At 54.7% G+C, this 58,747-nt stretch overlaps 2 protein-coding genes, 1 long non-coding RNA gene and 7 other non-coding genes across 10 annotated transcripts; 3 read left to right on the forward strand and 7 right to left on the reverse strand.

Annotated features, from left to right (window-relative positions):
* Nucleotides 1-1,620: 1,620 nt before the first annotated feature.
* On the reverse strand, nucleotides 1,621-4,431 carry LOC148663775 (uncharacterized). Its single transcript, XR_015936441.1, has 4 exons — nucleotides 4,050-4,431; nucleotides 3,435-3,504; nucleotides 2,582-2,650; nucleotides 1,621-1,938 (listed from the first exon to the last, which is right to left on the reverse strand). It is a non-coding gene; the product is annotated as an uncharacterized LOC148663775 (long non-coding RNA).
* Nucleotides 4,432-13,579: 9,148 nt separating this feature from the next.
* trnav-cac (transfer RNA valine (anticodon CAC)) lies at nucleotides 13,580-13,652 on the reverse strand. The gene has a single exon. It is a non-coding gene; the product is annotated as a tRNA-Val (tRNA).
* Nucleotides 13,653-14,346: 694 nt separating this feature from the next.
* trnah-gug (transfer RNA histidin (anticodon GUG)) lies at nucleotides 14,347-14,418 on the forward strand. Its single transcript has one exon. It is a non-coding gene; the product is annotated as a tRNA-His (tRNA).
* A 756-nt stretch (nucleotides 14,419-15,174) lies between these two features.
* On the reverse strand, nucleotides 15,175-15,247 carry trnaf-gaa (transfer RNA phenylalanine (anticodon GAA)). Its single transcript has one exon. It is a non-coding gene; the product is annotated as a tRNA-Phe (tRNA).
* Nucleotides 15,248-17,538: 2,291 nt separating this feature from the next.
* LOC148663779 (uncharacterized) lies at nucleotides 17,539-40,740 on the forward strand. Its single transcript, XM_088630888.1, has 5 exons — nucleotides 17,539-17,557; nucleotides 38,426-38,532; nucleotides 39,061-39,108; nucleotides 39,567-39,721; nucleotides 39,850-40,740. Exons 1-5 carry the CDS (start codon nucleotides 17,539-17,541, stop codon nucleotides 39,875-39,877), a joined length of 357 nt encoding a protein of 118 aa, XP_088487014.1. The 3' UTR covers nucleotides 39,878-40,740.
* Nucleotides 18,376-18,448, reverse strand: trnav-aac (transfer RNA valine (anticodon AAC)). The gene has a single exon. It is a non-coding gene; the product is annotated as a tRNA-Val (tRNA).
* Nucleotides 18,558-18,630, reverse strand: trnaf-gaa (transfer RNA phenylalanine (anticodon GAA)). The gene has a single exon. It is a non-coding gene; the product is annotated as a tRNA-Phe (tRNA).
* Nucleotides 21,762-21,834, reverse strand: trnav-aac (transfer RNA valine (anticodon AAC)). The gene has a single exon. It is a non-coding gene; the product is annotated as a tRNA-Val (tRNA).
* trnaf-gaa (transfer RNA phenylalanine (anticodon GAA)) lies at nucleotides 21,944-22,016 on the reverse strand. Its single transcript has one exon. It is a non-coding gene; the product is annotated as a tRNA-Phe (tRNA).
* A 4,154-nt stretch (nucleotides 40,741-44,894) lies between the features above and the next one.
* On the forward strand, nucleotides 44,895-49,354 carry LOC148663784 (uncharacterized). Its single transcript, XM_088630889.1, has 5 exons — nucleotides 44,895-44,927; nucleotides 47,516-47,563; nucleotides 48,092-48,139; nucleotides 48,346-48,506; nucleotides 48,635-49,354. Exons 1-5 carry the CDS (start codon nucleotides 44,895-44,897, stop codon nucleotides 48,660-48,662), a joined length of 318 nt encoding a protein of 105 aa, XP_088487015.1. The 3' UTR covers nucleotides 48,663-49,354.
* The last annotated feature ends 9,393 nt before the right edge of the window (nucleotides 49,355-58,747 follow it).

Here is a 58,747-nt window from a genome sequence, read left to right on the forward strand (position 1 = left end):
AGACAGAAGGACAGTGAAAGGGACAGATGGACAGAAGGAAAGATGGACAGAGAAAAGGACAGAAGGACAGACAGACAGATGGACAGACAGACAGATGGACGGACAGACAGATGGACAGAGAAAAGAACAGAAAGTCAGAAGGACAGATGGAAAGAGAAAAGAACAGAAAGACAGAAGGACAGTGAAAGGGACAGATGGACAGAAGGAAAGATAGACAGAGAAAAGGACAGCAGGACAGATGGACAGACAGACAGACAGACAGACAGACGGACAGACGGACAGACAGACAGACAGATGGACGGACAGACAGACAGACAGACGGACAGACGGACAGACGGACAGACAGACGGATGGACAGACAGACAGACAGACAGACAGACAGACGGATGGACAGACAGACAGACAGACAGACAGACAGACGGACAGATGGACAGACAGACAAACAGACAGACAGACGGATGGACGGACAGACGGACAGACGGACAGAAGGACAGAAGGACAGATGGACAGACAGACAGACGGACGGACAGAAGGACAGATGGACAGACAGACAGACGGACGGACAGAAGGACAGAAGGACAGACGGATGGACAGACAGACAGACAGACAGACGGACAGACGGACAGACGGACAGACGGACAGATGGACAGACAGACAGACAGACAGATGGACGGACAGACAGACAGACGGACAGACTCTGCCCCACTTGCCTCGTCAGACATCTCCGCCTCTCTCCTTGCCCTCCGCACCGGGGAGCCCCAGGCGGGGCCTGGCGGGGCCGGGCGGGCGATGGGGGGCAGGACGGGCGGGGGCAGGGGCAGGGGCACCGCCCCGGGCAGCAGGGGGGGCTCGAGGGGCATGGCGGCGAGGAAGGGGGGGCGGCGGGGCGGGGCGGTCAGGGGCCTGAGGGGGCCGGAGGGGGGGGCCGGGGGCGGGGAGCGGAGGGGGCTCTCGGGCGAGGACGGGGGGGACACCGAGCGGAACGAGCCGGGCGAGCCCGAGCGGGACGAGCCAGGCGACCCCGGGAGCTCCAGCTGCAGCTCGGCCGCGCTCTCCAGCTTCCGGACGAGCTCGGGGAGACAAGAAGACACCACAGGATTCTGTCCAGCGGGGAGAGGGGGAGACACAACGCAGGGGGGATGAGACTACGCCTGGATAGGTGAGTGTGGACAGTGAGAGTGTGGACAGGTGAGTGTAGACAGTGTGTCCAGTGAGAGTGTGGACAGGTGAGTGTGTACAGTGTGTCCAGTAAGAGTCTGGACAGGTGAGTGTGTCCAGTGTGTCCAGTGAGAGTGTGGACAGGTGAGTGTGTCCAGTAAGAGTCTGGACAGGTGAGTGTGTCCAGTGTGTCCAGTGAGAGTCTGGACAGGTGAGAGTGTACAGTGTGTCCAGTGAGAGTGTGGACAGGTGAGTCTCTACAGTGTGTCCAGTGAGAGTCTGGACAGGTGAGTGTGTCCAGTGTGTCCAGTGAGAGTCTGGACAGGTGAGTGTGTACACTGTGTCCAGAAAGAGTCTGGACAGGTGAGTGTGTACAGTGTGTCCAGTGAGAGTCTGGACAGGTGAGTGTGTCCAGTGTGTCCAGTGAGAGTCTGGACAGGTGAGTGTGTACAGTGTGTCCAGTGAGAGTGTGGACAGGCGAGTCTGTACAGTGTGTCCAGTGAGAGTGTGGACAGGTGAGTGTGGACAGTAAGAGTCTGGACAGGTGAGTGTGTACAGTGTGTCCAGCAAGAGTCTGGACAGGTGAGTGTGTCCAGTGTGTCCAGTAAGAGTCCGGACAGGCGAGTGTGGACAGTGTGTCCAGTAAGAGTGTGGACAGGTGTGTCCAACAGTAAGAAGCTGTCTTACCCTGTAACCCAGCTCAGGGGTGTTAGGGGGTGCTCTGTCTCCTCCCCAGATCTCACCTTCAGGTCTTGAGAAATGACGGACCACTAGGAGACGCTGGAAACGAGGACACAAGACAGAGGTCAGGCCCACAGAGCTCACTCAATCACTACAGCAAGCAGAGACCTCTCGGCCATCAGGACTGTGGGGGTCAGAGTGTGGAGCTGTAGGGTATCGGGAGTTTAGGGGTCAGTGTGGGGAGCTGTAGGGTATCGGGAGTTTAGGGGTCAGTGTGGGTAGCTGTAGGGTATCGGGAGTTTAGGGGTCAGTGTGGGGAGCTGTAGGGTATCGGGAGTTTAGGGGTCAGTGTGGGGAGCTGTAGGGTATCGGGAGTTTAGGGGTCAGTGTGGGTAGCTGTAGGGTATCGGGAGTTTAGGGGTCAGTGTGGGGAGCTGTAGGGTATCGGGAGTTTAGGGGTCAGTGTGGGGAGCTGTAGGGTATCGGGAGTTTAGGGGTCAGTGTGGGGAGCTGTAGGGTATCGGGAGTTTAGGGGTCAGAGTGGGGAGCTGTAGGGTATCGGGAGTTTAGGGGTCAGTGTGGGGAGCTGTAGGGTATCGGGAGTTTAGGGGTCAGTGTGGGGAGCTGTAGGGTATCGGGAGTTTAGGGGTCAGTGTGGGGAGCTGTAGGGTAGATGTGGGGCACCGGGCCCACCACAGGGCGGCCGGTCCAGTCTCGCGGAAGGCGACCGGGTCAGACTTACGGAAAAGCACCGGGATTTGGGCCGGGACCTCTCCCGCTGCCAGTCCGGGTTCGGCCTGACCGGTGTGACCTGTGAAGACGCCAAAAAGCCCATCTCCGAGACAGCTCTGACCACATAGCCCAGCCCAGTCGTGTCGAGACTAGAGGCCTTGGGCAGTCTCTACAGTGTGTCCAGTGAGAGTGTGGACAGGTGAGTGTGTACAGTGTGTCCAGTGAGAGTCTGGACAGGTGAGTCTCTACAGTCTGTCCAGTGAGAGTCTGGACAGGTGAGTGTGTACAGTGTGTCCAGTGAGAGTGTGGACAGGTGAGTGTGTCCAGTGTGTCCAGAAAGAGTCTGGACAGGTGAGTCTCTACAGTCTGTCCAGTGAGAGTCTGGACAGGTGAGTGTGTACAGTGTGTCCAGTGAAAGTGTGGACAGGTGAGTGTGTACAGTGTGTCCAGTGAGAGTGTGGACAGGTGAGTGTGTACAGTGTGTCCAGTAAGAGTCTGGACAGGTGAGTCTCTACAGTGTGTCCAGGAAGAGTCTGGGACGTTCAGAGGCAATCTGTGCTCTCAGAAGGCCATAATGGACCTGCAGCTTGGTTTTCCTCGGACCCGCGACCCTGTCTCTTGAGCCGAGGCGTGTCCTCAGTCAAGATCACCACTGGAAGTGTCTCTCCTCGTCTGGAGGTGTTACCGTGAGACCTGGTCTGTCAAGCGCTTTGCGCTGCTATGTGTGTGAAAGGTGCTCTATCAGTGAAGTTTATTATTATTATTATTATTATAATACAGCGAGCGCTGCTGGGGGCGGAGAGGCCAGTCGGAGGAGGGCTGGACGCTGGACGCTGGACGGCGGGCGGGAGGGGTGGACTTACGACGCCTCGCCGGGCCCGGGTCCTGCTGTGACCGCGCACGGCCGTGCGGCATCTCTGTCGGTCCATCGTCCTGCCGAGACAAGCAGAGTCACAGAGGGGAGGGGAGGGGGCGGAACCACACAGCTGGGCGGCTTGTTCCCCACCCCCGCCCCCCTCTGTGTATAGAAGAGCCTCCTGTCCTGACTGGAGGAGCTCACCCAGCTGTGTATGGAGAGAAGCCAGGGTATCAGCTTTGTTCCACACCCCCACCACCCTCGGTGTACAGAAGAGCCTCCTGTCCTGACTGGAGGAGCTCACCCAGCTGTGTCTGGAGAGGAGCCAGGGTATCAGCTTTGTTCCACACCCCCGCCACCCTCTGTGTACAGAAGAGCCTCCTGTCCTGACTGGAGGAGCTCACTCAGCTGTGTCTGGAGAGAAGCCAGGGTATCGGCTTCAACCACAGGGCTGGGCAGCTTGTTCCCCACCCCCACCACTCTCTGTGTAGAGGTGCACCTCCTCTCAATATCTTTTTACAGCACGATCACACCCATTAGAGTTGAGTAACGGTAAAAAAAAACAACTTATTTCTCCACTTATTTTGATATTTCTCGCCAGCGGCGCTTTTGACTGACTTACCGATTTCACTGGGATTCTGAAGAGAGATTCTGAAGCTGAAATTAACGATCTAAGTCGAAGTAAGTTTATTGGAAGAAACACGTATTTAGAAAAGACTATATAGCGCTTTCCTCCTCCTCTCTCTTCACTCCTCTGAGCTCACGGGGCTCCGGCGCCGCCCCCCGCTAGAATCCGCCGCTCTGTGACGTCAGGCGGCTCATTGTGACGCCTCCGTGACGTCGCCCCAAACGCGCTCACGGCTCGGCCGCGAAACAAAAATGGCCGCCATTTTTCACGGTTGTTTTTTTTTGGGGGGCGGACATTTTATTTTTCCAACTCTCGGCGGCCAGCCGGGTGTCCCTGTACGACCCCGGTAGTCGCCACCTCGGACAGGCAGGGGAAACGGGTCCAGGTGTTTCCGGCCCAAGGGTTACAAAAGCTGCACTTGAATTTAAAGACAAAATCACGTCGAGGGCGCATTCAGCACCCCCACGTCCAACACGGGTTTCCGTGGGGTGGGGTTCAGTGAAATTAGCAACCCCCCCCTACCCCCAAGTCTAAGAAAGATCAACCTCCACCCCCCTCTAGCGCCCAAGGGCGGACATTTCGGGCCACGCCACGTCCAAAAAACACGGGTCCCCCCCGTCCTGCGGGGAAAAGAGACGCCATTTTCTTTTACGAGCGCTGCGTGGGACCTCACGACCCCCCCCCCCCAAAAAAAACGGGCTTCGCAAACGAGGTAAACCAGGAACGTCTACCTCTCTACAACACCACCCGGCTGTTTCTGTTTCAGACCGTGGGAAAAAATAAATACAATTTCGCCCCTCACCGACCGCTGCGCAAAAAAACACAACTTCACGCTACAGAAACGGCCTGTGTGAGGGGGGGCACGGGAAAAAAATAAAACCTGCGTGTTTTCGGCAGAGTAAGCTCAGCGGGGAAACTCTGAATCTCGGGGTTGCTTCTTGAACCTCGAAAACGACCTTTTTTCTCTCTCTCGTTTTTTTGGTGTCTGGGACGTTCACGAACTCCGCCGCGTCGGTGCGATTCCCAGCGGGACTTGAACATAACCCCCCCGTGGGGCCACAGCGCCCCCGTGTGGCCGAGAGGACCACCACCCGCAGGGCTGAGCTTTTACTGCCGTGTCCCGCTTTCACTCTGGCGATGAAGGAGGGAATCAAGGAGGAGAATTAATATTGTGATCCACCAGTCCATCACAGGACACACACACACCCTGGAAAGGACAGCAGTCCATCACAGGACACACACACACTCACACACCCTGGACAGGACAGTAGTCTATCACAGGATGTTCAGTGCCTCTCTCTAATAAAGTAGAAATGCGACATTAAACTCCGTTCGAAACGGGAGAAATCACCAGGACACGATACACCTTGCTCCGGACGATGGGAGAAGACCTGTACCTTCACGAGTCCGGGTTGTGAAAACTTCTTCTGGCAGTTCAAAACGTTTCGAAGAGACTACAGCGCTAGCCCAGTGCAGCACGAATAATAATAATAATTAATAAGTCTGGACCCTCCCCTCAGAGCTCTTCCCAGGTCAGGGGGATCCCCTCCAGCCCCCCCAGTGTGCAGCCCCCACCTGGATTATGCTCCAGTCCGCTCAGCACACAGCAGAGGGAACAGAGGGATGGAGCCAGTTCAGAGAGGTAGGGTGATAAGGAGGCCTCGATGGGTCAAGACCAGGGGGGGAATCAGGCCAGGACACTGGGGTAACACCCCTACTCTTCTCCAGAAACACCCCGGGATTGTTAATGAGCACAGAGAGTCAGGACCTCGGTTTGACGGCGCCTGTTTACAGTCCAGTGTCCCCCGTCACTATACTGGGGCATCAGGACCCACACAGACCGCAGGGTGAGAGCGCCCCCTGCTGGCCCCACTCACACCTCTCCCAGCAGCAGCCTTGGGGGGGGGGGGGGGGAGGGAAAAAACCAAAAGCTAAACAGATTTTTTAAAAAAATGTTTTATTGATGCTTTACAAAAGTCCAGTCACGTCTGGTGTCCCTCAGCTCCAGTCCAGTCCAGACTGGTGTCCCTCTGCTCCAGTGCAGTCCAGTCTGGTGTCTCTCAGCTCCAGTCCAGTCCAGACTGGTGTCCCTCTGCTCCAGTGCAGTCCAGACTGGGGTCCCTCAGCTTCGGCCCAGCACAGACTGGGGTCCCTCAGCTTCAGTCCAGTCCAGTCTGGGGTCCCTCAGCTTCAGTCCAGCACAGTCTGGGGTCCCTCAGCTTCGGCCCAGCACAGACTGGGGTCCCTCAGCTTCAGTCCAGTCCAGTCTGGGGTCCCTCAGCTTCAGTCCAGCACAGTCTGGGGTCCCTCAGCTTCGGTCCAGCACAGTCTGGTGTCCCTCAACTTCGGCCCAGCACAGACTGGGGTCCCTCAGCTTCAGTCCAGTCCAGTCTGGGGTCCCTCAGCTTCAGTCCAGCACAGTCTGGGGTCCCTCAGCTTCGGTCCAGCACAGTCTGGTGTCCCTCAACTTCGGCCCAGCACAGACTGGGGTCCCTCAGCTTCAGTCCAGTCCAGTCTGGGGTCCCTCAGCTTCAGTCCAGCACAGTCTGGGGTCCCTCAGCTTCAGTCCAGCACAGTCTGGTGTCCCTCAACTTCGGCCCAGCACAGACTGGGGTCCCTCAGCTTCAGTCCAGTCCAGTCTGGGGTCCCTCAGCTTCAGTCCAGCACAGTCTGGGGTCCCTCAGCTTCGGTCCAGCACAGTCTGGTGTCCCTCAGCTTCGGCCCAGCACAGACTGGGGTCCCTCAGCTTCGGTCCAGCACAGACTGGGGTCCCTCAGCTTCGGTCCAGCACAGTCTGGGGTCCCTCAGCTCCAGTCCAGTCCAGTCTGGTGTCCCTCAGCTCCAGTCCAGTCCAGTCTGGTGTCCGTCAGCTTCGGTCCAGCACAGACTGGGGTCCCTCAGCTTCGGTCCAGCACAGTCTGGGGTCCCTCAGCTCCAGTCCAGTCCAGTCTGGTGTCCCTCAGCTCCAGTCCAGTCCAGTCTGGTGTCCCTCAGCTTCAGTCCAGCACAGTCTGGGGTCCCTCAGCTTCGGTCCAGCACAGTCTGGGGTCCCTCAGCTCCAGTCCAGTCCAGTCTGGTGTCCCTCAGTTCCGGTCCAGTCCAGTCCAGTCCTTGGTGGGGAAGGCGACTCCGATCCTAGCTGGCACAGAACCAGGAAAGGAACCTGGAAAGAATATTGTTATTGCAGGTGTGAGGGACACAGACACAGACGTCACCATGACATCAAACAGGAAGAGGAGACTCTTCCTTGAATCACAGACACGACCGGGCGGCGCCCCCCTGTCTGCTCACCTGCACCTCCTCTTCTTCTTCTTGTCCTTCCCGGCAGCCTGCTCCTCCTCTCCCTCGCTCTTCCTCTCCTGACCTACAGTCTCCACCGCCTCCATCGGCTCATCCTGATCATCTGTCTCCACCGACACGCAGCTCAGGGAGTTTAAAAAGATGCACCAGCGCTTCTGAAGCAGAGACAGGAGAGTCACGTTAAGAATCGGACTGGACACTCCAGGACATGAACACTGCACTGAGAGAGAGGGGTTCATACAGACACACAACTGGACACTCCAGTACATGAACACTGCACTGAGAGAGAGAGGGGTTCATACAGACACACTGACTGGACACTCCAGTACATGAACACTGCACTGAGAGAGAGAGGGGTTCACACAGACACACTGACTGGACACTCCAGTACATGAACACTGCACTGAGAGAGAGGGGTTCATACAGACACACTGACTGGACATTCCAGTACATGAACACTGCACTGAGAGAGAGGGTTTCATACAGATACACTGAGTGGACACTCCAGTACATGAACACTGCACTGAGAGAGAGAGGGGTTCATACAGACACACTGACTGGACACTGACTGGACACTGGACAAGAGTAAAGAGAGGATCAGAGCATTACCCACCTTCTTTTTCTTCTGTCTCACAGGAGGTGGTGATTTGACCTCCTCCAGCTGGAGTCCGAGGAGGGAGAGAGGGGGCAGGAGAGGGACAACACAGGGAGAGGAAGAGAGAGACAGGTGAGTCAAGTGTCCCAAGAGCACAGAGACTCTGCTGAGATCACACTCGCGGTGAGTGAGCCTGGGTGTAGCCCACTAATACTGACCCACTGGACACCACAGGACAGAGAGGAGGAGGAGGAGAGAGACACACTGCCTGGACACCACAGGACAGAGAGGAGGACGAGAGAGACATACTGACTGGACACCACAGGACAGAGAGGAGGAGGAGAGAGACACACTGACTGGACACCACAGGACACAGAGGAGGAGGAGAGAGACACACTGAGGACAGAGAGGAGGAGGAGAGAGACACTGACAGACAGGGCTGAAAGAGAGAGAGACACTGAGAACCAGGGACAGACAAGACGGCGAAACTCCACCACAGACAGGACAGGAAGCAGGGTGGGACCAGCACTGACCTCCTTCCTCTCTCCTGCCGAAGGAGCTGTCTCCACCTCCTCTTCCTCCTGCAAGTCAAGAGACAGGCTCAGAGAGAGACGGGCTGGTGGGACATCGGCGAACAGAGCTGAAGGCAGAGAGCCGGGGAGACAGGCCCAGCTGGGACAACGCAGGACAGACAGAGAGACAGACAGAAAGGAAGGAGAGAGAGAGACAAAGATGAAGGCACAGAAAGACAGCGGGCAAAGAGAAAGATTGAGATTGAGGGACAAACAAACCGAGAGAGAGAGAGGAAAGAGAGAGAGAGAGACAGAGATCGAGGGACAGACAGACTGACAGACGGGGCTGAAAGAGAGAGACAGAGAGGCAGGGACAGACAGACAGCAGGGTGAGAGAGAGACAGAGATCGAGGGACAATAATTTGGTTTCGAAATTTATTCTGAAAATATACAATCATTCACTCCTGAAAAATATCGAGTTCAAATTATACATTATGTACAATATTGTAATCAACATATGGCTAATCATCAAAAAAAAAAAAAAACTGTACTGGGGGACACAGCTGGCTGTGCTGTTCTGGACAGAACACACTGAGGTCCAGTTTCCACCTCCTGCAGGATCAAACAGCACCTCCACTGGCTCTCCAGTGAATAGAGGGACAGACAGAGAGGCTTTAGGCTGCAGGGTGACAGTGTCTCTGTGAGCTGAAAGACAATCAGGACAGAGGATGATATAAGAACACACTCTGTCAAGAATATAGAGCCCTCTAGTGACCCTACTGTAGACCTGCTTACCACCCACAGTGACGATCACAGTGCTGATACTGCTTCCCTTAAGGTCCCTCACTGTGTAGTTGCCCTGATCAGCTGGAGTGAGGGAGCGGAGTGTCAGAGAGCTGTTCTGCACTGACACTCACTGTTCGTACCTGGGGCCAGGGAGCCCTGCTCTGCTCAGTAAGACTATACGAGACTGGACAGATCCTGCAGGATCAAACAGCACCTCCACTGGACCAGCAGTGTGGAGGGAGAGAGACAGAGAGGCACCAGGCTGCAGGCTATGGACTTCTGAGTGAGCTGAAAAGGGACAGGTAGAAACATGTTGAATATTTAGTTTTACAATAATACCTTGAGTTTGGACTGCGATCAGCTTCATTTGTATTTCAGCTCTGAAAATGCAATTTCAAAAATGCACGCCCCAGTCATGTTAGGTTCAAGTTACAGTTGCATCACAACTCAGTACATTTGCAATTCACTTCAAATGTTGTTTTTGTTTGACCCAGTCTGTCCTCACCTAAAGGAGATACTTACTTTTAACACCTTTTATTTCTTCTGGGAGGTTAACTGGCTCTGAGATAATTGTTCCTGGTGTTTGTGTTGTGTATGCCTTGCAATGGAGGGGTGAGAAATAATAGACTTATTACATTATAATGAATAATAATTGCTTACACTTATATAGTGCTTTTCTGGACACTCCACTCAAAGCGCTTTGCAGGACATGGGGACTCCCCTCCACCACCACCAATGTGCAGCATCCACCTGGATGATGCGACGGCAGCCATAGTGCACCAGAACGCTCCCCTCACACCAGCTATCAGTGGGGAGGAGAGCAGAGTAATGAAGCCAATTCATAAATGGGGGTTATTAGGAGGCCATGATTGGTAAGGGTCAATGGGAAATTTGGCTAGGACACTGGGGTAAAACCCCTACTCTTTTCGAAAAACACCCTGGGATTTTTAATGACCACAGAGAGTCAGGACCTCGGTTTTACGTCTCATCCGAAGGACGGCGCCAGTTTACAGTCCAGTGTCCCCATCACTAGACTGGGGCATTTGGACCCACACAGACCGCAGGGTGAGAGCGCCCCCTGCTGGCCCCATTAACACCTCTTCCAGCAGCCACCTTAGTTATTATTGTCGAGAAAGAAAGAATATTAGGAACATGAAAAGGCTGAATGTCTTAAATGCATTTTTTATACTGAAACAGAGAGGCACACACACCTCATTACAAATTCACACCCGCACAGAGACGTCCTCAAGCGCCTTGTTCACAATTATGGGCTCCAACAGGAACAAAAAACGCCAGCCTGACAACTCGAGCATTCAAACCAAGAACCCAACACGTACTCACGTTGGCAGCCTGTGCAGAAAAGCAGAAAGAACCACAAGCCTTCCCTATTGGGAGGAAAAACACACACTCCCTCTCTCACACTCCTGATTTCCTTAAATAGCTCATTCTTCATCTCTGGCTCCTACATACAGTATAGCAGCGCTCAGTCTGCTTTGAATAAGTCATAAATCCAAGATTTGTTTAATCTGTTCCTCTTGTCTAGGCCTAGAGCTGCTTTTCATAAAAGAGCTGTTTGCATAAATAGCTAGGGTTACAGCTGAAGACACCAGCTTCATCCCCCAGTGTGTTATATATCGGGAGCAAGAGAAGAGGGCCAGGCCGTGCCTTTTCATAGATTTTTCTTCTGAAAAGTCGGGCTCTCGGAGGCAGATTTAGCCCCTCATGCAGTGTAGAGAGATAGACAGGCCAGCGCGCACAGTTAGAGCTGCACCCTCACACAGAGTCAGACCCGAACAGACACGTCCTCTTGTTTAAACAAATACACAAACCTGACGGCGCTCACAATGATCCAGACACACACACACACACACACACACACACACACACACACACACACACACACACACACGTGACATCAGCAGTCACTCTCGCACACTGGACCCCAGCTCAGTCCTCACCTCCAGCTCCTGCGAACCGCTTCGAACAAACTGCATGAAGAAAATTAGGTTGCGTTCCGGTAGCAGGCCATCCTGGGCACCAGTGTGAGTTACACACTCATTTGTAAAAGCCCTTCCGCATCGTCGGGCATGCTTCACAGTGCCGGACCTGGGGTGTGGGTGCTGTCTGTGTGGAGTTTGCATGTTCTCTCCCTGGTCTGTGGGGGTTTCCTCCAGGTGCTCCAGTTTCCACCCACAGTCCAGGGACAGGCTGCCACTTTCACTGGGCAGTGCACCGTCGCCGTGGCAGCATGGTGGGTCGGATCTGATTTCAGTCTTTATTTCCTTTTTTAGAGATCCTGTAACCAGGACCTGTTCACTGCCACGACGGACAGGGAAGCACGTCATCACTGGACATCCTCTTACCTCCTGTGGCAAAGGGCAGCTGATGAAGCTTTGTGCTCGCCGGATCATGGCAATCGCCACTCCACCCTGATCCTGGCTCAGCACAGGGCACCTGGGTTCACTCCCTTCAGACTAAAGAGACTCAGTTTCTTCAATCTGTCAGTGTGAGACACTCCCTTCAGACTAAAGAGACCCAGTTCCTCCGGCCTGTCAGTGTGAGACACTCCCTTCAGACTAAAGAGACTCAGTTCCTCCGGCCTGTCAGTGTGGGACACTCCCTTCAGACTAAAGAGACTCAGTTTCTTCAATCTGTCAGTGTGGGACGCCTACACCAGCTTCGAACGCCTGTACACAATACCGCGGACCGCCTGCCAGACCAAATTCTGGGCTTACAGCAAACCACCCATTACATACACCGGTGTCTTCCCCGGGCCAGAGGAATTCAGGAACTCACGTTTACTCCGTCATCTCAGGCGATTCTCGCAGGGAGCAGAGATTTCCCAATCGATCAGAGAGAGTCGGGACTTTTTTTTTTAAAAAAGAGGAGTCCTTACCTCTTAGTAATGTGAGCGCTGACCGTCTCTCCTGCGGATGGGAAGTTTTGCGCCTTCTGGAGCATCCGCCGACTACGCCAAATTTGTTGTAACAGAAGGAATAAGGTTCTGGATCCTGAGATGAAGTAAAACAGATGAGTGTATTGCATGCAAGGAACAATAAAGCTGAAGTCTTGTTTCCCGCAAGAAACAACAAAACCGAAGTATTGTTCGATGTGCCGGTACAAACTTTTAGGTTATATAGTCCTTCCTTGCTGCTTCAGACGTCATTCGGTGTTATGGTAAGGGGGGGTCATGGTATTTGGCCAGTTAAGAGGCCCTGGCCAAATGGCCAGTTTAAGATTATGCCCCCTCGCATCTGGAATCCTTATCAGTTAACCCCCTTTCCTGCCATAAACCCCTGTTGCTTAGAAGTCTAATTTTCAGGCAGAACTGACTTAAGTTAACCCTTCTTACATCTTGTCTCTTACTTCAGCCCTCTTCCATTTGCTAGTTCAAAGTTGTACAACCCATTTGTATCTGCTAGGCGGCGCAGTCGTCGTGCACAAAGAACACTTTGAGAAGCGTCAAAGGCAAGTCATTCCGAGTTGGTCGTTTGTGTTTTCCGTTCAGACGCGAAATGCTGAAATGATCTCTCGGGTCCTCGGTTGTCATTTCTGCTCCGTAAAGGGATCACAGCACGCGTCGGCTTCCAGCATGCTGGGTCGGGACACGATGCCGGGGGTTGGAGAGAGCGATGTCTTCCTCGTTAGTATAGTGGCAAGTATCCCCGCCTGTCACGCGGGAGACCGGGGTTCGATTCCCCGACGGGTAGTAGCTTTTCTTTCACCTCCTTAGAGAAATGACTGCCTTTCACTTCTCTGTTTTCTTTCACAGCGTCGTGCACCTTTTCATTGCTCTCGCTTTCAGAGCCTCCGCACGGCAGTCGACTCGACATCAGGAAGCACATTGAAGTGAAAGCAGGAAGCGCTGCGACATGCACTGTGCAGATCCCGCCACACTAAGAGGTGAGTGGGTCTGTTCGATGCACAAAGAACGCTTTGAGAAGCGTCAAAGGCAAGTCATTCCGAGTTGGTCGTTTGTGTTTTCCGTTCAGACGCGAAATGCTGAAATGATCTCTCGGCTCCTCGGTTGTCATTTCTGCTCCGTAAAGGAATCACAGCACGCGTCGGCTTCCAGCACGGTGGGTCGGGACACGATGCCGGGGGTCGGAGAGAGCGATGTCTTCCTCGTTAGTATAGGGCCTGTCACCTGTCCCCACCTGTCACGCGGGAGACTGGGGTGCATCAGGACGCGCCTTGAAGTGAAAGCAGGATGCGCTGTGACATGCACTGTGCAGATCCCGCCACACTAAGAGGTGGGTCCAGTGGGTGTGTTCGATCACAGCGCTAGGCGAATCCCCAATCCCCTTTTGTGCCTGGCGACAAAAGATGTCTGTTTCCGCCCGGTTTCGAACCGGGGACCTTTCGCGTGTGAGGCGAACGTGATAACCACTACACTACGGAAACGGTGGTAAGACGTGCCCAGCGGCCCAGCGCTGAGCTTCGCCAATGCGATTAAGCTGCTTCCAGTGCCTTTATTGGAGTGCGCTGATGGACCGTGCTCTCTCTCCAGAGACCAGCACGCCTGTCATGGACGGAGCAGGAAAGGCGGCGCCACATTCTACAGCCCTCTCCACGCAATCGACGAAATCGGGCTACTGAAGTGGAGAAAATCGCCTCTCCAGAAAGTGCAAATATCATCTTGGAGACTATAAATCCTATTGCCGAAGGTCAGCCCTGTCTACCAGAGTAACCCTCCCACAGCGATGATCAGCTCGTCTCACACGCGAGAAGTTTCGGTTGGAAACAAGCGCCCCCTCTTCTCGCACGTTTTGCACGTTCGAGTAGTTTTAATGCGGCTCTTTCGTACACGGTGCTGATCTTTTGGAAAGCAGGAGGCAAAACCGAGTCGAACCGCCTGGGTGAAAACCAGGAACCCTAACCGCTAGACTATATGGCAGCGAACAACCATGCTGTTCACGGCATCAAGCAAGCAAACTACATAAATATGAGAAAACACGCGAGAGAGTTGTCACTCAGAGTGTCGAAGGGTCGATGTATACTGGGGCTCAGTTGAAATGCAACGTCAGGACTTTTCCGAATTATGTCACACGAAGAGAGCACAGCCCTTTCCGCCCTGCCGCGTGTGTCTCGGTAACTCGCTGTGATCGTATAGTGGTCAGTACTTTGCGTTGTGGCCGCAACAACCCCGGTTCGAATCCGGGTCACGGCAGAATAGGGGCGTCTGCTTTTACTACTCGCACGAATGAAGGCAAAAAAAAGCCAATCGATGTGAACGAACGGCGCTTTACAGAGGAGTACTGCCTGACTGGATCGTTGATGAACGACAGAGGCCACTCCGACCTCTTCTCGGTTTTCTTCAATGACTTACTAAGGATCTTCTTCACATTCGCCCATGCAGGGGAAGCCAGTTACACCAAAGCAAACGCAGGAAAGTGCATTTCAAGCAGAGACCAGGAGGGACTTGTTTACACCGAGAGTGGGCGGAGAATGGAACAATGCGCCCAGCCCTGTTGCTGGAGCCGATTCTTGATGAGCTCTTGGGCTCACTAAGAGGCCCCCGCTGGATGCTAATCTTTCTGTTGTTCTTGCAGGTCCTGCGCTGCTTTTGAGCCGACAGAGCTCGACCTGGTCTGTCGGCACAGCCCAATTGCAAATGATCGGCTCCGCGTACAGAAGGAACGTGCGTTTGGTACAAGAGTGCACGAAGGCACCGGAAATACATTGGGAACAAATGACCGGTCGCTCAAGACCTCTGTGAAGTACAGGAGCGTGCAAAACGAGGCTGTTTCCGCCCGGTCTCGAACCGGGGACCTTTCGCGTGTTAGGCAAACGTGATAGCCGCTACACTACGGAAACCTGTAGGGACTGCTGCTGGTGTCTCGCTTGCGTTTCGGGCTGAGAAAGGGACGCGTCACTTTAGGCAGGTGGCGCTGGAGAGAGGAACAAAGGGCGCGATGAAACAAAATGCCGAAACCCGGGATGGAACCAGGGACCTTTAGATCTTCAGTCTAACGCTCTCCCAACTGAGCTATTTCGGCAGTGCGCAAAGCCCACAGCCACCTGCTCCAGCCTTCCTGTGTTGTGGCATGAGCGCACCAAGAGTAGCGGGAGAGTGTTGCAGGAACGTCACTCAGAAGGAAAGCCACCCAGCTGCGCCCTCTGAGCTCTGTCCAGCGCATCTTCCTCGCATGGACTCCTGCCTGCGACGGGCAGGAAACAATTAGCAAGAACAGAACGACACGCCATGGGTGTCTCATGACCGCACCTTAGGTTGTGACACGTGCAGGTGTGAGGGGTTGCCGGGCTACTTTGGAGCAGAGCTTGGGCGGAGGGGGGGCGGGAAAGCAGACAAAGAGGTGACACCTCAAGGTCTGCACGATCACAGCTCTCCGCCGCCCCAGGCTTCCGCTCGATAAGCTACTGGACACACCCGCCCCTCCTCACACAGACCGTGGAAAAGCCCCCGAGTGGGAGGGCTCGCTCTTCCTCCCAGGAGCTCTTGGACACGACGCCCAGACGGCGCGGGGAGCCGCCGCCTGCAAACACGGCTCCAGGCAGGACTCCACTCCGCAGGAGCCGCAGAGCAGAGGAGATGAGGGCAGCTTAGCTCCTGTGCAGAGACCTGAGCTGTTGTTGCTGTGGATGCTGTCTTTTCTGCACTCGGGGTAGGAGTGAATGTTGAGTTGCACTTAGAAATGAAGCAGAGCACTTCAACGGCACGGGTGTGTGTGTGTGCGCGCCCAGGTGATTCTGGGAGACAGATCGAACCTGGGCTAAAAGAGAGGGGGCTTAGCCCTCTTCCATTTGCTAGTTCAAAGTTGTACAACCCCTTTGTATCTGCTAGGCGGCGCAGTCGTCGTGCACAAAGAACACTTTGAAAAGCGTCAAAGGCAAGTCATTCCGAGTTGGTCGTTTGTGTTTTCCGTTCAGACGCGAAATGCTGACATGATCTCTCGGCTCCTCGGTTGTCATTTCTGCTCCGTAAAGGGATCACAGCACGCGTCGGCTTCCAGCATGCTGGGTCGGGACACGATGCCGGGGGTTGGAGAGAGCGATGTCTTCCTCGTTAGTATAGTGGCAAGTATCCCCGCCTGTCACGCGGGAGACCGGGGTTCGATTCCCCGACGGGTAGTAGCTTTTCTTTCACCTCCTTAGAGAAATGACTGCCTTTCACTTCTCTGTTTTCTTTCACAGCGTCGTGCACCTTTTCATTGCTCTCGCTTTCAGAGCCTCCGCACGGCAGTCGACTCGACATCAGGAAGCACATTGAAGTGAAAGCAGGAAGCGCTGCGACATGCACTGTGCAGATCCCGCCACACTAAGAGGTGAGTGGGTCTGTTCGATGCACAAAGAACGCTTTGAGAAGCGTCAAAGGCAAGTCATTCCGAGTTGGTCGTTTGTGTTTTCCGTTCAGACGCGAAATGCTGAAATGATCTCTCGGCTCCTCGGTTGTCATTTCTGCTCCGTAAAGGAATCACAGCACGCGTCGGCTTCCAGCACGGTGGGTCGGGACACGATGCCGGGGGTCGGAGAGAGCGATGTCTTCCTCGTTAGTATAGGACCTGTCACCTGTCCCCACCTGTCACGCGGGAGACTGGGGTGCATCAGGACGCGCCTTGAAGTGAAAGCAGGATGCGCTGTGACATGCACTGTGCAGATCCCGCCACACTAAGAGGTGGGTCCAGTGGGTCTGTTCGATCACAGCGCTAGGCGAATCCCCAATCCCCTTTTGTGCCTGGCGACAAAAGATGTCGGTTTCCGCCCGGTTTCGAACCGGAGATCTTTCGCGTGTGAGGCGAACGTGATAACCACTACACTACGGAAATGGTGGTAAGACGTGCCCAGCGGCCCAGCGCTGAGCTTCGCCAATGCGATTTAGCTGCTTCCAGTGCCTTTATTGGAGTGCGCTGATGGACCGTGCTCTCTCTCCAGAGACCAGCACGCCTGTCATGGACGGAGCAGGAAAGGCGGCGCCACATTCTACAGCCCTCTCCACGCAATCGACGAAATCGGGCTACTGAAGTGGAGAAAATCGCCTCTCCAGAAAGTGCAAATATCATCTTGGAGACTATAAATCCTATTGCCGAAGGTCAGCCCTGTCTACCAGAGTAACCCTCCCACAGCGATGATCAGCTCGTCTCACACGCGAGAAGTTTCGGTTGGAAACAAGCGCCCCCTCTTCTCGCACGTTTTGCACGTTCGAGTAGTTTTAATGCGGCTCTTTCGTACACGGTGCTGATCTTTTGGAAAGCAGGAGGAAAAACCGAGTCGAACCGCCTGGGTGAAAACCAGGAACCCTAACCGCTAGACTATATGGCAGCGAACAACCATGCTGTTCACGGCATCAAGCAAGCAAACTACATAAATATGAGAAAACACGCAAGAGAGTTGTCACTCAGAGTGTCGAAGGGTCGATGTATACTGGGGCTCAGTTGAAATGCAACGTCAGGACTTTTCCGAATTATGTCACACGAAGAGAGCACAGCCCTTTCCGCCCTGCCGCGTGTGTCTCGGTAACTCGCTGTGATCGTATAGTGGTCAGTACTTTGCGTTGTGGCCGCAACAACCCCGGTTCGAATCCGGATCGCGGCAGAATAGGGGCGTCTGCTTTTACTACTCGCACGAATGAAGGCAAAAAAAAGCCAATCGACGTGAACGAACGGCGCTTTACAGAGGAGTACTGCCTGACTGGATCGTTGATGAACGACAGAGGCCACTCCGACCTCTTCTCGGTTTTCTTCAATGACTTACTAAGGATCTTCTTCACATTCGCCCATGCAGGGGAAGCCAGTTACACCAAAGCAAACGCAGGAAAGTGCATTTCAAGCAGAGACCAGGAGGGACTTGTTTACACCGAGAGTGGGCGGAGAATGGAACAATGCGCCCAGCCCTGTTGCTGGAGCCTATTCTTGATGAGCTCTTGGGCTCACTAAGAGGCCCCCGCTGGATGCTAATCTTTCTGTTGTTCTTGCAGGTCCTGCGCTGCTTTTGAGCCGACAGAGCTCGACCTGGTCTGTCGGCACAGCCCAATTGCAAATGATCGGCTCCGCGTACAGAAGGAACGTGCGTTTGGTACAAGAGTGCACGAAGGCACCGGAAATACATTGGGAACAAATGACCGGTCGCTCAAGACCTCTGTGAAGTACAGGAGCGTGCAAAACGAGGCTGTTTCCGCCCGGTCTCGAACCGGGGACCTTTCGCGTGTTAGGCGAACGTGATAGCCGCTACACTACGGAAACCTGTAGGGACTGCTGCTGGTGTCTCGCTTGCGTTTCGGGCTGAGAAAGGGACGCGTCACTTTAGGCAGGTGGCGCTGGAGAGAGGAACAAAGGTCGCGATGAAACGAAATGCCGAAACCCGGGATCGAACCAGGGACCTTTAGATCTTCAGTCTAACGCTCTCCCAACTGAGCTATTTCGGCAGTGCGCAAAGCCCACAGCCACCTGCTCCAGCCTTCCTGTGTTGTGGCATGAGCGCACCAAGAGTAGCGGGAGAGTGTTGCAGGAACGTCACTCAGAAGGAAAGCCACCCAGCTGCGCCCTCTGAGCTCTGTCCAGCGCATCTTCCTCGCATGGACTCCTGCCTGCGACGGGCAGGAAACAATTAGCAAGAACAGAACGACACCCCATGGGTGTCTCATGACCGCACCTTAGGTTGTGACACGTGCAGGTGTGAGGGGTTGCCGGGCTACTTTGGAGCAGAGCTTGGGCGGAGGGGGGGCGGGAAAGCAGACAAAGAGGTGACACCTCAAGGTCTGCACGATCACAGCTCTCCGCCGCCCCAGGCTTCCGCTCGATAAGCTACTGGACACACCCGCCCCTCCTCACACAGACCGTGGAAAAGCCCCCGAGTGGGAGGGCTCTCTCTTCCTCCCAGGAGCTCTTGGACACGACGCCCAGACAGGGCGCGGGGAGCCGCCGCCTGCAAACACGGCTCCAGGCAGGACTCCATTCCTCAGGAGCCGCAGAGCAGAGGAGATGAGGGCAGCTTAGCTCCTGTGCAGAGACCTGAGCTGTTGTTGCTGTGGATGCTGTCTTTTCTGCACTCGGGGTAGGAGTGAATGTTGAGTTGCCCTTAGAAATGAAGCAGAGCACTTCAACGGCACGGGTGTGTGTGTGTGTGTGCGCCCTGGTGATTCTGGGAGACAGATCGAACCTGGGCTAAAAGAGAGGGGGCTTAGCCCTCTTCCATTTGCTAGTTCAAAGTTGTACAACCCCTTTGTATCTGCTAGGCGGCGCAGTCGTCGTGCACAAAGAACACTTTGAAAAGCGTCAAAGGCAAGTCATTCCGAGTTGGTCGTTTGTGTTTTCCGTTCAGACGCGAAATGCTGACATGATCTCTCGGCTCCTCGGTTGTCATTTCTGCTCCGTAAAGGGATCACAGCACGCGTCGGCTTCCAGCATGCTGGGTCGGGACACGATGCCGGGGGTTGGAGAGAGCGATGTCTTCCTCGTTAGTATAGTGGCAAGTATCCCCGCCTGTCACGCGGGAGTCCGGGGTTCGATTCCCCGACAGGGAGTAGCTTTTCTTTCACCTCCTTAGAGAAATGACTGCCTTTCACTTCTCTGTTTTCTTTCACAGCGTCGTGCACCTTTTCATTGCTCTCGCTTTCAGAGCCTCCGCACGGCAGTCGACTCGACATCAGGAAGCACATTGAAGTGAAAGCAGGAAGCGCTGCGACATGCACTGTGCAGATCCCGCCACACTAAGAGGTGAGTGGGTCTGTTCGATGCACAAAGAACGCTTTGAGAAGCGTCAAAGGCAAGTCATTCCGAGTTGGTCGTTTGTGTTTTCCGTTCAGACGCGAAATGCTGAAATGATCTCTCGGCTCCTCGGTTGTCATTTCTGCTCCGTAAAGGAATCACAGCACGCGTCGGCTTCCAGCACGGTGGGTCGGGACACGATGCCGGGGGTCGGAGAGAGCGATGTCTTCCTCGTTAGTATAGGACCTGTCACCTGTCCCCACCTGTCACGCGGGAGACTGGGGTGCATCAGGACGCGCCTTGAAGTGAAAGCAGGATGCGCTGTGACATGCACTGTGCAGATCCCGCCACACTAAGAGGTGGGTCCAGTGGGTCTGTTCGATCACAGCGCTAGGCGAATCCCCAATCCCCTTTTGTGCCTGGCGACAAAAGATGTCTGTTTCCGCCGCTTTCGAACCGGGGACCTTTCGCGTGTGAGGCGAACGTCATAACCACTACACTACGGAAACGGTGGTAAGACGTGCCCAGCGGCCCAGCGCTGAGCTTCGCCAATGCGATTTAGCTGCTTCCAGTGCCTTTATTGGAGTGCGCTGATGGACCGTGCTCTCTCTCCAGAGACCAGCACGCCTGTCATGGACGGAGCAGGAAAGGCGGCGCCACATTCTACAGCCCTCTCCACGCAATCGACGAAATCGGGCTACTGAAGTGGAGAAAATCGCCTCTCCAGAAAGTGCAAATATCATCTTGGAGACTATAAATCCTATTGCCGAAGGTCAGCCCTGTCTACCAGAGTAACCCTCCCACAGCGATGATCAGCTCGTCTCACACGCGAGAAGTTTCGGTTGGAAACAAGCGCCCCCTCTTCTCGCACGTTTTGCACGTTCGAGTAGTTTTAATGCGGCTCTTTCGTACACGGTGCTGATCTTTTGGAAAGCAGGAGGCAAAACCGAGTCGAACCGCCTGGGTGAAAACCAGGAACCCTAACCGCTAGACTATATGGCAGCGAACAACCATGCTGTTCCCGGCATCATGCAAGCAAACTACATAAATATGAGAAAACACGCAAGAGAGTTGTCACTCAGAGTGTCGAAGGGTCGATGTATACTGGGGCTCAGTTGAAATGCAACGTCAGGACTTTTCCGAATTATGTCACACGAAGAGAGCACAGCCCTTTCCACCCTGCCGCGTGTGTCTCGGTAACTCGCTGTGATCGTATAGTGGTCAGTACTTTGCGTTGTGGCCGCAACAACTCCGGTTCGAATCCGGTTCACGGCAGAATAGGGGCGTCTGCTTTTACTACTCGCACGAATGAAGGCAAAAAAAAGCCAATCGACGTGAACGAACGGCGCTTTACAGAGGAGTACTGCCTGACTGGATCGTTGATGAACGACAGAGGCCACTCCGACCTCTTCTCGGTTTTCTTCAATGACTTACTAAGGATCTTCTTCACATTCGCCCATGCAGGGGAAGCCAGTTACACCAAAGCAAACGCAGGAAAGTGCATTTCAAGCAGAGACCAGGAGGGACTTGTTTACACCGAGAGTGGGCGGAGAATGGAACAATGCGCCCAGCCCTGTTGCTGGAGCCGATTCTTGATGAGCTCTTGGGCTCACTAAGAGGCCCCCGCTGGATGCTAATCTTTCTGTTGTTCTTGCAGGTCCTGCGCTGCTTTTGAGCCGACAGAGCTCGACCTGGTCTGTCGGCACAGCCCAATTGCAAATGATCGGCTCCGCGTACAGAAGGAACGTGCGTTTGGTACAAGAGTGCACGAAGGCACCGGAAATACATTGGGAACAAATGACCGGTCGCTCAAGACCTCTGTGAAGTACAGGAGCGTGCAAAACGAGGCTGTTTCCGCCCGGTCTCGAACCGGGGACCTTTCGCGTGTTAGGCGAACGTGATAGCCGCTACACTACGGAAACCTGTAGGGACTGCTGCTGGTGTCTCGCTTGCGTTTCGGGCTGAGAAAGGGACGCGTCACTTTAGGCAGGTGGCGCTGGAGAGAGGAACAAAGGTCGCGATGAAACGAAATGCCGAAACCCGGGATCGAACCAGGGACCTTTAGATCTTCAGTCTAACGCTCTCCCAACTGAGCTATTTCGGCAGTGCGCAAAGCCCACAGCCACCTGCTCCAGCCTTCCTGTGTTGTGGCATGAGCGCACCAAGAGTAGCGGGAGAGTGTTGCAGGAACGTCACTCAGAAGGAAAGCCACCCAGCTGCGCCCTCTGAGCTCTGTCCAGCGCATCTTCCTCGCATGGACTCCTGCCTGCGACGGGCAGGAAACAATTAGCAAGAACAGAACGACACCCCATGGGTGTCTCATGACCGCACCTTAGGTTGTGACACGTGCAGGTGTGAGGGGTTGCCGGGCTACTTTGGAGCAGAGCTTGGGCGGAGGGGGGGCGGGAAAGCAGACAAAGAGGTGACACCTCAAGGTCTGCACGATCACAGCTCTCCGCCGCCCCAGGCTTCCGCTCGATAAGCTACTGGACACACCCGCCCCTCCTCACACAGACCGTGGAAAAGCCCCCGAGTGGGAGGGCTCTCTCTTCCTCCCAGGAGCTCTTGGACACGACGCCCAGACAGGGCGCGGGGAGCCGCCGCCTGCAAACACGGCTCCAGGCAGGACTCCACTCCGCAGGAGCCGCAGAGCAGAGGAGATGAGGGCAGCTTAGCTCCTGTGCAGAGACCTGAGCTGTTGTTGCTGTGGATGCTGTCTTTTCTGCACTCGGGGTAGGAGTGAATGTTGAGTTGCCCTTAGAAATGAAGCAGAGCACTTCAACGGCACGGGTGTGTGTGTGTGTGTGCGCCCTGGTGATTCTGGGAGACAGATCGAACCTGGGCTAAAAGAGAGGGGGCTTAGCCCTCTTCCATTTGCTAGTTCAAAGTTGTACAACCCCTTTGTATCTGCTAGGCGGCGCAGTCGTCGTGCACAAAGAACACTTTGAAAAGCGTCAAAGGCAAGTCATTCCGAGTTGGTCGTTTGTGTTTTCCGTTCAGACGCGAAATGCTGACATGATCTCTCGGCTCCTCGGTTGTCATTTCTGCTCCGTAAAGGGATCACAGCACGCGTCGGCTTCCAGCATGCTGGGTCGGGACACGATGCCGGGGGTTGGAGAGAGCGATGTCTTCCTCGTTAGTATAGTGGCAAGTATCCCCGCCTGTCACGCGGGAGACCGGGGTTCGATTCCCCGACAGGGAGTAGCTTTTCTTTCACCTCCTTAGAGAAATGACTGCCTTTCACTTCTCTGTTTTCTTTCACAGCGTCGTGCACCTTTTCATTGCTCTCGCTTTCAGAGCCTCCGCACGGCAGTCGACTCGACATCAGGAAGCACATTGAAGTGAAAGCAGGAAGCGCTGCGACATGCACTGTGCAGATCCCGCCACACTAAGAGGTGAGTGGGTCTGTTCGATGCACAAAGAACGCTTTGAGAAGCGTCAAAGGCAAGTCATTCCGAGTTGGTCGTTTGTGTTTTCCGTTCAGACGCGAAATGCTGAAATGATCTCTCGGCTCCTCGGTTGTCATTTCTGCTCCGTAAAGGAATCACAGCACGCGTCGGCTTCCAGCACGGTGGGTCGGGACACGATGCCGGGGGTCGGAGAGAGCGATGTCTTCCTCGTTAGTATAGGACCTGTCACCTGTCCCCACCTGTCACGCGGGAGACTGGGGTGCATCAGGACGCGCCTTGAAGTGAAAGCAGGATGCGCTGTGACATGCACTGTGCAGATCCCGCCACACTAAGAGGTGGGTCCAGTGGGTCTGTTCGATCACAGCGCTAGGCGAATCCCCAATCCCCTTTTGTGCCTGGCGACAAAAGATGTCTGTTTCCGCCGCTTTCGAACCGGGGACCTTTCGCGTGTGAGGCGAACGTCATAACCACTACACTACGGAAACGGTGGTAAGACGTGCCCAGCGGCCCAGCGCTGAGCTTCGCCAATGCGATTTAGCTGCTTCCAGTGCCTTTATTGGAGTGCGCTGATGGACCGTGCTCTCTCTCCAGAGACCAGCACGCCTGTCATGGACGGAGCAGGAAAGGCGGCGCCACATTCTACAGCCCTCTCCACGCAATCGACGAAATCGGGCTACTGAAGTGGAGAAAATCGCCTCTCCAGAAAGTGCAAATATCATCTTGGAGACTATAAATCCTATTGCCGAAGGTCAGCCCTGTCTACCAGAGTAACCCTCCCACAGCGATGATCAGCTCGTCTCACACGCGAGAAGTTTCGGTTGGAAACAAGCGCCCCCTCTTCTCGCACGTTTTGCACGTTCGAGTAGTTTTAATGCGGCTCTTTCGTACACGGTGCTGATCTTTTGGAAAGCAGGAGGCAAAACCGAGTCGAACCGCCTGGGTGAAAACCAGGAACCCTAACCGCTAGACTATATGGCAGCGAACAACCATGCTGTTCCCGGCATCATGCAAGCAAACTACATAAATATGAGAAAACACGCAAGAGAGTTGTCACTCAGAGTGTCGAAGGGTCGATGTATACTGGGGCTCAGTTGAAATGCAACGTCAGGACTTTTCCGAATTATGTCACACGAAGAGAGCACAGCCCTTTCCGCCCTGCCGCGTGTGTCTCGGTAACTCGCTGTGATCGTATAGTGGTCAGTACTTTGCGTTGTGGCCGCAACAACCCCGGTTCGAATCAGGTTCACGGCAGAATAGGGGCGTCTGCTTTTACTACTCGCACGAATGAAGGCAAAAAAAAGCCAATCGACGTGAACGAACGGCGCTTTACAGAGGAGTACTGCCTGACTGGACGCGTCACTGTAGGCAGGGGGCGCTGGAGAGAGGAACAAAGGGCGCGATGAAACAAAATGCCGAAACCTGGGATCAAACCAGGGACCTTCAGAGCTTCAGTCTAACGCTCTCCCAGCTGAGCTATTTCGGCAGTGCGCAAAGCCCACAGCCACCTGCTCCAGCCTTCCTGTGTTGCGGCATGAGCGCACCAAGAGGAGCGGGAGAGTGTTGCAGGAACGTCACTCAGAAGGAAAGGAACATGTGACCGGTCGCTCAAGACCTCTGTGAAGTACAGGAGCGTACAGAAAGAGGCTGTTCCCGTCCGGTTTCGAACCGGGGATTTTTCGCGTGTGAGGCAAACGTGATAACCGCTGCACTACGGAAACGGTGAGAAAAGGGACCCACTGGCAGTGAGTATTGAACCTTATTGCATTACTGCTCCCAACCAGTTGATATCAATTTAATTCCTAAGGGTTATGTTCTTGTTTTGAGTATCTCATGTAGACGTTGTAAACAAGTTCAATTACGAAACGGTCTAAATGAATGATATACTTATGTCCTCTTGATATGTGTAACTCTTTGTAACTGAATGAATTTATATCTTTTGTATTCTGTTAAGCCTTACGATAAGATCTGTTAGGTTTGCATGCATATTCTATATATTAACAAATGTATCCTCGTGTATTAGTACCTGTGTGTGCATTGTTTGAGTTATGTCGCATGGTTGGATTCTAAACCATTAAAATAATCAATTTTGTGATTTACTGCCACAAAAATAATTGTCCCATTAAATGCCCAAACCCCTACAGAACTGGTGCCTCGTGAGAGAACACTACAACAGTGTGTGATATCCTGTCCCAGCCTGAGGAGCAGACAGCGAGCCTGTCTCTTAATAATGCTAATAATACAGTGTGTGATTCCCTGCCCCAGCCAGAGGAACAGACAGTGAGCCTGTCTCTCAATAATAATACAGTGTGTGATCTCCTGTCCCAGCCTGAGGAACAGACAGTGAGACTGTCTCTCAATAATAATAATACAGTGTGTGATTCCCTGCCCCAGCCAGAGGAACAGACAGTGAGCCTGTCTCTCAATAATAATACAGTGTGTGATCCCCTGTCCCAGCTTGGGAAACAGTGAGTCAGCCTCTCAATAATTATAATACAGTGTGATCTACTGTCCCAGCCAGAGGAACACACAGTGAGCCTGTATCTAAATAATAATAATACAGTGCGTGATCTCCTGTACTAGCCTGAGGAACAGACAGCGAGCCTGTCTCTCAATAATGATAACCTAGTATGGAATGTCCTGTCCCAGTCTGAAGGACATACAGTGAGCATGTCCCTCAGTTATAATAGAACAGTGTGTGTTCTCCAGTCCCAGCAGGAGGAACAGACAGTGAGTCTGTATCTCAATACTAATAATACAGTGTGTGATATCCTGCCCCAGCCTGAGGAACAGACAGTGAGCCTGTCTCTCAATAATAATAATACAGTGTGTGATTTCCTGTCCCAGCCTGGGGAACAGTGAACCAGATACTCAATAATAATAATACAGTGTGTGATCTCCTGTCTCAGCCTGGGGAACACTGAGCCTGTCTCTCAATACTAATTATACAGTGTGTCATTTCCTGCCCCAGTCAGAGGAACAGACAGTGAGCCCGTCTCTCAATAATAATAATACAGTGTGTGATCTCCTGTCCCAGCCTGAGGAACAGACAGGAGTGAGCCAGTCTCTCAATAATAATAAAGCAGATTATGATCTGCTGTCCCAGCCTAAGGAACAGTCAGGAAAGAGCAGGTCTCTCTATAATAATAATACAGTTTGTGATCTCCTGTCCCAGCCTGAGGAACAGACAGTGAGCCTGTCTCTCAATAATAATAATACAGTGTGGGATCTCCTGTCCCAGCCTGAGGAACAGTGAGCCTGTCTCTCAATAATAAAAATACAATGTGTTATCTCCTTTCCCGGCCTGGGGAACACTGAGGCTTTCTCTCAATACTAATAATACAGTGTGTGATATCCTACCCTAGCCTGAGGAACAGACAGTGAGCCTGTCTCTCAATAATAATAATAGAGTGTGTGATTTACTGTCCCAGCCTGAGGAACAGACTGTGAGCCTGTCTCTCAATAATAATAATAGAGTGTGTGATCTCCTGTCCCAGCCTGAGGAACAGACTGTGAGCCTGTCTCTCAGTAATAATAATAGTGTGTGATTTCCTGTCTCAGCCTGAGGAACAGACTGTGAGCCTCTCTCAATAATAATAATCCAGTGTGTGATCTCCTGTTCAAGCCCAAGTGAAGACACAGTGAGCCTATCTGTCAATAATAGTAATACAGTGTGTGATCTCCTGTCCCAGCCTGAGAAACAGACAGTGAGCCTGTCTCTCAATAATAATAATACAGCGTGTGATCTCCTGTCCCAGCCTGAGGAACAGACAATGAGCCTGCCTCTCAATAACAAGCCAATGTGTGATCTCCTGTCCCAGCCTGAGGAACAGAGAGTGAGCCTGTCTCTCAATAATAATACAGTGTGTGATCCTCTGTCCCAGCCTGAGAAACAGACAGTGAGCCTGTCTCTCAATAATAATACAGTGTGTGATCCTCTGTCCCAGCCTGAGGAACAGACAGTGAGCCTGTCTCTCAATAATAATAATACAGTGTGAATTCCTGTCTCAGCTTGTGGAACATACAGTGAGCCTGTCTCTCTATAATAATAATATAATGTATGACCTCCTGTCCCAGCCTGGGGAATATACAGTGAGCCTGTCTCACTATAATAATAATACAGTGTCTGATCTCCTGTCCCAGCCTGAGGAACAATGAGCCTGTCAATCAATAATAATACAGTATGTGATGTCCTGTCTTCGCCTGAGGAACAGAGAGTAAGCCTGTCTCTCAATAATAATAATTCAGTGTGGGATCTCCTGTCCCAGTCTGATGAACAGACAGTGAGCCTCTCTCTCAATAAAAATAATACAGTGTGTGATCTCCTGTCCCAGCCTGAGGAACAAACAGTGAGCCTGTCTCAAAATAATAATAATACAGTGTGGGATCTCCTGTCCCAGCCTGGGGAACAGTGTGCCAGACTCTCAATAATATTAATAATAATAATACAATGTGATCTACTGTCCCAGATTGAGGAACAGACAGTGAGCCTGTCTCAATAATTTTACAGTGTGTGACCATCTGTCCCAGACCGAGGAAAAGACAGTGAGTCTGTCTCTAAATAATAATAATACAGTGTGGGATCTCTTGTCCCAGCCTGGGGAACAGTGAGCCAGACTCTCAATAATAATAATACAGTGTGATCTACTGTCCCAGCCTGAGGAACAGACAGTGAGTTTGTCTCTCAATAATAATACAGTGTTATCTCCTGTCCCAGCCTGGGGAACAGACAGTGAGCCTGTCTCTCAATAATAATAATACAGTGTGTGATCTCCTGTCCCAGACTGAGGAACAGACAGTGAGACTGTCTCTCAATAATTATAATAATACTGTGTGAGCTCCTGACCCAGCCTGGGGAACATACAGTGAGCCTGTCTCTCTAAAATAATAATTCAGTGTGGGATCTCCTGTCCAACTCTGAGGAACAGACAGTGAGCCTGTCTCTAAATAATAATAATACAGTGTGTGATCTCCTGTCCCAGCCTGAGGAACAGTGAGCCTGTCAATCAATAATAATACAGTATGTGATGTCCTGTCTGAGCTTGAGGAACAGAGAGTAAGCCTGTCTCTCAATAATAATAATACAGTGTGGGATCTCCTGTCCCAGCCTGGGGAACAGTGAGCCAGACTCTCAATAATCTTAATAATAATAATACAGTGTGATCTACTGTCCCAGCCTGAGGTACAGTGAGCCTGTCTCTCAATAATAATATAGTGTGTGACCATCTTCTGTGGTCTGTTTCAAATCCGCCCGCGATGAGACACCGAGGAGAAATGAAGAGCCCCAGTCGCGCTAGAAAATCACCCGGGAAAGAGACTTTCAATGTAGGAAAAAAAAGTCGTTAGTAACAGACATAATATGTTTGTTTTGTTTTTTTAATCGCTGCGATGTGTGACTAAGCTCATACGACTAAGAGTTGCCCCCTTTGTCTAGATCTGGTAACCTGCTCGTCGCTGGTGGGCCAGATCGTGTCCCCCGTCACTACACTGGGGCATTAAGACCCACACAGAGCGCAGGGTGAGTGCCCCCTGCTGGCCCCACTGAGAGGTTGTATCCCACCTCCTCCGCTCTCTGCGAAAAGCAGTATCTTCAGGCCCTGACATCCCACCCCTGCCACTCTCTGCGTAAATAAGTATCGTCAGGCCCTGACATCCCACCCCCGCCACTGTCTACGTAAAGTAGTATCGTCAGGGCCTGACATCCCACTCCCGCCACTCTCTGTGTAAAGTAGTGTCATATGGCCCTGACACCAATCCCTCCACTCTCTGCATAAAGCAGTGTCTTATGGCCCTGAAACCCTCCCCTCCACTCTCTACATAAAGCAGTGTTGTCAAGCCCTGACATCCCTCCCCCACCACTCTTTGCGTAAAGCACTGCCGTATAACCCTGACACCCACCCCTCCACACTCTGCGTTAAGCTGTGTTGTCAGGCCCTGATATCCCACCCCCACCACTCTCTGTGTAAAGCAGTGTCATATGGCCCTGACATCCCACCCCCACCACTCTCTGTGTAAAGCACTGCTGTATGGCCCTGACATCACACCGCCACCACTCTCTGCGGAAAGCACTGTCATATAGCCCTGACACCCACCCCTCCATTTTTTGCATAAAGCAGTGTCGTCAAGCCCTGCCACTCTCTGCGTAAAGAAGTGTCGTATGGCCCTGAAATCCCACCCCCACCACTAACTGTGTAAAGTAGTATCGTCAGGCCCTGACATCCCACCCCTGCCACTCCCTGCGTAAAGAAGTGTCATATGGCCCTGACATCACACCCCCACCACTCTCTGTCGAAAGCACTGTCGTATAGCCCTGACATCCCACCCCTCCACTCTCTGCATAAAGCAGTGTCGTCAAGCTCTGACATCCCACCCCCACCACTCTCTGTGTAAAGCAGTGTCATATGGCCCTGACATCCTAGCCCCGCCACTCTCTGTGTAAAGCAGTGTCATATGGCCCTGACATCCCACCCCCACCACTCTCTGTGTAAAGCACTGTTGTATGGCCCTGACATCACACCCCCACCACTCTCTGCGGAAAGCACTGTCGTATAGCCTTGACACCCACCTCTCCACTCTCTGTGTAAAGCAGTGTCATCTAGCCCTGACATCCCACCCCCTCCACTCTCTGAATAAAGAAGTGTCGTATGGCCCTGACATCCCACCCCTCCACTCTCTGCGTAATACGGTATCGTCAGGCCTTGACATCCAACCCCCGCCACTCTCTGCATAAAGCAGACACGTTACAGACATTTACAACAAAGACATATTATAAAATATTGACATATACTGTAGGCGGCTGGAGCATTATTGGGAGACAGACTCACTGTTCCTCAGGCTGTGACAGGAGATCACATACTGGGCTGCCAGATCAACTGAGTTCACTCCTCCCTCTCCCAGTAGGATTGGGACCCGTTGTGATTCTGGCAGGTGTGGGAACTCTGGGATTAGATTTCTGAATTTCAGGAAGAATGTTTCTCTAATCCCAGAGTATCTGTCACAGTGCAGTAGGAAGTGCACCTCTGTCTCTATTTCTCCCCGCTGGCAGTGGGAGCACAGCCTGTCCTCTCTGGGCAGCCAGGTCTGCCTGTGTCGCCCAGTTTCTATGGCCAGGTTGTGGTCACTGAGCCTGTACTTCGTCAGGGTCTGTTTCTGTTTGTTATTTTTTATTTTGGTCAAATATTCAGCTAGTGTGTATTGTCTGTTTAAGGTTCTGTAGCATTCCAGTTTATGTTGTGTTTGTGTGTGTGTGTCCCAGTGTGTGAGATATTGCTGTTTGATCTGTGCTGTGATGTGGTTGAGTCTGGGTTGTGGTGCTCTAGCAGTGCTGTCCTGAGGCTGGTTAGTGTCGGTGTCACTCACTGCGAGTGTGATCTCAGCAGAGTCTCTGTACTCTTGGGACACTTGACTCACCTGTCTCTCTCTTTCTCTCCCTGTGCTGTCCCTCTCCTGCCCCCTCTCTCCCTCCTCGGACTCCAGCTGGAGGAGGTCCAATCACCACCTCCTGTGAGACAGAAGAAAAATAAGGTGGGTAATGCTCTGATCCTCTCTTTACATCTGTCCAGTGTCCAGTCAGTATCCAGTCAGTGTGTCTGTATGAACCCCTCTCTCTCTCTCAGTGCAGTGTTCATGTACTGGAGTGTCCAGTCAGTGTGTCTGTATGAACCCCTCTCTCTCTCAGTGCAGTGTTCATGTACTGGAGTGTCCAGTCATGTGTCTGTATGAACCCCTCTCTCTCTCTCAGTGCAGTGTTCATGTCCTGGAGTGTCCAGTCCGACTCTTAACGTGACTCTCCTGTCTCTGCTTCAGAAGCACTGGTGCGTCTTTTTAAAGTCCCTGAGCTGCGTGTCGGTGGAGACAGATGATCAGGACGAGCTGATGGAGGCGGCGGAGACCATGGGTCAGGAGAGGAAGAGCGAGGGAGAGGAGGAGCAGGATGCCGGGAAGGACAAGTAGAGGAAGAGGAGGTGCAGGTGAGCAGACAGGGGGGCGCCGCCCGGTCATGTCTGTGATTCAAGGAGGAGTCTCCTCTTGCTGTTTGATGTCATGGTGACGTCTGTGTCTGTGTCCCTCACACCTGCAATAACAATATTCTTTCCAGGTTCCTTTCCTGGTTCTGTGCCAGCTAAGATCTGGACTGGACTGGACTGGACTGGACTGGAGTGGAGCTGAGGGACGCCAGACTGGACTGCACTGAAGCTGAGGGGCCCCAGACTGAACTGGACAGGAGCTGAGGGACACCAGACTGGACTGGACTGGAGCCTAGGGACACCAGACTGGACTGGACCGGAGCTGAGAGACACCAGACTGGACTGCACCGGAGCTGAGAGACACCAGACTGGACTGGACTGGAGCTGAGGGACCCCAGACTGTGCTGGACCTAAGCTGAGGGACCCCAGTCTGGACTGAAGCTGAGGGACCCCAGACTGTGCTGGACCGAAGCTGAGGGAACCCAGTCTGTGCTGGACCGAAGCTGAGGGACCCCAGTCTGGACTGCACTGGAGCTGAGGGGCCCCAGACTGGACTGGACTGAAGCTGAAGGGCCCCAAACTGGACTGGACTGAAGCTGAGGGACCCCAGACCCCAGTCTGGACTGAAGCTTGTAATTTTTGTTCTTTTGTTAAGCATCAATAAATTTTTTTTTTAAAAAATCTATTTAGCTTTTGGTTTTTTCCCTCCCCCCCCCCAAAGTTGCTGCTGGGAGAGGTGTGAGTGGGGCCAGCAGGGGGCGCTCTCACCCTGTGGTCTGTGTGAGTCCTGATGCCCCAGTATAGTGACGGGGGACACTGGACTGTAAACAGGCGCCGTCCTTCGGATGGGAGGTCAAACCAAGGTCCTGACTCTCTGTGCTCATTAACAATCCCGGGGTGTCTCTGGAGAAGAGTAGGGGTGTTACCCCAGTGTCCTGGCCTGATTCCCCCCCTGGTCTTGACCCATCATGGCCTCCTAATCACCCCCCCCTCTCTGAACTGGCTCCATCCCTCTGTTCCCTCTGCTGTGTGCTGAGCGGACTGGAGCATCATCCAGGTGGGGGCTGCACACTGGGGGGGCTGGAGGGGATCCCCCTGACCTGGGAAGAGCTCTGAGTGGAGAGTCCAGACGAATTAATTATTATTATTATTCGTGCTGCACTGGGCTTCAGTCCTGGCAGTGAGAGGGGGACTCTGTGATCAGTACAGATACTTATGACTGTATAATAATACACGATAGAAATGGAAAACAGGGTAGCGCTGTAGTCTCTTCGAAACGTTTTGAACTGTCAGAAGAAGTTTTCACAACCCGGACTCGTGAAGGTACAGGTCTTCTCCCATCGTCCGGAGCAAGGTGTATCGTGTCCTGGTGATTTCTCCCGTTTCGAACGGAGTTTAATGTCGCATTTCTACTTTATTAGAGAGAGGCACTGAACATCCTGTGATGGACTGGTGTCCTGTCCAGGGTGTGTGAGGGTGTGTGTGTCCAGTGATGGACTGCTAACCTGTCCAGGGTGTGTGTGTGTCCTGTGATGGACTGGTGGATCACAATATTAATTCTCCTCCTTGATTCCCTCCTTATCGCCAGAGTGAAAGCGGGACACGGCAGTAAAAGCTCAGCCCTGCGGGTGGTGGTCCTCTCGGCCACACGGGGGCGCTGTGGCTCCACGGGGGGCGTTATGTTCAAGTCCCGCTGGGAATCGCACCGACGCGGCGGAGTTCGTGAACGTCCCAGACAACAAGAAAACGAGAGAGAGAAAAAAGGTCGTTTTCGGGGTTCAAGAAGCAACCCCGAGATTCAGGGAGTTTCCCCGCTGAGCTTACTCTGCCGAAAACACGCAGGTTTTATTTTTTTCCCGTGCCCCCCCTCACACAGGCCGTTTCTGTAGCGTGAAGTTGTGTTTTTTTGCGCGGCGGTCGGTGAAGGGCGAAATTTAATTTATTTTTTTCCCACGGTTTGAAACAGAAACAGCCGGGTGGTGTTGTAGAGAGGTCGACGTGCCCGGTTTTCCTCGTCTGCGAAGCCCGTTTTTTTTTTGGGGGGGGGGGGGGGTCGTGAGGTCCCACGCAGCGCTCGGAAAAGAAAATGGCGTTTCTTTTCCCCGCAGGACGGGGGGGGGGGGGGGGGAACCCGTGTTTTTTGGACGTGGCGTGGCCCGAAATTTCCGCCCTTGGGCGCTAGAGGGGGGTGGAGTTTGGTCTTTCTTTGATTTGGGGGTCGGCGGGGGGGGTCTAATTTCACTGAACCAAACCCCACGGAAACCCGTGTTGGACGTCGGGGTGCTGAATGCGCCCTCGACGTGATTTTGTCTTTAAATTCAAGTGCAGCTTTTGTAAGCCTTGGGCCGGAAACAGCTGGACCCGTTTCCCCTGCCTGTCCGAGGTGGCGACTACCGGGGTCGTACAGGGACACCCGGCTGGCCGCCGAGAGTTGGGAAAAATAAAATGTCCACCCAAAAAAAACAACCGTGAAAAATGACGGCCATTTTTGTTTCGCGGCCGAGCCGTGAGCGCGTCGGGGGTGACGTCACGGTGGCGTCACAATGAGCCGCCTGACGTCACAGAGCGGCGGATTCTAGCGGGGGGGCGGCGCCGGAGCCCCATGAGCTCAGAGGAGTGAAGAGAGAAGAGGAGGAGGAAAGCGCTATATAGTCCTTTCTAAACACGTGTTTCTTCCGATAAAGTTACTTCGACTTAGATCGTTAGTTTCAACTTCAGAAACGCTCTTCAGAATCCCCGTGAAATCGGTAAGTCAGTCAAAAGTGAGAAATAACAAAATAAGTGGAGAAATACGTTGTTTTTTTTACCGTTACTCAACTCTTATGGGTGTGATCGTGCTGTAAAAAGATATTGAGAGGAGGTGCACCTCTACTCAGAGAGTGGTGGGGGTGGGGAACAAGCTGCCCAGCCCTGTGGTTGAAGCCGATACCCTGGCTTCTCTCCAGACACAGCTGGGTGAGCTCCTCCAGTCAGGACAGGAGGCTCTTCTGTACACAGAGGGTGGCGGGGGTGTGGAACAAAGCTGATACCCTGGCTCCTCTCCAGACAGAGCTGGGTGAGCTCCTCCAGTCAGGACAGGAGGCTCTTCTCTACACAGAGGGTGGCGGGGCTGTGGAACAAAGCTGATAACCTGGCTCCTCTCCAGACACAGCTGGGTGAGCTCCTCCTGTCAGGACAGGAGGCTCTACTGTACACAGAGGGTGGTGGGGGTGGGGAACAAGCCGCCCAGCCCTGTGGTTGAAGCCGATACCCTGACTTCTCTCCAGCCACAGCTGGGTGAGGTCCTCCAGTCAGGACAGGAGGCTCTTCTATACACAGAGGGGGGCGGGGGTGGGGAACAAGCCGCCCAGCTGTGTGGCTCCGCCCCCTCCCCTCCCCTCTGTGACTCTGCTTGTCTCGGCAGGACGATGGACCGACAGAGATGCCGCACGGCCGTGCGCGGTCACAGCAGGACCCGGGCCCGGCGAGGCGTCGTAAGTCCACCCCTCCCGCCCGCCGTCCAGCGTCCAGCGTCCAGCCCTCCTCCGACTGGCCTCTCCGCCCCCAGCAGTGCTCGCTGTATTATAATAATAATAATAATAATAAACTTCACTGATAGAGCACCTTTCACACACATAGCAGCGCAAAGCGCTTGACAGACCAGGTCTCACGGTAACACCTCTAGACGAGGAGAGACACTTCCAGTGGTGATCTTGACTGAGGACGCGTCTCGGCTCAAGAGACAGGGTCGCGGGTCCGAGGTAAACCAAGCTGCAGGTCCATTATGGCCTTCTGAGAGCACAGATTGCCTCTGGACGTCCCACACTCTTCCTGGACACACTGTAGAGACTCACCTGTCCAGACTCTCACTGGACACACTGTACACACTCACCTGTCCACACTCTCACTGGACACACTGTACACACTCACCTGTCCACACTTTCACTGGACACACTGTACACACTCACCTGTCCAGACTCTCACTGGACAGACTGTAGAGACTCACCTGTCCAGACTCTTTCTGGACACACTGGACACACTCACCTGTCCAGACTCTCACTGGACACACTGTACACACTCACCTGTCCACACTCTCACTGGACACACTGTACACACTCACCTGTCCACACTCTCACTGGACACACTGTACACACTCACCTGTCCACACTCTCACTGGACACACTGTAGAGACTGCCCAAGGCCTCTAGTCTCGACACGACTGGGCTGGGCTATGTGGTCAGAGCTGTCTCGGAGATGGGCTGTTTGGCGTCTTCACAGGTCACACCGGTCAGGCCGAACCCGGACTGGCAGCGGGAGAGGTCCCGGCCCAAATCCCGGTGCTTTTCCGTAAGTCTGACCCGGTCGCCTTCCGCGAGACTGGACCGGCCGCCCTGTGGTGGGCCCGGTGCCCCACATCTACCCTACAGCTCCCCACACTGACCCCTAAACTCCCGATACCCTACAGCTCCCCACACTGACCCCTAAACTCCCGATACCCTACAGCTCCCCACACTGACCCCTAAACTCCCGATACCCTACAGCTCCCCACTCTGACCCCTAAACTCCCGATACCCTACAGCTCCCCACACTGACCCCTAAACTCCCGATACCCTACAGCTCCCCACACTGACCCCTAAACTCCCGATACCCTACAGCTCCACACTCTGACCCCCACAGTCCTGATGGCCGAGAGGTCTCTGCTTGCTGTAGTGATTGAGTGAGCTCTGTGGACCTGACCTCTGTCTTGTGTCCTCGTTTCCAGCGTCTCCTAGTGGTCCGTCATTTCTCAAGACCTGAAGGTGAGATCTGGGGAGGAGACAGAGCACCCCCTAACACCCCTGAGCTGGGTTACAGGGTAAGACAGCTTCTTACTGTTGGACACACCTGTCCACACTCTTACTGGACACACTGTCCACACTCGCCTGTCCGGACTCTTACTGGACACACTGGACACACTCACCTGTCCAGACTCTTGCTGGACACACTGTACACACTCACCTGTCCAGACTCTTACTGTCCACACTCACCTGTCCACACTCTCACTGGACACACTGTACAGACTCGCCTGTCCACACTCTCACTGGACACACTGTACACACTCACCTGTCCAGACTCTCACTGGACACACTGGACACACTCACCTGTCCAGACTCTCACTGGACACACTGTACACACTCACCTGTCCAGACTCTTTCTGGACACACTGTACACACTCACCTGTCCAGACTCTCACTGGACACACTGGACACACTCACCTGTCCAGACTCTCACTGGACACACTGTAGAGACTCACCTGTCCACACTCTCACTGGACACACTGTACACTCTCACCTGTCCAGACTCTCACTGGACACACTGGACACACTCACCTGTCCAGACTCTTACTGGACACACTCACCTGTCCACACTCTCACTGGACACACTGGACACACTCACCTGTCCAGACTCTTACTGGACACACTGTACACACTCACCTGTCCACACTCTCACTGGACACACTGTCTACACTCACCTGTCCACACTCTCACTGTCCACACTCACCTGTCCAGGCGTAGTCTCATCCCCCCTGCGTTGTGTCTCCCCCTCTCCCCGCTGGACAGAATCCCGAGGTGTCTTCGTGTCTCCCCGAGCTCGTCCAGAAGCTGGAGAGGGCGGCCGAGCTGCATCTGGAGCTCCCAGAGTCGCCCGGCTCGTCCCGCTCGGGCTCGCCCGGCTCGTTCCGCTCGGTGTCCCCCCCGTCCTCGCCCGAGAGCCCCCTCCGCCCCCCGCCCCCGGCCCCCCCCTCCGGCCCCCTCCGGCCCCTGACCGCCCCGCCCCGCCGCCCCCCCTTCCTCGCCGCCATGCCCCTCGAGCCCCCCCTGCTGCCCGGGGCGGTGCCCCTGCCCCTGCCCCCACCCGTCCTGCCCCCCATCGCCCGCCCGGCCCCGCCAGGCCCCGCCTGGGGCTCCCCGGTGCGGAGGGCAAGGAGAGAGGCGGAGATGTCTGACGAGGCAAGTGGGGCAGAGTCTGTCCGTCTGTCTGTCTGTCTGTCTGTCCGTCCATCTGTCTGTCTGTCTGTCTGTCTGTCCATCTGTCTGTCTGTCTGTCTGTCCGTCTGTCCGTCTGTCCGTCTGTCTGTCTGTCTGTCTGTCTGTCTGTCTGTCCATCCGTCTGTCCTTCTGTCCTTCTGTCCGTCCGTCTGTCTGTCTGTCCATCTGTCCTTCTGTCCGTCTGTCCGTCTGTCTGTCCATCCGTCTGTCTGTCTGTTTGTCTGTCTGTCCATCTGTCCGTCTGTCTGTCTGTCTGTCTGTCCATCCGTCCGTCTGTCCGTCTGTCCGTCTGTCTGTCCGTCTGTCTGTCTGTCTGTCTGTCCATCCGTCTGTCTGTCTGTCTGTCTGTCCGTCTGTCCATCTGTCTGTCTGTCTGTCCATCTGTCCTGCTGTCCTTTTCTCTGTCTATCTTTCCTTCTGTCCATCTGTCCCTTTCACTGTCCTTCTGTCTTTCTGTTCTTTTCTCTTTCCATCTGTCCTTCTGACTTTCTGTTCTTTTCTCTGTCCATCTGTCTGTCCGTCCATCTGTCTGTCTGTCCATCTGTCCTTCTGTCCTTTTCTCTGTCCATCTTTCCTTCTGTCCATCTGTCCCTTTCACTGTCCTTCTGTCTTTCTGTTCTTTTCTCTGTCCATCTGTCCTTCTGACTTTCTGTTCTTTTCTCTGTCCATCTGTCCTTCTGTCCATCTCTTTCTGTCCATCTGTCTTTCTGTCCGTCTGTCCTTCTGTCCTTTTCTCTGTCCATCTTTCCTTCTGTCCATCTGTCCCTTTCACTGTCCTTCTGTCTTTCTGTTCTTTTCTCTGTCCATCTGTCCTTTTGACTTTCTGTTCTTTTCTCTGTCCATCTGTCCTTCAGTCCATCTGTCTTTCTGTCCTTTTCTCTCTTTCTGTCCATCAGTCCATCTGTCATTTTCTCTGTCTTTTTGTCCGTCTGTACTTCGCTCTTTCTGTCTTTCTGTCCTTCTGTCTGAGTCTCTGTGTTTGTCCCTCTCTCCCTGTCTCTCTCCCTGTGTCTCCCTGCTCTCTGTCTGTCCTGCGTTGTCCCAGCTGGGTCTCTCTCCCTGTGTCTCCCTGCTCTCTGTCTGTCCTGCGTTGTCCCAGCTGGGCCTGTCTCCCCGGCTCTCTGCCTTCAGCTCTGTTCGCCGATGTCCCGCCAGCCCGTCTCTCTCTCAGCCTGTCTCTTGACTTGCAGGAGGAAGAGGAGGTGGAAACAGCTCTTCCGGCAGGAGAGAGGAAGGAGGTCAGTGCTGGTCCCACCCTGCCCCCTGTCCTGTCTGTGGTGGAGTTTCGCCGTCTTGTCTGTCCCTGGGTCTCAGTGTCTCTCTCTCTTTCAGCCCTGTCTGTCAGTGTCTCTCTCTCGGCCTGCTGTCTGTCTGTCCCTGCCTCTCTGTCTCTCTCTCTTTCAGCCCTGTCTGTCAGTGTCTCTCTCTCGGCCTGCTGTCTCCCTGTCCCTGGGTCTCAGTGTCTCTCTCTCTTTCAGCCCTGTCTGTCAGTGTCTCTCTCCTCCTCCTCTCTGTCCTCAGTGTGTCTCTCTCCTCCTCCTCCTCTCTGTCCTGTGGTGTCCAGGCAGTGTGTCTCTCTCCTCCTCCTCCTCTCTGTCCTGTGGTGTCCAGTGGGTCAGTATTAGTGGGCTACACCCAGGCTCACTCCCTGCGAGTGTGATCTCAGCAGAGTCTCTGTGCTCTTGGGACACTTGACTCACCTGTCTCTCTCTTTCTCTCCCTGTGCTGTCCCTCTCCTGCCCCCTCTCTCCCTCCTCGGACTCCAGCTGGAGGAGGTCCAATCACCACCTCCTGTGAGACAGAAGAAAAAGAAGGTGGGTGATGCTCTGATCCTCTCTTTACTCCTGTCCAGTGTCCAATCAGTGTGTGTGTATGAACCCCTCTCTCTCTCAGTGCAGTGTTCATGTCCTGGAGTGTCCAGTCAGTGTGTCTGTATGAACCCCTCTCTCTCTCAGTGCAGTGTTCATGTCCTGGAGTGTCCAGTCAGTGTGTCTGTATGAACCCCTCTCTCTCTCTCTCAGTGCAGTGTTCATGTCCTGGAGTGTCCAGTCAGTGTGTCTGTATGAACCCCTCTCTCTCTCAGTGCAGTGTTCATGTACTGGAGTGTCCAGTCAGTGTGTCTGTGTGAACCCCTCTCTCTCTCAGTGCAGTGTTCATGTACTGGAGTGTCCAGTCAGTGTGTCTGTGTGAACCCCTCTCTCTCTCAGTGCAGTGTTCATGTACTGGAGTGTCCAGTCCGACTCTTAACGTGACTCTCCTGTCTCTGCTTCAGAAGCGCTGGTGCGCCCTTCTTAACTCCCTGAGCTGCGTGTCGGTGGAGCCAGAAGACCAGGACGAGCCGATGGAGACCGTAGCTCAGGAGAGGAAGAGCGAGGGAGAGGAGGAGCTGGCTGCCGGGAAGGACAAGAGGAGGAAGAGGAGGTGCAGGTGAGCAGACAGGGGGGCGCCGCCTGGTCGTGTCTGTGATTCAAGGAGGAGTCTCCTCTTGCTGTTTGATGTCATGGTGACGTCTGTGTCTGTGTCCCTCACACCTGCAATAACAATATTCTTTCCAGGTTCCTTTCCTGGTTCTGTGCCGGCTAAGATCTGGACTGGACTGGACTGGACTGGACTGGACTGGAGCTGAGGGACACCAGACGGAACTGGACAGGAGCCTAGGGACACCAGACTGGACTGGACTGGAGCTGAGAGACACCAGACTGGACTGGACTGGAGCTGAGGGACCCCAGACTGTGCTGGACCGAAGCTGAGGGACCCCAGTCTGGACCGAAGCTGAGGGACCCCAGACTGTGCTGGACCGAAGCTGAGGGACCCCAGTCTGTGCTGGGCCGAAGCTGAGGGACCCCAGTCTGTGCTGGGCCGAAGCTTAGGGACACCAGACTGTGCTGGACCGAAGCTGAGGGACCCCAGTCTGTGCTGGACCGAAGCTGAGGGACCCCAGTCTGTGCTGGACCGAAGCTGAGGGACCCCAGACTGTGCTGGACCAAAGCTGAGGGACCCCAGTCTGGACCGAAGCTGAGGGACCCCAGTCTGTGCTGGACCGAACCTGAGGGACCCCAGTCTGGACTGGAGCTGAGAGACACCAGACTGGACTGGAGCTGAGAGACACCAGACTGGACTGGAGCTGAGGGGCCCCAGACTGGACTGGACCGGAGCTGAGAGACACCAGACTGGACTGGAGCTGAGAGACACCAGACTGGACAGGACCAAAGCTGAGGGACCCCAGACTGTGCTGGACCGAAGCTGAGGGACCCCAGTCTGGACTGCACTGGAGCTGAGGGACCCCAGTCTGGACTGGACTGGAGCTGAGAGACACCAGACTGGACTGGAGCTGAGGGGCCCCAGACTGGACTGGACCGCAGCTGAGAGACACCAGACTGGACTGGACTGAAGCTTGTAATTTTTATTCTTTTGTTAAGGATCAATAAAAAAAAAATTAAAAAAAATCTGTTTAGCTTTTGTTTTTTTCCCTCTCCCCCCCCCCAAGGCTGCTGCTGGGAGAGGTGTGAGTGGGGCCAGCAGGGGGCGCTCTCACCCTGCGGTCTGTGGGGGTCCTGATGCCCCAGTATAGTGACGGGGGACACTGGACTGTAAACAGGCGCCGTCAAACCGAGGTCCTGACTCTCTGTGCTCATTAACAATCCCGGGGTGTCTCTGGAGAAGAGTAGGGGTGTTACCCCAGTGTCCTGGCCTGATTCCCCCCCTGGTCTTGACCCATCATGGCCTCCTAATCACCCCCCCCTCTCTGAACTGGCTCCATCCCTCTGCTCTCCTCCCCACTGAGAGCTGCTGTGTGCTGAGCGGACTGGAGCATCATCCAGGTGGGGGCTGCACACTGGGGGGACTGGAGGGGATCCCCCTGACCTGGGAAGAGCTCTGAGTGGAGGGTCCAGACTTATTCATTATTATTATTATTCGTGCTGCACTGGGCTTCAGTCCTGGCAGTGAGAGGGGGACTCTGTGATCAGGACAGATACTTATGACTGTATAATAACACACGATAGAAATGGAAAACAGGGTAGCGCTGTAGTCTCTTCGAAACGTTTTGAACTGCCAGAAGAAGTTTTCACAACCCGGACTCGTGAAGGTACAGGTCTTCTCCCATCGTCCGGAGCAAGGTGTATCGTGTCCTGGTGATTTCTCCCGTTTCGAACGGAGTCCAATGTTGCGTTTCTACTTTATTAGAGAGAGGCACTGAACATCCTATGATGGACTGGTGTCCTGTCCAGGGTGTGTGAGTGTGTGTGTGTCCTGTGATGGACTGGTGGCCTGTCCAGGGTGTGTGAGTGTGTGTGTGTCCTGTGATGGACTGGTGTCCTGTCCAGGGTGTGTGAGTGTGTGTGTGTGTCCTGTGATGGACTGGTGTCCTGTCCAGGGTGGGTGAGTGTGTGTGTGTGTCCTGTGATGGACTGCTGCCCTGTCCAGGGTGTGTGAGTGTGTGTGTGTGTGTCCTGTGATGGACTGGTGTCCTGTCCAGGGTGGGTGAGTGTGTGTGTGTCCTGTGATGGACTGCTGTCCTGTCCAGGGTTTGTATGTGTGTCCTGTGATGGACTGGTGTTCTATCCAGGGTGTGTGTGTCCTGTGATGTACTGGTGTCCTGTCCAGGGTGTGTGTGTCCTGTGATGGACTGGTGTCCTGTGATGGACTGGTGTTCTATCCAGGGTGTGTGTGTCCTGTGATGGACTGGTGTCCTGTCCAGGATGTGTGAGTGTGTGTGTGTCCTGTGATGGACTGGTGTCCTGTCCAGGGTGTGTGAGTGTGTGTGTGTCCTGTGATGGACTGCTGTCCTGTCCAGGGTTTGTATGTGTGTCCTTTGATGGACTGGTGTTCTGTCCAGGGTGTGTGTGTCCTGTGATGGACTGGTGTCCTGTCCAGGGTGTGTGTGTGTCCTGTGATGGACTGGTGTCCTGTGAAAGACTGGTGTCCTGTCCAGGGTGTGTGTGTGTCCTGTGATGGACTGGTGGATCACAATATTAATTCTCCTCCTTGATTCCCTCCTTCATCGCCAGAGTGAAAGCGGGACACGGCAGTAAAAGCTCAGCCCTGCGGGTGGTGGTCCTCTCGGCCACACGGGGGCGCTGTGGCCCCACGGGGGGGGGGTTATGTTCACGTCCCGCTGGGAATCGCACCGACGCAGCGGAGTTCGTGAACGTCCCAGACACCAAGAAAACGAGAGAGAGAAAAAAGGTCGTTTTCGGGGTTCAAGAAGCAACCCCGAGATTCAGGGAGTTTCCCCGCTGAGCTTACTCTGCCGAAAACACGCAGGTTTTATTTTTTTCCCGTGCCCCCCCTCACACAGGCCGTTTCTGTAGCGTGAAGTTGTGTTTTTTTGCGCGGCGGTCGGTGAAGGGCGAAATTTAATTTATTTATTTTTTTCCCACGGTCTGAAACAGAAACGGCCGGGTGGTGTTGTAGAGAGGTCGACGTGCCTGGGTTTCCTCGTCTGCGAAGCCCGTTTTTTTTTTGGGGGGGGGTCGTGAGGTCCCACGCAGCGCTCGGAAAAGAAAATGGCGTCTCTTTTCCCCGCAGGACGGGGGGGACCCGTGTTTTTTGGACGTGGCGTGGCCCGAAATGTCCGCCCTTGGGCGCTAGAGGGGGGTGGAGGTTGGTCTTTCTTTGACTTGGGGGTCGGGGGGGGTGCTACTTTCACTGAACCAAACCCCACGGAAACCCGTGTTGGACGTGGGGGTGCTGAATGCGCCCTCGACGTGATTTTGTCTTTAAATTCAAGTGCAGCTTTTGTCACCCTTGGGCCGGAAACAGCTGGACCCGTTTCCCCTGCCTGTCCGAGGTGGCGACTACCGGGGTCGTACAGGGACACCCGGCTGGCCGCTGAGAGTTGGAAAAATAAAATGTCCGCCCCCCCAAAAACAACAACCGTGAAAAATGTCGGCCATTTTTGTTTCGCGGCCGAGCCGTGAGCGCGTCGGGGGCGACGTCACGGGGGCGTCACAATGAGCCGCCTGACGTCACAGAGCGGCGGATTCTAGCGGGGGGCGGCGCCGGAGCCCCGTGAGCTCAGAGGAGTGAAGAGAGAGGAGGAGGAAAGAACTATATAGCGCTTAATAAACAGAATCGCTCATCAGTATCCCCGTGAAATCGGTAAGTCAGTCAAAAGCGCCGCTGGCAAGAACTAACAAAATAAGTGGAGAAATAAGTTGTTTTTTTTTTACCGTTACTCCACTCTTATGGGTGTGATCGTGCTGTAAAAAGATATTGAGAGGAGCTGCACCTCTACACAGAGGGTGGTGGGGGTGGGGAACAGGCCGCCCAGTCCGTGTGGTTGAAGCCCTGGCTTCTCTCCAGACACAGCTGGGTGAGCTCCTCCAGTCAGGACAGGGGGCTCTTCTGTACACAGAGGGGGGCGGGGGTGGGGAACAAGCCGCCCAGCGGTGTGGCTCCGCCCCCTCCCCTCCCCTCTGTGACTCTGCTTGTCTCGGCAGGACGATGGACCGACAGAGATGCCGCACGGCCGTGCGCGGTCGCAGCAGGACCCGGGCCCGGCGAGGCGTCGTAAGTCCACCCCTCCCGCCCGCCGTCCAGCGTCCAGCCCTCCTCCGACTGGCCTCTCCGCCCCCAGCAGCGCTCGCTGTATTATAATAATAATAATAATAAACTTCACTGATAGAGCACCTTTCACACACATAGCAGCGCAAAGCGCTTGACAGACCAGGTCTCACGGTAGCACCTCCAGACGAGGAGAGACACTTCCAGTGGTGATCTTGACTGAGGACACGCCTCGGCTCAAGAGACAGGGTCGCAGGTCCGAGGAACACCAAGCTGCAGGTCCATTATGGCCTTCTGAGAGCACAGATTGCCTCTGGACGTCCCAGACTCTTCCTGGACACACTGGACACACTCACCTGTCCAGACTCTTCCTGGACACACTGTAGAGACTCACCTGTCCAGACTTTCACTGGACACACTGTACACACTCACCTGTCATGACTCTCACTGGACACACTGTACACACTCACCTGTCCAGACTCTCACTGGACACACTGTACACACTCACCTGTCCAGACTCTCACTGGACACACTGGACACACTCACCTGTCCAGACTCTCACTGGACACACTGGACACACTCGCCTGTCCAGACTCTTACTGGACACACTCACCTGTCCAGACTCTCACTGGACACACTGGACACACTCACCTGTCCAGACTCTCACTGGACACACTGTAGAGACTCACCTGTCCAGACTCTTACTGGACACACTGGACACACTCGCCTGTCCAGACTTTTACTGGACACACTGGACACACTCGCCTGTCCAGACTCTCACTGGACACACTGGACACACTCACCTGTCCAGACTCTCACTGGACACACTGTAGAGACTCACCTGTCCAGACTCTCACTGGACACACTGTACACACTCACCTGTCCAGACTCTTACTGGACACACTGTAGAGACACACTCATCTGTCCAGACTCTCACTGGACACACTGTACACACTCACCTGTCCACACTCTCACTGGACACACTGTACACACTCACCTGTCCACACTCTCACTGGACACACTGTAGAGACTGCCCAAGGCCCCTAGTCTCGACACGACTGGGCTGGGCTGTGTGGTTAGAGCTGTCTCAGAGATGGGCTGTCTGGCGTTTTCACAGGTCACACCGGTCAGGCCGAACCCGGACTGGCAGCGGGAGAGGTCCCGGCCCAAGTCCCGGTGCTTTTCCGTAAGTCTGACCCGGTCGCCTTCCGCGAGACTGGACCGGCCGCCCTGTGGTGGGCCCGGTGCCCCACATCTACCCTACAGCTCCCCACACTGACCCCTAAACTCCCGATACCCCACAGCTCCCCACACTGACCCCTAAACTCCCGATACCCTACAGCTCCCCACACTGACCCCTAAACTCCCGATACCCTACAGCTCCCCACTCTGACCCCTAAACTCCCGATACCCTACAGCTCCCCACACTGACCCCTAAACTCCCGATACCCTACAGCTTCCCACTCTGACCCCTAAACTCCCGATACCCTACAGCTCCCCACACTGACCCCTAAACTCCCGATACCCTACAGCTCCACACTGACCCCTAAACTCCCGATACCCTACAGCTCCCCACACTGACCCCCACAGTCCTGATGGCCGAGAGGTCTCTGCTTGCTGTAGTGATTGAGTGAGCTCTGTGGACCTGACCTCTGTCTTGTGTCCTCGTTTCCAGCGTCTCCTAGTGGTCCGGCATTTCAGCAGGCCTGAAGGTGAGATCTGGGGAGGAGACAGAGCACCCCCTAACACCCCTGAGCTGGGTTACAGGGTAAGACAGCTTCTTACTGTTGGACACACCTGTCCACACTCTTACTGGACACACTGGACACACTCGCCTGTCCAGACTCTTAATGGACACACTGGACACACTCGCCTGTCCAGACTCTTACTGGACACACTGTAGAGACACACCCACCTGTCCAGACTCTTACTGGACACACTGTCCACACTCACCTGTCCAGACTCTCACTGGACACACTGTCCACACTCACCTGTCCACACTCTCACTGGACACACTGTCCACACTCACCTGTCCACACTCTCACTGTCCACACTCACCTGTCCAGGCGTAGTCTCATCCCCCCTGCGTTGTGTCTCCCCCTCTCCCCGCTGGACAGAATCCCGAGGTGTCTTCGTGTCTCCCCGAGCTCGTCCAGAAGCTGGAGAGGGCGGCCGAGCTGCATCTGGAGCTCCCAGAGTCGCCCGGCTCGTCCCGCTCGGGCTCGCCCGGCTCGTTCCGCTCGGTGTCCCCCCCGTCCTCGCCCGAGAGCCCCCTCCGCCCCCCGCCCCCGGCCCCCCCCTACGGCCCCCTCCGGCCCCTGACCGCCCCGCCCCGCCGCCCCCCCTTCCTCGCCGCCATGCCCCTCGAGCCCCCCCTGCTGCCCGGGGCGGTGCCCCTGCCCCTGCCCCCACCCGTCCTGCCCCCCATCGCCCGCCCGGCCCCGCCAGGCCCCGCCTGGGGCTCCCCGGTGCGGAGGGCAAGGAGAGAGGCGGAGATGTCTGACGAGGCAAGTGGGGCAGAGTCTGTCCGTCTGTCCTTCTGTCCGTCTGTCTGTCCGTCCATCTGTCTGTCTGTCTGTCTGTCTGTCTGTCCGTCTGTCCGTCTGTCTGTCTGTCCGTCTGTCCGTCTGTCCGTCTGTCTGTCTGTCTGTCTGTCCATCCGTCTGTCTGTCTGTCTGTCTGTCCTTCTGTCCATCTGTCCTGCTGTCCTTTTCTCTGTCCATCTTTCCTTCTGTCCATCTGTCCCTTTCACTGTCCTTCTGTCTTTCTGTTCTTTTCTCTGTCCATCTGTCCTTCTGACTTTCTGTTCTTTTCTCTGTCCATCTGTCCGTCTGTCTTTCTGTCTGTCTGTCCTTCTATCCTTCTATCTTTCTATCCATCTGTCCTTCTGTCCTTTTCTCTGTCCATCTTTCCTTCTGTCCATCTGTCCCTTTCACTGTCCTTCTGTCTTTCTGTTCTTTTCTCTTTCCATCTGTCCTTCTGACTTTCTGTTCTTTTCTCTGTCCATCTGTCCTTCTGTCCATCTGTCTTTCTGTCCGTCTGTCCGTCTATCCTTCTATCTTTCTATCCATCTGTCCTTCTGTCCTTTTCTCTGTCCATCTTTCCTTCTGTCCATCTGTCCCTTTCACTGTCCTTCTGTCTTTCTGTTCTTTTCTCTTTCCATCTGTCCTTCTGACTTTCTGTTCTTTTCTCTGTCCATCTGTCTGTCCGTCCATCTGTTTGTCTGTCCATCTGTCCCTCTGTCCTTCTGTCCTTTTCTCTGTCCATCTTTCCTTCTGTCCATCTGTCCCTTTCACTGTCCTTCTGTCTTTCTGTTCTTTTCTCTGTCCATCTGTCCTTCTGACTTTCTGTTCTTTTCTCTGTCCATCTGTCCTTCAGTCCATCTGTCTTTCTGTCCTTTTCTCTCTTTCTGTCCATCAGTCCATCTGTCCTTTTCTCTGTCTTTTTGTCCGTCTGTACTTCGCTCTTTCTGTCTTTCTGTCCTTCTGTCTGAGTCTCTGTGTTTGTCCCTCTCTCCCTGTCTCTCTCCCTGTGTCTCCCTGCTCTCTGTCTGTCCTGCGTTGTCCCAGCTGGGTCTCTCTCCCTGTGTCTCCCTGCTCTCTGTCTGTCCTGCGTTGTCCCAGCTGGGCCTGTCTCCCCGGCTCTCTGCCTTCAGCTCTGTTCGCCGATGTCCCGCCAGCCCGTCTCTCTCTCAGCCTGTCTCTTGACTTGCAGGAGGAAGAGGAGGTGGAAACAGCTCTTCCGGCAGGAGAGAGGAAGGAGGTCAGTGCTGGTCCCACCCTGCCCCCTGTCCTGTCTGTGGTGGAGTTTCGCCGTCTTGTCTGTCCCTGGGTCTCAGTGTCTCTCTCTCTTTCAGCCCTGTCTGTCAGTGTCTCTCTCTCGGCCTGCTGTCTGTCTGTCCCTGCCTCTCTGTCTCTCTCTCTTTCAGCCCTGTCTGTCAGTGTCTCTCTCTCGGCCTGCTGTCTCCCTGTCCCTGGGTCTCAGTGTCTCTCTCTCTTTCAGCCCTGTCTGTCAGTGTCTCTCTCCTCCTCCTCTCTGTCCTCAGTGTGTCTCTCTCCTCCTCCTCCTCTCTGTCCTGTGGTGTCCAGGCAGTGTGTCTCTCTCCTCCTCCTCCTCTCTGTCCTGTGGTGTCCAGTGGGTCAGTATTAGTGGGCTACACCCAGGCTCACTCCCTGCGAGTGTGATCTCAGCAGAGTCTCTGTGCTCTTGGGACACTTGACTCACCTGTCTCTCTCTTTCTCTCCCTGTGCTGTCCCTCTCCTGCCCCCTCTCTCCCTCCTCGGACTCCAGCTGGAGGAGGTCCAATCACCACCTCCTGTGAGACAGAAGAAAAAGAAGGTGGGTGATGCTCTGATCCTCTCTTTACTCCTGTCCAGTGTCCAATCAGTGTGTGTGTATGAACCCCTCTCTCTCTCAGTGCAGTGTTCATGTCCTGGAGTGTCCAGTCAGTGTGTCTGTATGAACCCCTCTCTCTCTCAGTGCAGTGTTCATGTACTGGAGTGTCCAGTCCGACTCTTAACGTGACTCTCCTGTCTCTGCTTCAGAAGCGCTGGTGCGCCCTTCTTAACTCCCTGAGCTGCGTGTCGGTGGAGACAGAAGACCAGGACGAGCCGATGGAGGTGGCGACCGTAGCTCAGGAGAGGAAGAGCGAGGGAGAGGAGGAGCTGGCTGCCGGGAAGGACAAGAGGAGGAAGAGGAGGTGCAGGTGAGCAGACAGGGGGGCGCCGCCTGGTCGTGTCTGTGATTCAAGGAGGAGTCTCCTCTTGCTGTTTGATGTCATGGTGATGTCTGTGTCTGTGTCCCTCACACCTGCAATAACAATATTCTTTCCAGGTTCCTTTCCTGGTTCTGTGCCGGCTAAGATCTGGACTGGACTGGACTGGACTGGACTGGACTGGAGCTGAGGGACACCAGACGGGACTGGACAGGAGCCTAGGGACACCAGACTGGACTGGACCGGAGCTGAGAGACACCAGACTGGACTGGACTGGAGCTGAGGGACCCCAGACTGTGCTGGACCGAAGCTGAGGGACCCCAGTCTGGACTGAAGCTGAGGGACACCAGACTGTGCTGGACCGAAGCTGAGGGACCCCAGTCTGTGCTGGACCGAAGCTGAGGGACCCCAGACTGTGCTGGACCGAAGCTGAGGGACCCCAGTCTGGACTGAAGCTGAGGGACACCAGACTGTGCTGGACCGAAGCTGAGGGACCCCAGTCTGTGCTGGACTGAAGCTGAGGGACCCCAGACTGGACTGGACTGGAGCTGAGGGACACCAGACTGGACTGGACTGGAGCTGAGGGGCCCCAGACTGGACTGGACTGGAGCTGAGGGGCCCCAGACTGGACTGGACTGGAGCTGAGGGACCCCAGACTGTGCTGGACCGAAGCTGAGGGACCCCAGTCTGGACCGAAGCTGAGGGACCCCAGTCTGGACTGCACTGGAGCTGAGGGACACCAGACTGGACTGGAGCTGAGAGACACCAGACTGGACTGGACTGAAGCTTGTAATTTTTATTCTTTTGTTAAGGATCAATAAAAAAAAAATTTAAAAAAATCTGTTTAGCTTTTGGTTTTTTCCCTCCCCCCCCCCCCCAAGGCTGCTGCTGGGAGAGGTGTGAGTGGGGCCAGCAGGGGGCGCTCTCACCCTGCGGTCTGTGGGGGTCCTGATGCCCCAGTATAGTGACGGGGGACACTGGACTGTAAACAGGCGCCGTCCTTCGGATGAGACGTCAAACCAACTCTCTGTGCTCGTTAACAATCCCGGGGTGTTTCTGGAGAAGAGTAGGGGTGTTACCCCAGTGTCCTGGCCTGATTCCCCCCCTGGTCTTGACCCATCATGGCCTCCTAATCACCCCCCCCTCTCTGAACTGGCTCCTTCCCTCTGCTCTCCTCCCCACTGAGAGCTGCTGTGTGCTGAGCGGACTGGAGCATCATCCAGGTGGGGGCTGCACACTGGGGGGGCTGGAGGGGATCCCCCTGACCTGGGAAGAGCTCTGAGGGGAGAGTCCAGACTTATTAATTATTATTATTATTCGTGCTGCACTGGGCTTCAGTCCTGGCAGTGAGAGGGGGACTCTGTGATCAGTACAGATACTTATGACTGTATAATAACACACGATAGAAATGGAAAACAGGGTAGCGCTGTTGTCTCTTCGAAACGTTTTGAACTGCCAGAAGAAGTTTTCACAACCCGGACTCGTGAAGGTACAGGTCTTCTCCTTTCGTCTGGAGCAAGGTGTATCGTGTCCTGGTGATTTCTCCCGTTTCGAACGGAGTCTAATGTCGCGTTTCTACTTTATTAGAGAGAGGCACTGAACATCCTATGATGGACTGGTGTCCTGTCCAGGGTGTGTGAGTGTGTGTGTGTCCTGTGATGGACTGGTGTTCTATCCAGAGTGTGTGTGTCCTGTGCTGGACTGGTGTCCTGTCCAGGGTGTTTGAGTGTGTGTGTGTCCTGTGATGGACTGGTGTCCTGTCCAGGGTGTGTGAGTGTGTGTGTTCTGTGATGGACTGCTGTCCTGTCCAGTGTTTGTATGTGTGTCCTTTGATGGACTGGTGTCCTGTCCAGGGTGTGTGTGTCCTGTGATGGACTGGTGTTCTATCCAGGGTGTGTGTGTCCTGTGATGGACTGGTGTCCTGTCCAGGATGTGTGAGTGTGTGTGTCCTGTGATGGACTGGTGTCCTGTCCAGGGTGTGTGAGTGTGTGTGTGTCCTGTGATGGACTGCTGTCCTGTCCAGGGTTTGTATGTGTGTCCTTTGATGGACTGGTGTTCTGTCTAGGGTGTGTGTGTCCTTTGATGGACTGGTGTTCTGTCCAGGGTGTGTGTCCTGTGATGGACTGGTATCCTGTGAAGGACTGGTGTCCTGTCCAGGGTGTGTGTGTACTGTGATGGACTGGTATCCTGTGAAGGACTGGTGTCCTGTCCAGGGTGTGTGTGTGTGTGTCCTGTGATGGACTGGTGTCCTGTCCAGGGTGTGTGTGTGTCCTGTGATGGACTGGTGTCCTGTCCAGGGTGTGTGAGTGTGTGTGTCCTGTGATGGACTGCTGTCCTGTCCAGGGTGTATGAGTCTGTGTGTGTCCTGTGATGGGCTGGTGTCCTGTCCAGGGTGTGTGAGTCCGGGTTGTGATGGACCTGTCCTGTGATGGTCTGCTGTCCTTTCCAGGGTGTGTGTGTGTCCTGTGATGGACTGGTGGATCACAATATTAATTCTCCTCCTTGATTCCCTCCTTCATCGCCAGAGTGAAAGCGGGACACGGCAGTAAAAGCTCAGCCCTGCGGGTGGTGGTCCTCTCGGCCACACGGGGGCGCTGTGGCCCCACGGGGGGCGTTATGTTCAAGTCCCGCTGGGAATCGCACTGACGCGGCGGAGTTCGTGAACGTCCCAGACAACAAGAAAACGAGAGAGAGAGAGAAAAGGTCGTTTTCGGGGTTCAAGAAGCAACCCCGAGATTCAGGGAGTTTCCCCGCTGAGCTTACTCTGCCGAAAACACGCAGGTTTTATTTTTTTCCCGTGTCCCCCCCCCACACACACAGCCCGTTTCTGTAGCGTGAAGTTGTGTTTTTTTGCGCGGCGGTCGGTGAGGGGCGACATTTTATTTATTTATTTTTTTCCCACGGTCTGAAACAGAAACGGCCGGGTGGTGTTGTAGAGAGGTCGACGTGCCTGGGTTTCCTCGTCTGCGAAGCCCGTTTTTTTTTTGGGGGGGGGGGGGTCGTGAGGTCCCACGCAGCGCTCGGAAAAGAAAATGGCGTCTCTTTTCCCCGCAGGACGGGGGGGACCCGTGTTTTTTGGACGTGGCGTGGCCCGAAATGTCCGCCCTTGGGCGCTAGAGGGGGGTGGAGGTTGGTCTTTCTTCGACTTGGGGGTCGGGGGGGGTGCTACTTTCACTGAACCCCACCCCACGGAAACCCGTGTTGGACGTGGGGGTGCTGAATGCGCCCTCGACGTGATTTTGTCTTTAAATTCAAGTGCAGCTTTTGTCACCCTTGGGCCGGAAACAGCTGGACCCGTTTCCCCTGCCTGTCCGAGGTGGCGACTACCGGGGTCGTACAGGGACACCCGGCTGGCCGCCGAGAGTTGGAAAAATAAAATGTCCGCCCCCCCAAAAAAAAACAACCGCGAAAAATGGCGGCCATTTTTGTTTCGCGGCCGAGCCGTGAGCGCGTCGGGGGCTGACGTCACGGGGGCGTCACAATGAGCCGCCTGACGTCACAGAGCGGCGGATTCTAGCGGGGGGCGGCGCCGGAGCCCCGTGAGCTCAGAGGAGTGAAGAGAGAGGAGGAGGAAAGAACTATATAGCGCTTAATAAACAGAATCGCTCTTCAGTATCCCCGTGAAATCGGTAAGTCAGTCAAAAGCGCCGCTGGCAAGAACTAACAAAGTAAGTGGAGAAATAAGTTGTTTTTTTTTTACCGTTACTCCACTCTTATGGGTGTGATCGTGCTGTAAAAAGATATTGAGAGGAGGTGCACCTCTACACAGAGGGTGGTGGGGGTGGGGAACAGGCCGCCCAGTCCGTGTGGTTGAAGCCGATACCCTGGCTCCTCTCCAGACACAGCTGGGTGAGCTCCTCCAGTCAGGACAGGTGGCTCTACTGTACACAGAGGGGGGTGGGGGTGGGGAACAAAGCCGATACCCTGGCTTCTCTCCAGACACAGCTGGGTGAGATTCTCCAGTCAGGACAGGAGGCTCTACTGTACACAGAGGGGGGTGGGGGTGGGGAACAAAGCCGATACCCTGACTCCTCTCCAGACACAGCTGGGTGAGCTCCTCCAGTCAGGACAGGAGGCTCTACTGTACACAGAGGGTGGTGGGGGTGGGGAACAAAGCCGATACCCTGGCTTCTCTCCAGATACAGCTGGGTGAGCTCCTCCAGTCAGGACAGGAGGCTCTTCTGTACACAGAGGGTGGCGGGGGTGGGGAACAAGCTGCCCAGCCCTGTGGTTGAAGCCGATACCTTGGCTTCTCTCCAGCCACAGCTGTGTGAGCTCCTCCAGTCAGGACAGGAGGCTCTACTGTACACAAAGAGTGGCGGGGGTGTGGAACAAAGCTGATACCCCGGCTTCTCTCCAGACACAGCTGGGTGAGGTCCTCCAGTTAGGACAGGAGGCTCTTCTGTACACAGAGGGGGGCGGGGGTGGGGAACAAGCCGCCCAGCTGTGTGGCTCCGCCCCCTCCCCTCCCCTCTGTGACTCTGGTTGTCTCGGCAGGACGATGGACCGACAGAGATGCCGCACGGCCGTGCGCGGTCGCAGCAGGACCCGGGCCCGGCGAGGCATCGTAAGTCCACCCCTCCCGCCCGCCGTCCAGCGTCCAGCGTCCAGCCCTCCTCCGACTGGCCTCTCCGCCCCCAGCAGAGCTCGCTGTATTATAATAATAATAATAATAAACTTCACTGATAGAGCACCTTTCACACACATAGCAGCGCAAAGCGCTTGACAGACCAGGTCTCACGGTAACACCTCCAGACGAGGAGAGACACTTCCAGTGGTGATCTTGACTGAGGACACGCCTCGGCTCAAGAGACAGGGTCGCAGGTCCATTATAGCCTTCTGAGAGCACAGATTGCCTCTGAACGTCCCAGACTCTTACTGGACACACTGTACACACTCACCTGTCCACACTCTTACTGGACACACTGGACAGGCCGAACCCGGACTGGCAGCGGGAGAGGTCCCGGCCCAAGTCCCGGTGCTTTTCCGTAAGTCTCACCTGGTCGCCTTCCGCGAGACTGGACCGGCCGCCCTGTGGTGGGCCCGGTGCCCCACATCTACCCTACAGCTCCCCACACTGACCCCTAAACTCCCGATACCCTACAGCTCCCCACACTGACCCCTAAACTCCCGATACCCTACAGCTCCCCACACTGACCCCTAAACTCCCGATACCCTACAGCTCCCCACACTGACCCCCACAGTCCTGATGGCCGAGAGGTCTCTGCTTGCTGTAGTGATTGAGTGAGCTCTGTGGACCTGACCTTTGTCTTGTGTCCTCGTTTCCAGCGTCTCCTAGTGGTCCGGCATTTCACACGACCTGAAGGTGAGATCTGGGGAGGAGACAGAGCACCCCCTAACACCCCTGAGCTGGGTTACAGGGTAAGACAGCTTCTTACTGTTGGACACACCTGTCCACACTCTTACTGGACACACTGGAGACACTCGCCTGTCCGGACTCTTACTGGACACACTGGACACACTCACCTGTCCACATTCTCACTGGACACACTGTACATACTCACCTGTCCACACTCTCACTGGACACAGTGTACACACTCACCTGTCCAGGCGTAGTCTGTGCTCCTCATCCCCCCTGCGTTGTGTCTCCCCCTCTCCCCGCTGGACAGAATCCTGTGGTGTCTTCGTGTCTCCCCGAGCTCGTCCAGAAGCTGGAGAGGGCGGCCGAGCTGCAGCTGGAGCTCCCGGGGTCGCCCGGCTCGTTCCGCTCGGTGTCCCCCCCCTCCTCGCCCGAGAGCCCCCTCCGCTCCCCGCCCCCGGCCCCCCCCTCCGGCCCCCTCAGGCCCCTGACCGCCCCGCCCCGCCGCCCCCCCTTCCTCGCCGCCATGCCCCTCGAGCCCCCCCTGCTGCCCGGGGCGGTGCCCCTGCCCCTGCCCCCACCCGTCCTGCCCCCCATCGCCCGCCTGGCCCCGCCAGGCCCCTCCTGGGGCTCCCCGGTGCGGAGGGCAAGGAGAGAGGCTGAGATGTCTGACGAGGCAAGTGGGGCAGAGTCTGTCCGTCTGTCCGTCTGTCCGTCCATCTGTCCGTCTGTCCATCTATCCTTCTGTCCATCTGTCCTTTTCTCTGTCCTGTCCTTCTGTCCTTTTCTCTGTCCTTCTGTCTTTCTGTTCTTTTCTGTGTCCATCTGTCTTTCTGTCCTTTTCTGTCTTTCTGTCTTTTTCTGTCTTTCTATCCATCACTCTATCTATCCTTTTCTCTGTCCATCTGTCCTTCTGTCCATCTGTCTTTCTGTCCTTTTCTGTCTTTCTGTCCTTTTCTCTGTCTTTTTGTCCATCTGTACTTCTCTCTTTCTGTCTTTCTGTCCTTCTGTCTGAGTCTCTCTTTTTCTCTGTGTCTGTCCCTCTCTCCCTGTCTCTCTCCCTGTGTCTTTCCATGTCTCCCTGCTCTCTGTCTGTCCTGCGTTGTCCCAGCTGGGTCTGTCTCCCTGTGTCTCTCCGTGTGTCCCCCTGCTCTCTGTCTGTCCTGCGTTGTCCCAGCCGGGTCTCTCTCCCTGTGTCTCTCCGTGTGTCTCCCTGCCTGTCTCTCTGTCTGTCCTGCGTTGTCCCAGCTAGGTCTCCCTCCCTCCTCTGTCTCTCCGTGTGTCTCCCTGCTCTCTGTCTGTCCTGCGTTGTCCCAGCTGGGTCTCTCTCCCTGTGTCTCTCCGTGTGTCTCCCTGCTCTCTGTCTGTCCTGCGTTGTCCCAGCTGGGCCTCTCTCCCTGTGTCTCTCCGTGTGTCTCCCTGCTCTCTGTCTGTCCTGCGTTGTCCCAGCCAGGTCTCTCTCCCTGTGTCTCTCCGTGTGTCTCCCTGCCTGTCTCTCTGTCTGTCCTGCGTTGTCCCAGCTAGGTCTCCCTCCCTCCTCTCTCTCTCCGTGTGTCTCCCTGCTCTCTGTATGTCCTGCGTTGTCCCAGCTGGGTCTCTCTCCCTGTGTCTCTCCGTGTGTCTCCCTGTCTGTCTCTCTGTCTGTCCTGCGTTGTCCCAGCTGGGCCTGTCTCCTCTGCTCTCTGACTTCAGCTCTGTTCGCCGATGTCCCGCCAGCCCGTCTCTCTCTCAGCCTGTCTCTTGACTTGCAGGATGAAGAGGAGGTGGAGACAGCTCTTCCGGCAGGAGAGAGGAAGGAGGTCAGTGCTGGTCCCACCCTGCCCCCTGTCCTGTCTGTGGTGGAGTTTTGCCGTCTTGTCTGTCCCTGGGTCTCAGTGTCTCTCTCTCTTTCAGCCCTGTCTGTCAGTGTCTCTCTCGTCCTGCTGTCTGCCTGTCCCTGCCTCTCTGTCTCTCTCTCTTTCAGCCCTGTCTGTCAGTGTCTCTCTCCTCCTCCTCTCTGTCCTCAGTGTGTCTCTCTCCTCCTCTCTGTCCTGTGGTTTCCAGTGGGTCAGTATTAGTGGGCTACACCTAGGCTCACTCACTGCGAGTGTGATCTCAGCAGAGTCTCTGTGCTCTTGGGACACTTGACTCACCTGTCTCTCTCTTTCTCTCCCTGTGCTGTCCCTCTCCTGCCCCCTCTCTCCCTCTTTGGACTCCAGCTGGAGGAGGTCCAATCACCACCTCCTGTGAGACAGAAGAAAAAGAAGGTGGGTAATGCTCTGATCCTCTCTTTACTCCTGTCCAGTGTCCATTCAGTGTGTGTGTATGAACCCCTCTCTCTCTCAGTGTAGTGTTCATGTACTGGAGTGTCCAGTTAGTGTGTCTGTATGAACCCCTCTCTCTCTCAGTGCAGTGTTCATGTACTGGAGTGTCCAGTCAGTGTGTCTGTATGAACCCCTCTCTCTCTCAGTGCAGTGTTCATGTACTGGAGTGTCCAGTCAGTGTGTCTGTATGAACCCCTCTCTCTCTCAGTGCAGTGTTCATGTACTGGAGTGTCCAGTCAGTGTGTCTGTATGAACCCCTCTCTCTCTCAGTGCAGTGTTCATGTACTGGAGTGTCCAGTCCGACTCTTAACGTGACTCTCCTGTCTCTGCTTCAGAAGCGCCGATGCGTCTTTTTGATGTCCCTGAGCTGCGTGTCGGTGGAGACAGAAGATCAGGACGAGCCGATGGAGGTGGCGGAGACCGTAGCTCAGGAGAGGAAGAGCGAGGGAGAGGAGGAGCAGGCTGCCGGGAAGGACAAGAAGAGGAAGAGGAGGGGCGGGTGAGCAGACAGGGGGGTGCCGCCCGGTCATGTCTGTGATTCAAGGAGGAGTCTCCTCTTGCTGTTTGATGTCATGGTGACGTCTGTGTCTATGTCCCTCACACCTGCAATAACAATATTCTTTCCAGGTTCCTTTCCTGGTTCTGTACCTGCTAAGATCTGGACTGGACTGGACTGGACTGGACTGGACTGGACTGGACTGGACTGGACTGGAGCTGAGGGACACCAGACGACTGGACTGGAGCCTAGGGACACCAGACTGGACTGGACCGCAGCTGAGAGGCACTAGACTGGACTGGAGCTGAGGGACACCAGACTGTGCTGGACCGAAGCTGAGGGACCCCAGTCTGGACTGAAGCTGAGGGACCCCAGATGTGCTGGACCGAAGCTGAGGGACCCCAGTCTGTGCTGGACCGAAGCTGAGGGACCCCAGTCTGTGCTGGACTGAAGCTGAGAGACCCCAGACTGTGCTGGTCTGAAGCTGAGGGACTGCAGACTGGACTGCACTGGAGCTGAGGGACACCAGACTGGACTGGACTGGAGCTGAGGGGCCCCAGACTGCACTAGACTGGAGCTGAGAGGCCCCAGACTGGACTGGACCAAAGCTGAGGGACCTCAGGCTGTGCTGTACCGAAGCTGAGGGACCCCAGACTGTGCTGGACCGAAGCTTAGGGACCCCAGTCTGGACCGAAGCTGAGGGACCCCAGTCTGTGCTGGACCGAAGCTGAGGGACCCCAGACTGGACCGAAGCTGAGGGACCCCAGTCTGTGCTGGACCGATGCTGAGGGACCCCAGTCTGGACTGAAGCTGAGGGACCCCAGACTGCACTGGACTGAAGCTGAGTGGTCCCAGACTGGACTGATGACCTTTTGTTAAGCATCAATAAATTTTTTTAAAAAAATATCTGTTTAGCTTTTGGTTTTTTCCCTCCTCCCCCCTAAGATTGCTGCTGGGAGAGGTGTGAGTGGGGCCAGCAGGGGGCGCTCTCACCCTGCGGTCTGTGTGGGTCCTGATGCCCCAGTATAGTGACGGGGACACTGGACTGTAAACAGGCGCTGTCCTTCGGATGAGACGTCAAACCGAGGTCCTGACTCTCTGTGCTCATTAACATTCCCGGGGTGTCTCTGGAGAAGAGTAGGGGTGTTACCCCAGTGTCCTGGCCTGATTCCCCCCCTGGTCTTTACCCATCATGGCCTCCTTATCACCCCCCTCTCTGAACTGGCTCCATCCCTCTGCTCTCCTCCCCACTGAGAGCTGCTGTGTGCTGAGCGGACTGGAGCATCATCCAGGGGGGGCTGCACACTGGGGGGGCTGGAGGGGATCCCCCTGACCTGGGAGGAGCTCTGAGTGGAGAGTCCAGACTTATTAATTATTAATATAAGAAGTTTTCACAACCCGGACTCGTGAAGGTACAGGCTCCCTTAATCCAAATGGGAATAGGAGTTCTTTTTTTCTTTCTTTTCCGGACGTCAGTTGTATCGTGTCCTGGTGATTTCTCCCGTTTCGAACGGAGTTTAATGTCGCGTTTCTACTTTATTAGAGAGAGGCACTGAACTTTGGGGAACGTGACATCCACCCAGTATTACTAGTACGTTGATAAATATAAATGTTATTTTTCCCCCTGTATTATACCTCGCGAAATATAACGATGGCCAACTCCTTAAGTCGAAATTTAAACCCTTATCAGCTACAAGACAGTCCGTCAACATCGCCGACCTTCGGTATGACGTTGGCCGAAGGGGGTAGGGTAAGTACGTCACAGCCGGGGGAAGCCCCTATCACGTGAGAGGGGTGCGGCGGGCGACGAGCCCCTGGGAGCGAAGAGAAGCTGATTTGCGTGGGGTGTGGAAACACTACACGACCGGGCAAGCGAGCCGTTTTTTTTTGTTTGTTTTTTTCCAGAACATCAGAACAACTGCAGAGATGACCATCGATCCACTCCGGACGTTTCCTTTTTTGTCCTCTTTGGCCTCCAAAATAAAAAAAAAAACTGGGATCCATCGTGGCGTTGCCAAATTAAAACGTCGACCACATTTCGGGCTTTCGTGGTGTCCATGATGAAACCGTCATGGTTGTGTAAGGATACGTTACGTCACAGACCGGCGGCGCT

This window comes from Lepisosteus platostomus, chromosome 5, assembly GCF_059453375.1.
Source record: "Lepisosteus platostomus isolate fLepPlt1 chromosome 5, fLepPlt1.hap1, whole genome shotgun sequence".
Lineage (NCBI taxonomy): Eukaryota > Metazoa > Chordata > Actinopteri > Semionotiformes > Lepisosteidae > Lepisosteus > Lepisosteus platostomus.

Bases quoted from the DNA above. Each gene is read 5' to 3' on its own strand.
- LOC148663779 (XM_088630888.1), top strand. The intron at 38,533-39,060 runs GTCAGTGCTGGT...CTCGGACTCCAG, and splicing joins CGGCAGGAGAGAGGAAGGAG to CTGGAGGAGGTCCAATCACC. The intron at 39,722-39,849 runs GTGAGCAGACAG...TATTCTTTCCAG, and splicing joins AGGAGGAAGAGGAGGTGCAG to GTTCCTTTCCTGGTTCTGTG.
- LOC148663784 (XM_088630889.1), top strand. From the start codon at position 44,895: ATGGGCTGTCTGGCGTTTTCACAGGTCACACCG. The intron at 44,928-47,515 runs GTCAGGCCGAAC...CTTGACTTGCAG, and splicing joins CGTTTTCACAGGTCACACCG to GAGGAAGAGGAGGTGGAAAC. The intron at 48,140-48,345 runs GTGGGTGATGCT...TCTCTGCTTCAG, and splicing joins TGAGACAGAAGAAAAAGAAG to AAGCGCTGGTGCGCCCTTCT.